The following is a 72089-nucleotide window of genomic DNA, read 5'->3' as shown; positions in this document are numbered from 1 at the left end:
TTTTACGTAGAGGAAATGTTCGTGTGCTTAGTAACTCAGCTTATGATAATCACTCAATATGTATGTCTACTCAGCATAGGGTGATATACTTCATATTTAGCTCAGCATGCAATAGTTACTAATTTAGCACAAATCACTCAGCATGGTAATCACTCAACATTCAATTTAAACATAGAATTTTATTGGAGAGGATTAGACATACCGATAGCTTCCCTTAGTATGTTAAATTGCTCACGAGCCAAAGGCTTCGTAAAGATATCCGCAAGCTGTTCATCTGTTGGTACGTAGGTCAGCTTGATCTCCCCTTTGAGTACATGATCTCTAATGAAGTGATGTCGAATGCTAACATGCTTCATCCTGTTGTGTTGGATTGGATTTTTGGATAAGTCAATGACACTCTTATTGTCGCATTTGACTTCGATTGTGTCAGTTTGTACTCCATAATCCTCCAAATGTTGCTTAATCCATACGACCTAGGCCACACAGCTTCCAGCAGCAATGTACTCAGCTTCAGTTGTTGATAGGGTCACTAACGATTGCTTCTTGCTGAACCAAGATACTAGACAGCTTCCAAGGAAGTGACAACCTCCTGAAGTACTCTTACGCTCTAGCTTATCTCGTCTATAGTAAGCGTCAGTGTATCCAATGAGTGTGAAGTCATTTGTATTTGGATACCATAAACCTGCATTAACTGAACTCTGCAAATATCTAAAAATTCTTTTTACAGCTATAAGATGAGATTCCCTGGGGTCAGCTTGGTATCTTACGCAATAACATACTGAGTACTGAATGTCAGGCCTACTAGCAGTAAGGTAAAGTAAAGAGCCAATCATACCTCGATATAACTTACTGTCTACTGACTTACCTTTCTCATCAGCGCAAAGGACAGTGTCAGTACCCATTGGGGTAGATATGGGCTTACATTCTTCCATATCGAATTTCTTTAACATTTCTTTGGCATACTTAGAATGACTGATGAAGATGCCGTTCTTCCCATGCTTGATTTGTAGACCAAGGAAGAAGTTGAGTTCCCCCATCATTGAGATCTCGAACTCAGTTTGCATCTGTTTACTAAATTCTCATTTCTCTTGAATTGATCAAGCTCTTCTTTCATAACATTGATCCAGAATTCGTCGTGCTCAGCATCGGTGAAATTCTTTGGTTCATGGACTGAGACGAACGCAACATTGCTAAGATATCTCCTGAGTTGATTTCTTGTCATCAGGTTGTTCTTAGCAGCATCAAGAATGGACTTCTCCGAGTGTCCTCTTGGAATTTTGATCTCTTTGGTAATGTTGAGTTGTCAGCAGCAGGTGTTTCAACAATCTCTGCAGTTTTAGATTGGTCAGCAAAGGTAATTTCAGGTTCGCTTTTACCTTTGGTCAGCCCGTGTGGTAATGACTCAGTGGCTCCATTTTGGTCAGCGGAAGCTGAGCTTGGGTCATCTTCGCCAGACTGACTTGACTTACCTGCAGGGTCAGTTTCATCGAACTCGATATGGACAGACTCTTCTACGATTTGAGTTCGTTTATTGAACACCCTATATGCTTTACTGTTATTTGAGTACCCTAGAAAGATCGCTTCGTCAGCTTTAGAATCAAATTTGGCAAGGTTGTCTTTCGTATTGAGTATAAAGCATTTACAACCAAAAGCACGAAAGTATCCAATATTGGGCTTTCGTCCTTTCCAAAGTTCGTAGGGGTTTTTCTTAAGAATGGGTCTCACTAAAGCCCTATTGAGTATATAGCATGCTGTGTTGACAGCTTCACCCCAGAAATACTTTGGAAGCCTATTCTCACTCAGCATTGTCCTAACTATTTCAACTAGAGTTCTGTTCTTCCTCTCAACTACCCCATTTTGTTGAGGAGTCCTAGGAGCAGAAAAATTGTGGTCAATGCCGCTGAGTTCACAGAATTCATCAAACTGTTCGTTTTTTAATTCTCCGCCATTTTCACTACGGATGTGAGCTAATTTTAAATCTCTGTCATTTTCAAGTTTTCAGATCAGCGTTGAGAACGTCTCAAAAGCTTCATCCTTGTTACTCAGCAAGAGGACCCAAGTGTACCGAGAGAAATCATCCACAATGACCAAGGAAAATTTCTTACCGCCCAAGCTGAGTGGTTGGACAGATCCGAAAAGATCCAAGTGTAGTAATTCCAATGGACGCTTGGTTGAGACAATATTTTTACTTTAAAAAGTCTTTTTGGTTTGTTTTTCCCTCGAGTATCCGACACTCAGTGGCATCAAATACAACCTTTCTACCGCTGTCACACAGCCGAGCCATGCTCAAGAGGTTATATTTGAGACCGCTGACTAAGGAGACTGACTCAATAGTAGGGTTACCTCCGATAGTACCTGAACCTACTATCTTACCCTTCTCGTTGTCTCCGAAGCTTACACTTCCACCTCATTTACGCTCAAGTGTGATGAATTGAGTTTCATCACTAGTCATATGCCTTGAGCATATGCTGTCAATATACCAAAGCTTTGACTTTTCCACGCACCTCAGGCTCACCTGCATTTTAAATCATTCATCTTTAGGTACCCAATTCTTTTTGGGTCCTCGTTGGTTAGCATAAACAGGTGACACATCATGTTTTAATTTGTGACGACATACATTTATGGTGTGGCCATCTTTACCACAATAGCCACAAAAGATTAGCCTTTGAGGGTATTTCCTCTTTTGGTCAGCACGATGGTGCTGAGCATACCAACACACTTTTATAGTGTGTCCTCTCTTTCCACAACAGTCACACTGACTGTTCTGCTGAGTGTACTGTCGATGATGACCAGTACCTTGATACTCATCATGAGGATAGAACCTTTTCTTAGACGAAGTACTCAGCTGGTTCTGTATAGTTGTGATGTCCTTTCTCAGCTTCTTAGAGTCTGATTGGACTTCCGAGACAAAACCATGCATGATTTTTAGATTTTCATCTTGCCTGGTGTTGTCTTGGAGAAGATGTCGGATGTCACTTAGTTTGACTTCCTCGATCTCATCACATCGCCTGTTGAGTGCCCTAATTTTCTTATTACACTTTTTGGTCAGTGTATAGAGGTCACTTAGAGCATTAACCATTTCATTTCTGAGCAATAGAAGAGATGTTACCTTATTGGAGTGGTCCTCTTGGTCAGTGTCATCTAAGAGGTCAGCTTGCTCAGATTGGCATAGGTCAACAACTTCATCAGCCATGAAACATATGTTCGCCGACTCAGTGGCATCAGCTTCTGATGAGGTTGACTCATCACTATCGCTCCACGTTGCCACCATAGCTTTTCTGCTTCCTTTCTTATCTTTCTTCAGTGTGGGGCAGCTTGATTTAATGTGCCCAGTTTGATGGCATTCAAAGCATGTGACAGGCTTGGAGCTGTCCTTTTTGTATCTGCTGTCACTTGACTCAGCTTTGTATTTATCGCTTCGTCTGAATTCCCTTTTGCTGTTCTTGTCGTTCTTTCTAAACAGCTTCTTCATTTTCCTGGTAAACATGGCCATCTCCTCATTATCTGATGAGTCAGCTTCGGTTGAGTCAGCTTTCATGACAAGTGATTTCTGTTTCTTATCTTCTGACTTTTCTTTAGCTTCAAAGTTTTTCATAGAGATCTCATGGGTCAGCAGAGATCCGATCAACTCATTGTATTTGTACGTGGTCAGGTCCTGAGCTTCTTCCACAGATGTTTTCATAGCTTGCCAGCTCTTGGGTAGACTTCTCAAGATTTTCTTCACCTGTTCTTCTTCTGTGAAGTTCTTGCCGAGTCTTTTCAGCTCATTTATAATGTTGGTGAATCTTGCGTTCATTCCCGAGATGTCTTCATTGTCATTCATCTCGAACAGCTCGAATAATCGCATGTGTTGGTTCACCTTTGATTCATTGACCTTGCTGGTACCTTCGTAGGTCACTTCCAGCTTCTTCCATATTTCCTGAGCTGACTCACAACCTGAAATTTTGTTGTACTCTGCAGCATCTAAAGCACAGTGAAGCATATTGATAGCCGAAGCATTATTTTGTAGTTTTTCTAAGGTCATCTTCTGACCACTCAGTTTCACTTTTAACAACTTTCTCGTTGTTAACCATTTTGTAAGGCACAAACGGGCCTTGGACTATTGCAAGCCATGCACTTATGTTTGTGGCTTGAATAAAAATTTTCATCCTGTTCTTCCAAAATGTATAGTTTGATCCGAAGAACAAGGGAGGCTGACTTATTGATAATCCCTCAGGGAGAATCTGTGTTGTTTGATTTCCAGGAAGGAAACGAGTGCTGTTCTCAGCCATTTATAAGGATCAGCTCAATATAGTTATATCTTTGAGTAGTGAGCTACTGAGCTCTGATACCACTTGTTGGTCCCGTGTGATTAGTTCCAAGGGGGGGTTAAGAACTAATATAACTTTTTCGTTTAATTATGCTGACTTAATCAAATCTTTAAATTACTTAACTCAGTTTTGCTCAGCACGGCTGAGAGAGACGTAAGACAGCTTTAGTCAGAGACTGACTAGAACCGTTTTACTTGTGAGTTGGGAGTTAACACTTAAGGTCAGCTTCCAACTCAGCACTTTGATTACTCAGTGTCAGCTTGTACAATTTATATCCTGAGTAATTTAAGCAAAGAGCACATACATATATATTGAGAGAAAGGGTTAGAAATTACTCAGCAGATTTATCCTGGTTCGACCTCACCGCCTACGTCGAGTCCCCAGAGTCCTTCCAGGCTTTTTCAATCCAATACTGAGCTCTTTAAAGGTAGAGCACAAACCGTTTACAAATCAGTTGAGTATGCAAGAGTACCGTCCTCTATTCGTCTACTCAACTCTACTAAGCGCTATAACCCAACACTTAGATTTTCTCTACCGCTGAGTACTAAAACCAAGTACTCAGCACCACTCTCTCAATTTTTACAATTGATACAAACTTGTTCTTTCTAGATGAAGAACACTTTAGATGAATACAAATTCAATCTAGCTTTTACACAGAGATAGAAATTTGGTGTAAGATCTTCTTATTGGTTGAATGTGCTTTTGTATGTATGCTCTTTTTCTTTTTGTATTTCGGCAAAAGATCCAAGTGAAGCACTTGTCCTTTTATAGTGAATTCCTGATGCCTCAATCATTTGAATCTAGATGTATCCGTTGAATTCAAACGGCTCCTTGCGTCATTCACTGGTCAGCATACTGATATAGCAGGCCAATCCTGTCGTCCGAAATTAGTAGGCATCAGGCTTGTCTTCTTCCGCCAGGTTCGTCTTGTAGCGCTAGTTTCGTCTTTTAGCTAACGGCCAGTTGACCCATGCGTCTCGAAACTATCTCTGTGCGTAATTCCAAAGCTTCTGTATTGGTGCAGACAGTTGTCGGATCTTATCTTCTTGCAAACGGATCATTCGCGCTGTCCTAACGAACACTCATCTTGACTTTATTGACGTTGCCTTTGTTCTTTGTCTCTGGCGAGGCTGATTCATATTCTACTCAGCTTCCATGGTCAGCTTCGTCTTCAAGCTTTAGTTTAGAGGAAGACTTCTCTTCTTTGATGCTGAGTTGTGTTCCACTCAGATTCTTTGGTCAGCTTCATCTTCAAGTGTTTGCTCTGAAGGTGACTTTTCTTCTATTATACTGAGTTATTTTCTACTCAGCTTCTGTGCCTTATGCTGACTTCATTCTGTCGTACTTTTTATTTCTGTTCACTTATAATTATACTCAACATTGAACACACACATTAGTACAATTAAATCAAAGCACTTAAATTTAATTGTCCATTAATCATGGATTAACTTAAATAATTTTGTCAAATCAAAATCATGTGGAAAGGTATTTCAACAACGGTCGGGTCTAAGACGTTCTTCCTGTAAGGGGCTCTGGGCTGGCTCCGCCCCTATTCATACCCTATTTTTGTCTTCAATCCCTTGAGTTCTTAACAATCATCGTCTTCTCTTCTTTGATGTTTTCGATTCTCTGTCGTCTTCGGTACCGCTATGGAGAAAGGTAAAAGTATTATCGATGAATACGCCCAACTATGTTTAAATGATGAATATCTCTCTAGTATTATTCTCAGCGACAACATCATAAAATCTGAAGACTGTCAAGCATCCCTCTTCATTATTGGTCAGTTCTTAACAAACAAAGCCATCTATTTGATAGTTCTTAACAAACAAAGCCATCCATTTAATCAAGGCAAATCTATATTCTTGTTCATCTTCCCACTTAAAGCCTCTTCCTTTCTTTAAGCACTCGGTTAAGGGTGCCACGAAAGCACTAAATTTACGTATGAAACGCCTATAAAAAGTGGCCAAACTATGGAAACTCCTAATATCACCAACATTCTTCAGGGTTGGCCATTCTAGAACCACTCTTACATTCTCTTTATCCACCCGGATCCCGTCTCCACTCACCACATACCCAAGAAACACTAAGCTCTCCATCACAAAGTCACACTTCTTGGTATTGGCAAATAGTTGGTTCTCTCTCAATAAGTTCAACACTACCCTTAAATGTTCAACATGCTCTTCCAAGGTCTGGTTCTCTCTCAATAAGTTCAACACTACCCTCAAATGTTCAACATGCTCTTCCAAGGTCTTGTTATGGATGAGTATGTCGTCAAAATAGACCACTACGAACTTCCCCATCATGATGCATTTGTCATCCCGAACGACATGACTAACCACTCATATAATCCATCCCGCGTCTTGAACACCATCTTCCATGCATTTTCTACTCTAGAATGAGACAAACTCTTGAAAGCAACTCTATTTTGTTTTCCAACTAGAAAATTAGCATATTTATTCAAATTAACATGATCCAATCCAGTCATAATATTTTTATTTGCTAGTTGTGTCATACCCTTCTTGGGCATGTGCATAACACATTTATACCACAATTCGACTGTGTTTTCATTCTCCATACATTGACCGCTTCCAGGAAGAGCTTTATCTGTAACAGATACAGCCTTAAGTACTTTATACCTCTTGCAACCACCATCGAACCTTTGGTGAGCTTCCATTGGCTGTTGTGGAAAGTATTACATAAGCCTTCTTTATCAAGTTTGCCTATGGAGATAAGATTCAGACGCATTTCTAGAACATACCTGACATCTTTCAGCACTAACTTCATGCCATTCTCAGCTTCTAGGTGAACGTCGGCTTTTCCCACAACTTTAGAGAAGTTTTCATTTCCCATCCTTACAACACTGAAATCTCCTGGTGTGTAAGATGAGAAAATTTCATTCACGATGTGGCATGAATAGTACCATTATCAATCACCCAAGTAGTCTCTTAGGTTACAAGATTGGTAATATCATCATCATAGACAATATTGAACTCGCCACAATGTTTGCTCGTTCATCATCGGTACTGTCATCTATCTTCTCTTATTTGCCTTTTCTTTTCTCTTGCTTGAGCTTCCTGCATAATCTTCTGATGTGACCTTTTTTCTTGTAGTGGTTGCACTCAAAGTTCGCATACTTGTTGAATTTTCCGCTACTCCTGCCTTTATCTTTGGATCCTCTAGCTTTGTCCCTTCATCTAGAATTCATAACCAGAAATTCTGATTATGATGTAGAGGCTCATTGCATCTTGCGCCTCATCTCTTCTTTTAAAATTCCACTTTTGACAAACCTAATGGTAATTTTATTGTGTGATGCGGAGTTTGGAAGTGAAATTCTTAAAGTCTCCCATGACTCCAATAAGGAAACATCATCAGTAAAACAGTGAACTCATTTTCAATTTTCAGCCCCATACTGGAAAGTTGATCCACGATCCCTTAGAATTCATTCAAGTGATCTGCGAGAGAAGTACTGTCTTCTATATTTCATTTGAACCAATTTTGTCAAATAAAATAATTTGTTATTACCAATTTTTGAAGCATATAATTCCTCGAGCTTATTCCATAAAGTCAGTGCATGAGTTTCGCCAGCAATATAATTATAAATGTTGTCTTCGACAAATTGTCGAATGAAGCCACACACTTGCTCATACTCGAAACCCCAGTCCGCATCTGTCTTGTCGTCGGGTTTATCTGTCCCGAACAATGGTAGATTCATCTTCGTCAAATATATGAAATCCTTCATTTTGCTTCTCCATATGTGGTAGTTTGAGCCAATTAGACTGGTCATTTTTCTTATCAATTTTACCACCATGTTAACTAATCTCTGATACCAGTTGTTGGAAATAAAACAAAATATGCCGTAAAGATAAAGACATACAAAATAATCAATAAAAAATGGCACCGATAATTTAATGTGATTCACCTTTAATTTTTACGCTACGTCTACAACCAAAGTCGAGAATAAATTTTTCTACTATAAATTAGTAGGCATACAAAGAGTGCATTCTCTATACAGTTTTCTAGAGTTAAAAAAAATGTGAACTAAAATAGTAGCAATTAGATATTTCACAGAAATACTCTAGAATAACTAATTTACTATTTTATCTCTTCCAAAATAACTGACTACCCTCTTTAAAAACTAAAATCTCCTAATTGGAGAATACACTCAACTCTCACAAAATTGAACTTTCTCAATTTTCTCATATAATAATACAATCGTGAAGATTATATATACATATATATATATTATATTCAAATTCTTAACTGCATTCAATATTTTATAATTTGTTTATCAGTCCCAATCAGAAACTTGTCCTCAATTTTACGATTGTATTCTGAGTTTTGTATCTATTGTACCTTTAAGTTTTTTCCGTAATGAGACTTATTAATCCATTTCTCTTTCAAAAAAATTAATTGTTTTTTCAAAATTATTAATTTGCTTTGCTGCCCTCATTAATTGAGATAGCAACCAACTACCACTAACATTTAGCTAGCTCTATATGTCAAACACAAAGAAGAGGAATTGATAGATATTCTCGAGGCCCAGCAATATGGAAAAGCCTACTTCAAGCCCAATAACTGAAATCGTTTGCTTTAATGCACATAAACACCCAAATGGTGTTTTTTTTTTCCAGACATACATTTTCTACTTAAATTTGGTTGAGAAATATTCTGACTATTTCTTGATTTTTTAAATTACAAAATCTCCAAACACCGAGATCATTTATGTGAAAGAAACATATCTAAACTATACAGTTTAAATATATTTAGAAAAATATATATTCTTATATTACTTTACTTAAATTCAAAATTTTATTATATTATTTTATAATATAGGAATATATATGATTTTTAATTTATATAAATATTAAATTTAAAATAAATGAATAAATTATAAAATGACTTAGAAATAGATTACATATATATATATATACTAGTTGCATATAGATAAAATGTAAGCTATCTTCTCCAATTCTATCAGCCTTTCATGCTCAATGCATCTACTATATTATTTGACTTCTCTATGTGGTACTACATAACAAAGTCGAATTCTACTAAAAATGCTTGCCAACGAACCAATTTTAGGGTCAATGTGTGAAGAGTGAGAAAATGACTCATCACCGTGCTGTCGGTTTTGATAAAAAATCTAGATCCAACAAATAACGTCTACATGCCCTCAAACAATGAATTATAGCTAGCAACTCCTTCTCGTGCGTTATATGTCTTTATTCCACTTTCCTTAGCTTTCTGCTCTCAAAAGCTATTAGATGGTCATTGCATAATCACCTCCCAAAGCAAGATCAAATGTATATGTTTGAACTTCAAAAGGTTCGGTCATATCAAGTAAAGCTAGAACAAACTTTTTGAGGATTCCTGACTTTAGATTTTCAAAAGTTTGTTTACACTCCTATGTCCATTGCCACTTTTTTTTTCTTTAACAACTCAGTCAAGAGGATTGCCTTTTGGGAATAGCTCTGAATGAATCTCTAATAATAATTTGTCAATTCCAAAAAAAGATTTCAACTCGGTTGTGTTAGTAGAAGTCTTCCGATCAGCAATTGTCTTCACCTTCTCTTAATCCTTACATATTCGACCTTGCTTAATGGATAGAGGAGTGTAAACAAACCTTTGAAAATCTAAAGTTAGCAATCCTCAAAAAGTCTGTTCTAGCTTTACTTGATATGATCAAGCCTTTTGAAATTCAAACGGGTGCATCTGATTTTGCTTTTGGGGGTGATTATGCAATGGTCATCTAATAGCTTTTGAGAGCAAAAAGCGAAAGGAAGTGGAGTAAAGATGTACAAAGCACAAAAAGGAGTTACTAGCTATAATTCATTGTTTGAGGACATTGAGACATTATTTGCTGGCGTCTAGATTTGTGGTACAAAAGGACAATACGGTGGTGAGTCATTTTCTCACTCAGCACACATTGACCTTAAAATAGACTTGTTGGTAAGAATTTTTGATAGAATTCGACTTTGTTTTGAAGTACCACACAAGAAAGTCAAATAATGTAGCAGATGCATTGAGCAAGAAGCCCGATCTACCAGAATTGGAGAAGATAGCTCACATTTTGCTCGTATAATATATGACTAGTATATATATGTAACTAGGGGAGGGATCAAGTGAGAACCTCCTCTTAGGTGAGGACACTTTCTTATGTGAGAACCACTAAAACTACGTAGTTTTGAGTCTAAAAATTAAACAAAAAACGCTGCTACCATGAGGGTTTGAACCTTGGACCATTTGTTTACACTCCAAATTACTTACTACTGAGCCAATTACTTTCCTTGTGTAATATGTGCCGCGCTGATTAATATACCATCGCACTGTAGCTTTCATTGTTTAATATTTGACGCATGCACTTATTAATATTGAATAAATATGCATAATAATGAATTATTAATAGAAAAAAAAGAAACGTGCATAATAATGAATTATTAATAGAAAAAAATATGCATAATAATGAATTATTAATAGAAAAAATTCAAGAACATGCTCCAATTTCTTATTTATTTAATTCCTTTATATTTTGTAATTTATGCTATATAAGAAAATGTATTTTTTTAAACATACGTTATAACATATAATTTAACTTTTTTTTTGAAACAACATATATTTTAACTTTTAAAACGCGAACTATGAAGTTTAGAACGTACGACATATTTTTTAGAACATACGTTATGTTTTTTAGAACATGTGTTATGTTTTTTCGAACATAAGTTATAAATTATATTTTTGGAAAAAATGAAAAAACGATCCAAATATCTACTGATTTTTTAGAACATTATACTTAATTTTTGGAACACAAACTACAAACTTTAGAACACACGTTATGTTTTTTAGAACATGTGTTATGTTTTTTCGAACATGAGTTATAAATTATATTTTTGGAACAAATGAAAAAACAATCCAGATATCTACTGATTTTTTTAGAACATTATACTTAATTTTTGGAGCACAAACTATAAACTTTAGAACATACGTTATGTTATTTAGAATATGAGTTATAAATTATATTATAGAACAAATGCAAAAATGGTCCATATATTTACTGTTTTTTTAAACAACAATTGTTTTCCTTATCCATTATGGAGCGCGCTGATTAATATACCATTATCCATGTAGCTTCTATTGTTTAATATTAGACATATGCACTTATTAAATATCGATTAAATGTGCATAATAATAAATTATTAATAGAAAAAAAAAGAAATGTGCATAATAACGAATTATTAATAGAACAAAAAAATCCAAAAACATGCTCCAATTTTTTATTTATTTAATTTCTCTATATTTTTTTGTAATTTATGTTTTTAAATGTTAAGGATGATGTTCTAAATAATGTTACATAATTCTAAACTTTATAATTTATGTTCTCCAAATTAAGTATAATGTTTAAAAAAATCAGTAAATATCTCGATCATTTTTGCATTTGTTTTGTAATATAATTTATAACTCATATTCGAAAAAACGTAACGCATGTTCTAAAAAACATAACACATGTTCTAAAGTTTATAGTTTATGTTCCAAAAATTAAGTATAATGTTTTAAAAAAATGAGTAGATATCTGGATCGTTTTTTCATTTGTTCTATAATATAATTTATAACTCATGTTCGAAAAAACATCACATGTTCTAAAAAATATATCGTACGTTCTAAACTTTATAGTTCGTGTTTGTTCTATAATATAATTTATAACTCATGTTCGAAAAAACATAACGTATATTTTCTTATATAACATAAATTACAAAAATATAAAGGAATTAAATAAAAAAATTAGAGCATGTTCTTGTATTTTTTTCTATTAATAATTCATTATTATGCATATTTCTTTTTTTTCTATTAATAATTCATTATTATGCATATTTAATCGATATTAATAAGTGCATGCGTCAAATATTAAACAATATTTAGAACATCGTCCTTAACATTTTAAAACATAAATTACAAAAATATGGAGGAATTAAATAAATAAGAAATTAGAGCATGTTCTTGGATTTTTTTTCTATTAATAATTAATTATTATGCATGTTTCTTTTTTTTCTATTAATAATTCATTATAATGCACATTTAATCGATATTAATAAGTGCATGCGTCAAATATTAAACAATAGAAGCTAGAAGTGCAGTGGTATATTAATCAGCGCGCGACATAACACATAAGAAAAGTAATTAGCTTAGTGGTAAGTAATAAGGAGTGTAAACAAAGGGTCCAATGTTCAAACCCTCCTCTATGTAATTATTTATAAGTGATACCATTTTATAATTTATTTATTTATTTTAAATTTAATATTTATATAAATTACAAATAATATATATTTCTATATTATAAAATAATATAATATAAAAATTTGAATTTAAGTAAAGTAATAGAAGAATATATATTTTTCTAGATATATTATACTGTATAGTTTAGATATGTTCTCTGACAAATGATTTCGGTGTTTGGAGATTTAGTAATTTAAAAGATTGAAAAACAGTCAGAATATTTGTCAACCAAATTTAAGTAGAAAATGTATTCCCGAAAAAATACACCATTTATGTCCTTATATGCATTAAAGCAAACAATTTCAGTTATTGGGCTTGAAGTAGGCTTTTCCATGTTGCTGGCCCTGGAGAATATCTATCAATTCCTCGTCTTTGTAACGATCATATGGAGCTGAAATCATCATCATCACCAACTGAAATTCAGATAATCTTCATTAAAAAACATCAATAAAACATAGTTGAGTTAATGCTGATGTATATATGTACCTACCTGTCAACAGACACGAACAAAACATGGAAACGCTACTAACAAGAAGTGTCCGGAGAAGGCAAAATGGTGCAGAAGAAGCATTGCCGGGCAAATCTCCTTTGGCAGGGTGCCAATAGATGGAATGGATCCATGCCAATAGAGATCTTACCCTGTAATGCACCTGCACCTGCACTTGAAGTTCAACTCACTACTCGTCCAATTAATGAAGGCTGTTATTTATGGCATCCGAGTTCAAGCATATACCATAGCACAATTCTACTTTTTTCTTTGTGGTTCAATTAGCTTTTGCTGCACTTTATTCCTTATTTTCATGGTGCCCGCCTCTTCAAATAAAATCATTCTCTAGTTTTAGAAGGAATTCCTAAGGACGGTTTAACTTAATTTGAAATGGCAATCAAATGAAGTTAACGAGAATAATATCCCACTAACCTCATATATCCCGTTTTACCCAATATTAGATGATCATTTATTATCTTTAAACATATGTCAATGTTACTTTTTTTTTTAACAATTATTTTTTCTCTTCTAACCTAACCAACCACCATCTGGACGTCGGGTCTAATAATAAAAAGTTTAGAATTAAAGTTTTTTGAAATACTACTTTCATCAGATCTACAATCAGGACCGTCTTAAACATTTTTGGAGTCTATGCTAAATGGAAATAATTGTCGTATATTCATTAAAAAAAATTAATCCTCTCATATGAAAATAATATTTCTACAAAATGAAACATCAAAATAATTTGAACTTGATTTTTGACATAATAAATATAATAAAACAAATTTAATTTGATATTCTATACAATAAAAAAAATAGGTCGCTTAACACTCTTAGAGCGTTGATTTTCTAGATAAATCAACATTCACTTAATTTTTCACATAATAAATAATAACAATAATTTAGTTAGATTTGTATAATAAAAAAATTGGACCTCCTTAAATTTAGGTCCTTGTACGAGAGAGCTCTTTGTACACTCTTCTCCCCCTGTTACAATAGAGGGTTACCTACGATCAAATGTTAAAGGACTTTTATTTTAGTAAGCAAAATTCAAATGATGTGATATGATGAGATTCTTTAGATGCCTTAGATAAGATAGAAAAATGATCAAGGAAAGGCACAATTCCATTTTTATTGGAATTCGATAGTTATAAAGTCCAAGAATGAGTAAATTGCATATCTAACCGTGGAATCAATTGGTATGTCAATGGAGGCGAGATGATAATAATGTTTTGGGAAAGCTTTTTCAGGGTCATGAAGTCAATACATAACCTCCACTTCTAGTTGGTCTTTTTTTCTAAGACTACATTGGCCATTCATCTCGGATAATGGACTTCCTCAATGTGGCCATAGTCGATCAACTTTTTCACTTCGGCTTTAATCATTTTCTATTGCTCTACTCCATGACTTCTCTTATTCTTATTTATTGGGGTGGCCTCTGGATCCATGTTTACTGAATGCATAATGACCTCTAGAGAAATTCCTACTATGTATGTTGGACACTAGGTGAAGTTCGTGATGTTTCCAGTTAGTGCATGTATCACTTCCTCACTTTCTTCCTTTGGTACTTCAGCCAAGATTTTGACTGATTTTCCCTCTGCAAATCACATTGTTTTGAGATCACCCATTAGTTATGATCTTTCTCTTATTTCCTTTATCATATTTGTTGATGAACGCTTTACATTGAGGGAGGCTATGTATGTCTCATGTGAAATCACTTGTTTATCTTGCTGAATAGACGCTTTTGTTGTAGATTTTTTCCAGCACAAATGATAGATGAAGAGAGCTCCGACGGATCAGACATGAACAGATTACCAACGATGGTATTATAGGGAAAGACTGTGTCAACGACTAAGAACTCTATTTTAGTATTCCACTTTATTTGACCATCCTTAATTGCGACGTTCATTCTCATATTGCTCAGTAATGGTACTGCATGTCCCTTAATTCCAACTAGTAAAGACAATATTGTTATTAGTCGTTCAGGATCTAGTTGAAGCGGCTTGAAGGCCTTCCTAGTGATGATTTTTTTATTGAGATATTAGTATCTACAAACACTATTCAGACTTTGAAGTCCTCAATCAAGTTTTTAATTACCAATGCATCTTTATTGATGTCTAAGTTAGTGAAAAAATGACACTGAATAATATGAAGCTTCAGTGAGAAAAGGAAATGAATTGAGTGACTTTTTTTATATAGTATACCTTCTATTTATAAGAAGATCATGTCATGCGTCCTAAACAGAGCGGAGGTCCACGTGGTAATCAACCAATAGTGAGAGCTTGCTGTCAACCAGAAACGTCTGTACTGTACGTGTGATTCCAGAAATCATGATGTCTAACGGGATAGGAGTACAAATGATCTTGTGGTCTATTTTTACTGGCCCACGTGGCTTGCGACGATTAATGTTAGCAAAATGGGAGTCTCATTGGTCTACATATAATATGGTCAATTGTGTGATATCATCATATATTTGTATGTCTGGTAATAAAGTTACTGGCCATAAAGAAAGTAAAGTCAAAGTTAAAGGTTGATCAATATAAATTATCCAATTAATCTATGATGAGTTGTGCATATGCTTATGATATTTTCAATTAATTAATTAAGGAAAAATTACAAAGTTGGATCAAATGGAAGACCCATATACATATGTAGACCATATATCTAACCTACTATATATCTAGACTATATTTTTATAACTTTCTCAAAATACCTCAACCTTTCATCTTCTCATTTTTCTTCCTCTTCCAAGTGCATGGTTTCCAATCCCCTTCCTAGACCTTTGATCTTTCTCTCTTCCTTTATATTGTAAAATCTGCACCAATTTCTTCATCACCATATATTTCTCTTCTTTCATTTCTTTTTCTCTTGATTTTTCATCTTCCTAATCCTAGAAAATTAAGTCATAGTTCTTCATCTTCCTGTTTCTTCTCGTCTCTTAGTTTTTTTTCTTCTTGTGCGAATCAGAGACATCGTTATTCGACGTTATTTTGATTGTTTTTCTGCGTTTTATCATATGGTTATTGGTGATTTCAATGGTAAAAGGTGAAAAAAATATAAGTATCTACTATTTAATCTTCATCTTTTTCGAGAAAATCACTTCACGAAATGAGGTTTGCAAAGGTCTGCGAGGAAAAATAGGCTGAAAAGGACGATTTTACTTCGCGAAAACAGATTACGCGAAGTCTGCAAAGAGAAATTTTCATGATTTTTATCTTCGCAGACTTCGCGTAATCTTGTTTCGCAAAGTAAAATCGTCCTTTTATTAATACTTTTCTCTTCGTAGACTTTGCGTAATCATTTTTCGCGAAGTAAAATCGTCCTTTTATTGTTACTTTTCTCTTCGCGGACTTCACGTAATCTTCATTCGGAAGCCAAGTCATCCTTTTTCTTGCTAACACGAATTAATTTTTGTGAAGGTGGTTGAATACAGAACATCAAATTCAAGTACCCATTTAGCTTGAATACAAAGGCATCAATCACAGTAGGCGGTGTACTGGGATGTAGGGGAGGTGGGAACCTGCCGATTTTTCTTGGATTCTTTCTTGAAAAGAAAGAAAAATCACCACAAACTTTGGATTCCATTTGTCAAACTTCAGGTTCCATTTCTCATCTCAAAATGACGCTTATTCCGCCGATTTTTCTTCTGCTTCTGGGATTTAGGGTTTAGGTTTTGAATTATTGTTGCAATCTTGTTGTAAATTTTGATGATGTTATGATTTTAATGTTGTTATTGTTGCAATCTTGTTGTAAATTTTGATAATGTTATGATTTTAATGTTAAAATTATTGTTGCACCCTTGTTGTTATGCTTTTTTTTTTGTTATATACCACTTCGCATATTTCGCAATATGCGAAGTATGCGAAAATAATACTGTTTAAAAACACGTCTTTTACTTTGCATATTGTGAAATCTTCGAAAATGAAAGTTATTCTGCGAATTAGTATTGTCCTAGCATGCTTCGCATATTGCAAAATATGCGAATTAAATTCATGTTCTGAACCAAATATTATCTTCGCATATTGCGAAATATGCGAAGTCAGATGGAAGGGAGAAAGAAGAAATACTAAGAAATTTCTAAGTGTTATATATATATATATATATATATATATATATGAAAGGTATTTTGGGAAAGTCACAAAAAAATAGTCTAGATAGGTAATGGGTTGCGTTAATGGTCTTGTTTCCCCTACAGTTATGATGGGACTAACTGAGAAGGATCAACATAGAGAAAGCGCCAGTAAGAGAAAGAGCCACAGAATTGAGCTCAGTTAGCGCGACCCGTGAGAAACAGAACAAGATGGCCAAACGACGGGAGAAGCAGAGTTTCTTCACAACGGCAGCTTACTCCACGAACTGACATAAACATGGGACGTAAATGAGGGATAAGAACGTGAGTGGTTTAGGGACATGGTGTGAATCCACAAACGGAAACAGAGTCTGATGCGCAGAGAGAGAGCCAATGAAGAGAACGTGGGGTAGTGGAGAAAGAACGTGGGAGTAGCGATTACTAACACCACGAAACAGTATTTAAGGGAGAAATAAAAGGAAAGAGGGATCCAACTCAATCAATTCAACAACGATGAAATCAAATCAACTCAAATCCTAATGGAATTCAAACAATTCTCATATTACGGACTCTAGCTAGTCTACAGCCTTAGTTTGTTCATTCGAATCTCACTTTCAATTTGTAAGCTCTAGCTCTAGTCTTTCAGTTCGGTCAATATAAAAATCTCAATTCAATTTAAGTTCACATTTCTCCTTTTAGATTCTTTCTCTTGCAACACCTTAATGTAGTCATAACCAGTCTTCTAGGTTCCACTACGAACTTTAAACATTTTATGTCATTCAAGTTTTTTACACTTTCATTTGATTAGAAGTTAGATCTTAGTTCTTTTTGTAGTTTTTCAACAAAGCCACTGGCACGCTCGCAATTCGATCCAATCCACACCAAAAAGGCACGAAACAGGTCTAAAAATGTAAATTGGTCTCCCATTTGACCCAATTTTGTAATTTTTCCATTAATTAATACTAAAAGAATATGGTGCATATATAAAGTTTATTTTTCCAAAAATCAGTTTTAACTATAATTTTAAACTTTACATTTCAATTTTGATTTAAGAAACCCTAATATATCATTTCAAATAACTACGTGTAAACCGATAAGTAATGTATGTATACTTTGAGAATAATTTTATTAGCATTTAAAAAAAAAAAATTACAAACAAAAACTTGGAAAAGAAGATACTGCAGCATGTTCTCATTATATCCCTTTGGCTGCAATTTTTGTATATTACTCTTCATGACTCCAAGAGCCACCAATTTTTCTGTAAGCAGACCGGTACATCTTGAAGTTAGTTCAATTACAGAATATCCCATGTATCATGCACATGCATACTCAATATATTTAAGAGAATAATTTATATCAAAATTTCCTTTATTAAGCCTACAATTTCTATTTATATCGTAAATTCGTAGATAATTAAGGTAAAGGTTTTATTACTCCCGTATTTAAATATATATCTCTTGGACTTGAAACGTACACAACCGATAACACTTTAATAAGAAACCTATATATTTAAATTGGTAGATAAGGTTAAGTAATCATTTTTCTGACTACATATAGTTGCACATGCAAAAGGGATTAGAGTATGTTAAAATGAAGTTAAGAAATCTTAGTAAAGGGAAGGGGCTTTATTGATTAAATATTATAATGCATGCAGCATATTAAAATAATAAAAACTTATGGGAATAAAATCTTAAATAGCAAGCAAAGAGAATCGCTTGAAAATCTTTGGGTTTGCTTTTTCTGTTGTGTTTTTAGAATGAAGTCAAGATGAGGACATGGAAGAAAAAGAAGAAGATACTTTAAAAATAGCATGTATGCTTTCTTGTACTACTTGAAACTTCATCAATAAAAAGTACCAAAACAATGGCCCCAAAATGATTCTGTGTATGCAGAAACTCGATGCTGTATTATTACTATATACATTTATTTTTTTGGACTTGTTACATTCTTATCCATTCATATCTTTAAAATATGAGATCATAATTACAAATATTAAACTGCAAAGTTTGTTAATTAATTCTTACTTTCCTTATATGCAATTTTTGTGTATTGATTTTCGTTGTTGAAATCTCTCCTCATGGATGGAGCATGTCGAGAAAATTAGTACATTAACTAATTTAATCTAGTTGCATATATAATGATCATGAACTTATTTATTTGTAGATATCCAGATGTAATATATTAAGTATATGATAAGCAGAATAGCAATTACATCAATTAGGTTTTTTCTATAATTAAAAGGTTATGGTGTTTAAGGCATAAGTATTCTAAATCTAGAGTATCCACCATCAAGTATATAGATGTGCTACTTATTTTTAGTTTTAGAAGACCAATCAACTTAGTTAAAGTGTTTCTCATTCTCTTCAATCTGATATACTGTAGATTCAGGTATGTTTCCTCTTTAGATCTTGATGGATTAATATGAGCTTATAATATGATGGTTTGTTGATATAATTCCAATAAATAATTCTAACAAGTGGTATCAAAGCAATTCATAATTGATTTATTGAGATTTTATTTTTACTTCGATGAAAAAGTTATGAATGAAAGTCTTGTTTTTATAAATAGAGAACAACAAAGTGATGAAATGAAACTGTGAGGTGAAAATAATTTATAACATGTTCCATGTTTAAAATTCCATATATAATTTGTTTTGTTTTTTTTGTTTTTTTTTAATTTTCAAGAAAATTGTGATTATTATAAAAAATATTAATAATAGAGTTAATAATATTATATGTGAGACCTATTTATCTACGCATATGTACAATGTAAATTAAACTTTTTTATATATATATAAAAATGCATACATCATTTTATAGATACAAGAATATCAAGTACAACAAGGAAAATAAGGAATAAAACCTTATATAACTACAGGTTATGTCTATTACAAAATCCATAAAGGTAAAAAAATGACTACAACGATCAAAATAAAACATTAAAGGTACAGATAAAACAAACAATAGATGAAATATATACTTCTTCAAACACCAAATTTGCAGAAAAACACATGTTATCCAATTTTCAGCATTTAAACTCTTCTGAATCTTCGGATCTAAGTCATTTCTTTTACAATCACGTAGATCTAGTGATCTACGTATAAGAGCTACCATTTATGCTCTTGCTAAAACAGAAAAAAGTTACCAATGAAAATATAAACAAAGAACAGATGCAATTCAAGCGGAATAAGAGATTTGATGAAATATATGCAATTCAACTATAATTTATTGAACAGAGAAGAAAAAAAAAATAAAACAACAGAATGGTGCAAGGAGGAAAAAGGAAGACAATCTTGCTTCTTTCTCCTCAAATAGAAGACTACAACTTGAAAAAGAAGAAAAAATCTAATCAATAAGAAGATTAATGGATGAAATTAGTGAAGAATTGATAAAAAAAAATTGAACAGAATGGGAAGGAGCAGTTAGAGAAATTTCTTGGGTTTATCTAAATTAAACTCAATTAAACCAAGAAAATAAAATAAAAATATATAGAATAAATTAATAAGAAAAAAAGATTATGAGACCATCTCCAACCCATTACGCTATCTCTTTCTTCATTTTCTATTTTCTATGGATTCAATGGTAAGAAACCACTCTTGTAGCACTCTAAAACAACGCAGTTTTTAGCTTAAGACTAGGCTGGGTAAAAAAATAAGGTGCAAATAAATTGCTAACATTTAAAAGTAGGAGTAAATTTACTCTTGACGTCTAAAATAGTGTAGTTTTACCTCTAATATTAGCAGTCAAAAACAAATTTTACCTCTAATTTTGACAAGTTGGATCAATTTTAGATATTATTATAAAATATAAATATTTTATTTTTTATTCTGCACCAATTGCACGTAAATAAGTTGATTCTAAAAATAATTCATTTTTTGTGGTTTAATAATAGAATTGAAAATTAACATTTTTAAATTCAATGAAATATTTGAATTTTTTATCCAACCCGTACAAAATACACTATCTTTTTTAAAAAAAAATTTAAATTCCAAGTTTAATCATATGTTTGTAATGTGTTACTAATTAGTGATAAAATAACACACATGTGAATTTGTAGATGGCAAGATTCATTAACGAGAAGAGAATTTGATGAATAATTTCTCCAATTGACCAAACTTAAATGTTAGGGTTAAAATTGCTCTTTGTTACCAACAGATAAAATTGCACCATTTTAAACTAGACCTGTTCATGAGCCCATTGACCCGCCCAAGTCCGTCATTCATGGGATGGGCTTGGACATTCATATTTGATGCTTGGCCCGGCCCGGCCCAAGCCCGCTCAAACCCGCACATAAAATGGGTTGGGCTTGGGATTCGTCTCAAAATCCCAAGTGAGCCCGGCCCGACCCGATTTTATAATATTTTTAACTCTCTATATATATATATTTTTTAATTATGTGTAATATATTAGAGTAATAGATAAAAAAATAGAAAATTACAAATTAATAATAATGTATCTTAGTTAATAACATAATTAGGTGGTGCATTCTAACAAAAAAAAAAATTGTACTCCTCCTGCCCTGTACTCTAACAAAAGAAAAAATACTCTTACAAATTCCATGATAAAAAAAAACTTAAAAAAATTAATATCAATAAAGACTAATAATAAATACATTAGATTTTTTTTAACTATCAACATATTAGATGGGCGGGTCGGGCCGGGCTTGGGAATTACTTTTTATAGTCTAGCCCAGCCCGGCCCCAGCCCGATATAAATATAGGTGGGCTGGGTTGGGTTTGGACAAAGTAATTATATGTAAAGCCCGATTAGACCCGATCCGAGCCCGGCACGGCCCAGCCCATGAACCGGTCTATTTTAAACTTTAAAGATAAAATTGCTCCTAAGTGTAAACTTTAAGGTATTTTTGCACCTTATCTCTAACAAAAAAAAAAAAAAATTACACCTAGCACATGAAGGGTTAGGATCTCCTTATATGGGAGTATAAATTGCATCAGAACGGATGAAATTACAGGAATGAACCACCCCCTTTCAGGGATGATTCTAGGCAGTCGGAGGTGCAAAAGGCACTCGAATGCCTTGTCCCTCCACCTAGGGATACATCATACATCATACATAAACTAATGTAAAGTTAACTGAATGTGGGCTATAAATTTAAATACAACTATAGATTTCTTAATAAGCATGCTCACTGAATCATTGAAGAAGAGGAAGCAATACAAATAGTGCAGAAGAATTGCCGGGTAAATCTCCTTTGGCAGAGAGCACACTATACCACTTAATGCAAGCTACCTAGTGGCTGCCTGCCAATGGAGATTTTGTCCTGTAATTAAGCCACCTGCACCTCTAAGTTTCTCATAACTAAATGGACGAGAGTCTTGGCATTTATACTAACTGTGAATCGAACAATGCTTCATTCCTTTTCATAGATCAATAGTGCAATATATCATTTTCACTTTATTGCTTTCAATGCTCTCCATATCAAATTTGTTACATGAAAAAGAATATATGGTAAAAAGTAAGAAAAACAAAAGCAGGAATGGTATTTTTGTGTGAAGGAAGATCCACAGGAATGTTCTCGTTTAATGGACCCAAAAGTTAATTTTGTAAAATGCAGAAACTCGGAGTTGCTAACACGATTTTATGGCTTTTATGCTTGGAATAATTCAGGAATAACTCTATTGCAATTATTACATGTATGGCAACATTTTATGTCAAATATTTATTAATAATCCACAAATAAAATTCCTTTGGCAATTGTGATACACAAGTTCTTCTCTAGTTGGTGATTATCATCTTCAAATTTCATTCTGTTGTCCTATCTGTAAATGCATATTCCCTTTTTTCACTCTGTGTACCTATACATTGCAAAAATAAAAAAAAACAAAAAAAAGAAAACAGAGATCATATATTTTACAAGCGAATCAATTTCAGAGTGGTCTTCACATGGACTCTGATTCAACGTTTAGATTTAAGTCTTACTATTATTTTAATCTCTACCATAAAACGAAATGGATCTCCATTTCGATGTGTTTGGTGTGTTACGGTACTCATATTGTCACAATAGACAAGTGTAGTTTTGAGAATAGGATAATGAAGTTCCAATAAAAAAAATTTGTAGCCAGCAAGACTCACAAACAACATTAGCCACCCCTCTATATTCAGCTTCAACACTTGACCGAGACAAAGTAGATTGCGGTTTAGAAGACCAAGAGATCAAGTTAGCACCTAAGAAGATCCTGTAACACGATCAAGACATCCACCCCAATCAGCAGATAGGAGGAAGATTTGGTTAGATGGAGTCCAAAATCAAGAGTACCTTGAACGTATCTGAGAATTCTTTTGAGAGCATTCATGTGGGTATCTTTGGGATCATACTTATATAAACAAATTTGTTGAACTACGTAAAAGATATCGAAAGTACGATACTGTAAAGCCTCAACAAACTTTGATAATGAGTGAGATCTTTAAAGGGTAATCCATCAAAGGAACTGAGTTTGGATTTAATATCAACTCGAGTGGAAACGGATTTACATGATTGTATTCCAACACGGTTAAGAATGCCCTTGACATACTGCATTTGTCATAAGAACATGTCACAGTGTCACTGCAATGCCCAAAAAATAGTTTAAGGGACCGAAATCATTCGTAACAAATTCATTAGCAAGAAAAGACAGTATAGTATTAGTAAGCGAAATAGGCTTGTTAATTTTTAGCGGGCCTACATGTTTTTAAGTTATTATTTTACCATCTTTATCATTTGTTTCTCTTCTTTTTACTTTGGATTTCGTTATCCTATATATTAGTTTAATTAAGTTGTAGTTTTATTTGTAATTTTATCTATGTTTAAATTTAATCACCTTCTCTTTATAATATGTATCTTTTTATCAATCAAAATTAGAACTGCTCCATCAAAAAAAATTAGGATTAATCCCTTTCATATTTTGGGATTTTTAAATTGCTACAAGTTCTAATTTGTGAAACTTCTTTATTGGTTTATAGCTAAAACCAACTCATATTCTTTCTCCCAACCTCTAGAAAAGAGGTGGCTAATGTACCTTTTTTTCTCTCATACATTGTATTCGAGTTTGAAATTACTCCAAGACATGTTAGCATTTATTAGCTCAAGAAAGAGATGTGCCAAATTTATAAGACAGCCAAGTCTAGGTGAGATCAAAGAAAAATTTATGGTGACAAATGATAAAATTATAAGTACACTACTTAATTATATGCAGATTTTTTCCAATATAATCAGCTACGATGTCATTTTCAAGAGAATTTTACAATTGGTACATCATATAATCATACACTTGTAATTTGATGTCATATAATCAATAATTTAATAGCACGACATATATTTAGAGTTTATAATTTTATATAAATAATTAATTTTAAAACATTAATTAATTATATTAATATTAATAGTTTACTGTGACTTGATATAAAATTATTGCCTTATTTTTATTTTATTTTTTTTTGAAAATGTTTATTGGCTTAGTCTTGGTGCTCAAATAGCATGTATGCCAAACTTGTAGTAAAATGGCATTTTCAAAGTTACAGTCCCATCAATATTACATTGAACATCACTGGAGCCGGTCACCATTTTATTATCTAGAATAAAAATTAAATCATCAAAATGTTTAAATTTAATACATTTAAAGGGGAAACTCATTGAAGCCAAAATAACATTAACTAAGAGGGTATTTATGTATTTTTTTGTGAGAAATTGTTGTATGTAAATAGACCTGTTAACGGTATGTTCGACCGGGGTACAAAATATCACAATCTCAGTTAACTATGACTTAATTGGGTTGAAAATTGGGACATTTTTCTTCGGGTTTTTACATGAAAATCACAGTTAGCTAGAAAATTACAATTAAATTATATTACTAAAATTAAAGATGTCACTATTTTCTATATATCACAAATAAAATGTGATTTTGTACCTTAATTTAAGAATTTTAGAGCTCAATCATAAATCTTAAATCCAAAAAAATAAATCATAAACCTGTAATTTATAAATCATAGTCCTTAAAATAATTAAAAATAATAAATTTCTATGTGAATTTTCCTTTTTATACAAAATCCAGTCCGGTGTGGTGCAGCCCAGCCCAATATTTTTATAATGTATGAGGTAGGCTTGAAATTTGATGCTAAGTTTTGGAAGAAACTCTTCAAAATTAGTACAGTAAAACCTCTATAAATGCATATCGTTGGGACCAGAAAAAAATATTCATTAATCGAGATTATTTATTTATCGATAAATGAATAAATTATTCATTTATCGATAAATTAATAAATTATTCATTTATCGATAAATATTCATTAGATATGTAATTATCTTGTTTAGTAAATATATTATTTGATTGATTTGTAATTTTCACATTAGCATAATTACAAATCAATCAAATAATTATAGGCTAGTGGTTGGGAGCTTACCTATGCCTTGGGAGGTCATGGGTTCGAATCACATCCGGGTCTGGTAGGGATTTTTTTTTTCTTCTTTAATGTAAGCGCATTGCGCAAATTTTTTTAAAAAAAATATAGGCATAATTATAGGCACAATTATAGGTCTTGTTTTTTGTAAATTCTTGGTATTTATATTGATCAATATATATATTTTGTATATCATTTAATAATTATTACTTTATATTTTCATTGGACCCTTAAGGATTTTAATATTTTTTATTATTTAATGCATTTAGCGAGGTTATTACTTTAGTCCATTGGCCCAAGTCGGGACCGGAAGAATTTATTATATAATCGAGGTTATTACTTTATCGAATATTCATTTATCGAGGTTTAACTGTAGCTATTTCACTCTTTTTGTTATTTGAAGCTCGACCTATGAATAGGTTGGGCTGGGCCTAACAAACTTACATCTAAAAATATTGAACCTAAATCAAGCCCAGCTCGTTATTAGTTTAAATAGATTTGAGCTTAAAAATTAGATTATATCTCAAGTCCAATCGTATAAACCCACATTTAGCAATTTATATTTTTTATGAATCAAAGTTAAAATTTACACTTATGAAAAATTATACTATGTTAAAATTTTAAATTCAAAATATTTTTTTACCATATATTCTTTAAATTGTATTTTTTAAATTATAAATATACTATATATTTAATAATTAATATTAATAAATATGTTAAATTCATCCTTTTTACCATTACTATAACCAGATAACTCTTTGTAACAAGATACAAATAAAAAAGTTTAAAGCTTATTTATTCTATTTAAATTAATTGGGTAGTTCATTTCAAATGCAAGAATATAAAATTCTTACTGTTGGAAAAAATGAGTTCAAGTAATAGTGTTAGAATTTATTAAAGAGGTGATTGACATGTCATTCAAGAATCGCTAATTTGAAGAAGACAACAATATCAACAGTCTGAATTACGTTATTCAAAAGATAGCAGACAAAGCATTGTCTCTAAGATAAGGTTATTAGATTTCCAAAAAATAACACACGATTCAGGAATCGACAACTCAACATATGATGAGGCTCCTCAGCACAATTATACTTCACTTCACCTATAAAAGAAGGCTTTCATTCTTCATCAAACATCAGAGCACATACATCAACTTAGCACCTTTCAAAATAGATACAAAACAGAAAAATCCTCTTGTTATTTCCATCTCATATTGTAACCAAACCTTAAACTTACAACTTGTATTTTCAAAAGTTTGTTCATGTTCTCCCTGTGAGAAGAGTCATTAATCATTATTTTCATTATTTCTTCTTTTAAGTCAAGTTATTTATTCTCTTATTTAGCTAATAAACTATACATTAGGGGTGGGCACGGTTCGGTTAACCGGTCAATTAGGCAAAAAAAATTAACCGAACCGTTATCAACGGTTTTTTAACCATCCAAACCGAAACCGGTCCATATCAATCGGTTAACCATTAATTTCGGTTAGGTTTTTCAGTTAACGGTTTTTAACCAATTCCCACTAGTTAACCAAAAATCAACGTTTAAATTTTTACCCAAACCTAAATTTTTAAACAATATTAAAATACACATAATTTTAAAAATTCAAACGAAACGAGTTCATATAAAAGTTTAGAATTCAAACATAAGTACCGAACTAAAAAACAATTCATCAAATTTACATTTGAAACATAAAGAAATGTAAATAATATTTCGTCAAAATACTTATTACAACATAAAGCAATATAATCTATGTTATATATTTATATTAATCTATGTTATAATCTATGTATTTATATTAAGCAATCTATGTATTTATATTTATATTTGTCTTGCCTTTATCGTCAAATGGCCTACATATTTTTTAAAAAATTTATATTTATTAAATGGTTCGGTTAACCGTTAACAGCGGTTTTTGAACACTCTAACCCGAAACCGAAACCGAAACCGGTACCTATCTATTTTTTTTAACCATTAAGAAAGGGTGTTGTTAAACCCAGCCCCAATTTCCCACATCTAGCCCCGTGAAAGGACGAAAGTACCCTTTCAGGCTTTGAGGTGGAAAATTGGGGGAAAAAACCTCTCCCGGCACGCGGGCGTGAGGTAATCACGCCTCACCCTATGGTGAGGCGTGAGGTAATCACGCCTCACCACACGGTGAGGCGTGAGGCTATCACGCCTCACCGTAGGTGCGGACGTGATAGCCTCACGCCCCACCGTGTGGTGAGGCGTGATTACCTCACGCCCGCATGAATAAATCACAAAAAAAATAGTTCATAATTGTGGTAACTCGAATTATCCGTTTACAAATAAAATTATGGCATTTTAACTCGTATTACCCTTTAGCAAATAAAATTTAAAAACATAAACATTAAAATAAACATTAATAAACATAAACATTTATAAACGTAAAAGAGTAAATATAATATCAAAAGTGTTAAAATGTATGAAGTTCTAGCCAGCTCTCGTCCTCACTAGCTTTGGGACGTTTGCTTGTCCCTGAAAGTTATAAAATTATACTAAAATTATACTAAAATACTAAAATTATACTAAAATTATACTAAAATTATACTAAAAATACTAAAATTATACTAAAATACTAAAATTATACTAAAATTACACTAAAATATAGTAAAATTATACTAAAATACTAAAATATACTAAAATTATACTAAAATACTAAAATTATACTAAAATACTAAAATATACTAAAATTATACTAAAATTATACTAAAATTGTACTAAAATATACTAAAATTATAAAAAACACCTGTACTCGCAAAACGACCTCCTACGCGCTGGGTCGGCTGTCTCCCCGGGGTCGGCTGCTCATCGCTATCCTCAACCTCGCGATCATGTGCAACTGCAGACTGTCGCACTGCCCGGGCTGCCACATCCAGGTAGTCCTCAAAAGTATCGCTATCAGGCTCTCTGTCATCAAAATCTGTCGCCCCCTCCGATCCATCAATATCAGGCTGCTCCACAATCGGTCCCCTCCTCAACTGGTCCATCGCAGCCCCTCTACGCCTACGATCGGATATATCAATACCACGCAATCTTGTATGGCATGGTGTATCATCCTCGCCGTCCATATCTAGACGACGAGCAGATGACGGGATGGATTTCCCACCCCTAGTAGGTCGCTCCGTCTACAAAAAAAAATTACATATAGTTAATAAAAAATGGTAACATATAAATTATAAATTACACTAAATTAAATAAAATTATAAATAATGTAAATTATACTAAATTTATAAAATTATGCTAAAATACTACTAAATTAATAAAATTGTAAATAATTGTAATTATACTAAAATTATAAAATTATAATAAATTATATTAAAGTTATAAAATTATGCTAAAATTATACTAAATTTATACTAAAAATATACTAAATTTATAAAATTACCCTAAATTAATAAAATTGTAAAAATTATGCTAATACTATACTAAATTTATACTAAAATTAAACTAAAATTATAAAATTACACTAAATTACTAAAATTGTAAATAACGTAAATTTTTATAAAAAAAAACCGTGGACGTAAGGGAATCACGCCCAGACCACTGGTCGGGCGTATGAGAATCACGCCCGACCAGTGGTGCGGGCGTATGAGAATCATGCCCGACCTGCGGTTCGGGCGTATGAGCATCACGCCCGACCAGTGGTGCGGGCATGTGGCTATCCACTCGCACCACTGGTCGGGCGTGATGCTCATACGTCCGAACCGCAGGTCGGGCGTGATTCTCATACGCCCGACTGCGATTCCGGCGAATACAAAAAAACCCCACAGATTTCAGTTCGATGTAAAAATCAACGAAATAAAACGGTAAATCTTACCACTTTAGCTTTTCCTTTACGGCTTTTGTCACCATCCATGATTCGGTTCACTAATTTGTCCGGATTTGAGCAAAAATCATATAGGGTTCTTGAGAGGTTTTGGGTTTTTTCAAATTTAGTGCAAAGGGTAGTTCGGTCTATTCACGGGGCTAGAAGTATAAATTAGTGGCTTGATTTAGTAACCCACTTAAAAAAACCACTGATTCGGTTAACCGCTTTTTCTGGTTCGAATTACCGGTTTTCGGTTCAGTTACCGATTTGACCGTTTTTTTTTCCACCCCTACTATACATGTATCATATGAAATCCGACATGATTTAATATGGCATTTATATTTATTTAGCAAAGCATGATGTGTGATTGGTATGGGAAATTTATAGAAATGGGTACCTTTTATTGATCTTTACGTTTTTACAGTTTTATATTGTTGAGCACTGCTTTATCCAATGTTTTTGGTGTCAATCAAAAACAATAATTCTATGCCCCTTAGGGTTTAGGTAGTCTTCTTTTACTTTTCACCCAAAAACATGCATGAAATTTGTATGTTCCCTTTCTTTTTCTATACTCAAAACAGTATATATTCTCAAAAGAATATTGTACTAAAACTATAGGACTCAGTTCAATTCATCTCAACCATTAAAAGCAAAATTGATGGTTAAGATTTAATTGTTAGATTCTAGAATCCTACTTTAATTTATTTGTCGAATAATAAATTTCAATTATTGATTTTATAATTAATGTTTGATGTGTATTAAATTTCATCTCATCTCTACCACCAACGCGGCGAGAGGAGCCGAAACAACGAATGAGATAGAACCAGCGTGACACGTCGTGTCACTTCTCGCGCATCATGTCCCTCGACGTGCCATTCAGCTTGTCGTGCGAATAAATGGCGAAACAACCGTAAGAAACCAAAACTGGACTCACACGCCGTGTGAGTCATATGACACGACGTGTGGAGTCCAATTGAGATATCTTTTCCGCCAAGCTGGTCTAGGGGGACAAGAGCTGCCATCATTTTATTTACTGTTATGCTACCATACTATTTACTATTATGTCATTAACTCTATTTTCCTTATTGCCATTTATACCAATTACCTCATTCTACCTCTATTCTCCTCTTCTTTAATTGTAAATCTAGTGGGGGTATATTTGTATCTTTACCTAACCTAAGGGGGATATATATAAGCTTTTTATTTTTATAATGAACACAACTTTTAATTAATATGAAATTATAGCATCCATAATTGAGATTTTTTATCTTATATTTGGAATTAACTCCTTCAAATTATGGTTTGAAAAGAAATACCTTTATGGATTTAATCTCAACTCGAGACTGATCAGTATCAATCTCTCAAGTTTTGAAATGATGCAAATCCATATAGATAACATTTTTATATGGTATTTTAATTAGAATAATATTGCTAATAATGTATACCTTTTTATACATAGACCAAATAAAAATAAAAATAAATCATTTTATGTTTCAAAAGTACCCGATTATAATTGGGAGAATGGTTATCTAAAAAATGTTGTATCCGAACCAATTAATTCAATGAAAAAATCAATCAAATCATGAATAAAAGCACAATTAAAAAGATGAATATAAAGTGGATTGTAAGGAGTATAAACTTGTAACCTTCCAACAAGTGCTAAGATTAAAATAGTTTAACTCGATCGTATAGTAAAAGTTGAATTCATATAATGAATCATTTTTTTTATAAAAAATTTATAGCAACAGTGATATAACTCGTAAAAACAAGTCGATCTCACAAAGATTAGTATATGATTATCAAATCTACTAACATCTTTTATTATCTAAGCAATTAATGAAGTAAAGTGAGGCTTATAAAACTAAATAAAAAGCAACTTAAAGTAAATAACAAGACTTGAAAGATTGTTTTATTAAGGGAAAATTACACAGAAATTTATATTTTAAAAATTATTTATAAATATATCAAGTTATAATTTTGGATTATGTCAAACTAGTAAAATCAGTACTTTTAATATATTTTAAGAATTATAATTTATAAATTAGAAGTCTAGAATATATTTTCTAAGGTTTATGATTTATGAATTGGTGTCTAAAATTTTTAAATTATGATGTAAAATCATAATATATAGAGAATAATAACATATTAAGAATTAAGTTTAGTGGTATGATTTAGTTGTAATTTTGTACTTAATTATGATATTCATGTATTTGACCCTTTTATTAATGATGAATGAGAACTAAGATATTGACGTGAAATTATCATTTGTATTATAGGAAATCTCTTATTGTAACATCTCTGTGTTATAGGAAAGTTAGTAGTATTATACGAATGATATTATTATTACTTAATTAACTTCTGTAATTAGGAATTTGTAATGTGCCTATACAAAAAAGGCAAAATATCAAGAAATAATATATAAGAAAATACCAGATTCATGGTGGTATCAAAGAAAATCTCAAACCCAAATATTTTTTCAGAATTGATCTTGAAACAAGGGATCAACCATGGATGGAAAAAACTGAGATCATCACCACGAACCAAACTCCAACTCTAACTTACTATTTGCATTCAGATTGAATGATAAAACTTCAAGATCGGGTCGTGAATGATTGAAGTCCATGATCGGGGCTAAATAAACTTGGATATTTAAATGGATAGATGTCAGCGGCCGTGGAACCCGGACCAGATTAGCGGCCGTGGAACCCGGACCAGTTACCCTTTGCTCCCGCAAGGGAGGCTGAAATTTATTTTTGGCAAACTGGCACTACAACAAAAATTGCCTACGCAGTTTTTTTTACGTGTAGGGGCGGTTTTAACCGCCCCTACAAAATCTAGGGACGGTTTTACCGACCGCCCAAAATCCGTCACCAAATGGGACTGGAGCTACAGAATAACGACGAAAATCATTACCGACGGGGTAGGTAAAAATTAATGACGGATTTGTAGGGGCGGTTTAAACCGCCCCTACTGTAGTTTTGAAATACCAACCTCTTAGCTCCAGGGGCGGTTTTAACCGCCCCTATTAGTGGTTTTTGATTTATAATTATTTATATTATATTTTTTATATTCCAATTGGGCACCTAATACTAATTATGAATCAATGATTCAAATTTATATCCATAAAACTTTCAAATAGTTCCAAGAACATATAACATCAAAAATTTTGAATTTTAATACATTGTTAAATTCAATACATTGATCCTAAATGGATCTAAAAGAACACAACATTCCAAATGTTATTTCTAAAATTCAAGAAGAAACTAAGAGTTCTTCAAAAAAAAAAGAAAAGAAACTAAATTCAGAGAAATAAATTACAAACTGCACAGAATCTAGTCACAATTTTCACATGCATAAAATCTACATTGCAAGCGTCGATGGATTATGTCCAAAGGTCCAAGGTCTCTAGATTAAGCAAATTTGGGCACCATTAGTGAAGTAGCCCCCAGTAAAATGGCCATGAGACCATAGTTGTAAAAAGTCATGCTAGCAACACAGATGTTGTGCCCTGTAGTAGATATGCAAATTTGCAATAAGAGGAACTCTCATGATAAAACAGATTCTTATTAGTTAACACAACAAAAGGCTAGAACATGTTTACATGTATATCATCATTAAAAACGAGAGGAGACTTGTTGTATTTTCCCAGAAGGTCAAAGGCATTGTGATTTGCAAAATCTTCAAACTGAAAAGAGCATTGTCATTAAAAACGGAATGAGGCACCTCAAAAGAAAAAAGAGATAGGTAATAGTACTAGAAGCTCACTGATAAACAAATGCCTATCCAAAATCTAACAATTCATTACATAATTCGGAAACTGATAGACACATGCAAAAAGACAAACTCAACAAGACCAACATTTTCTATGGCTGAATGACTTCTTATAAGTTCTTCAACAGATAAAAAATTCAAAATGAGAATTAAAAAATTCCATGGACTAGAACAAATTACCATAGTTGCAACATTTGATCAGTCTGGAACCCATCCATATCATCACCATCTTCATCTTCTTCTTCCTTTACAGCTTCTGTATCCATACACATTGACTGGAATGACAATTGCACATCTATTAAACAAGTACAAATGGTACCCTTTTCATATATCACCAAATTCATTTTAAACAAATTTGACAAAAAAAATTCCAAGTTGAAGAGCCAAATTGATACCTAAATTTAATTTGGGGTAAATTGATTCTACAAGCCAAGCTGAAGGACCAAGACCCTTTATCCCATATATAACAGTGTAAGGATACCCATGAATTCCATTAACACACTTAAATTGGAATTTCAGTGTGCTGAATATACATGAAATTTGATGATAAGAAAGAATATAGGAACTTAAAAGAAGCATGCTCTGTTTGTTGGAGGAAGGGGAATCATAGGAAAAGGAAAGATTAAAAATAACAATAAGGGAAGTAATCACTATTATTGGACCAAAAACTAACAATAACAAATATAATACTAACACTTCAAAACAATCTTGTCATATAAATAGAATAAAAGCCGAATTCAAACTCACAAACAGAACCCTAGAAAGGATAACACAAAAATGGAAGAGCTCAACATCGAGCTTACCAGTCAGAAAAGGGAAAAGGATCCGAAGGGAATATCTGAACTAAGGGAAGGGAATATCCGAAGGGAACACCCGTTTTGAGTAGATGGAGTAAGGAAGATGTTGTTTCTTCTTGCTTCATCATTTGCTGCTGTGTTTCTTCCTGCTCACAACCCTTAATTTCTCTTGAACTTGCTGTACTTGTGGAACTGTAATTTACAAGGCTCCCTGATAAACTATGTTAGCAAGTAACAACTAGCAAGTGAGATAGATAGAAAAAAGAGAAAAGAATGAACCTTGTAAATCAGGTATATGTTTATCCAATTGGTCAGCTAGAGACTTCAAAAACTTCAGATTATCCTTGTGCTTTTAGAGGTCTTTTGCAATGCTCCCAATATCAGTCTAAAGCAATTCACCATTAGAATCATTAATTAGTTCTAAAGCTAAGTTAAAACAACCATTCACTGATTAAATTGATGCATGAGTACCAATAACTGAACTAACCCAATAACTGAGCTTTAGTAATGTAGATCCCTCCAGCTTGAAAACAACTTGCATCAACATAATTAGGAACATCTATTAAAATGCAAACATAGAGTTCATGAAACCTGGCTCCAAACATAATTAGGGCTTAATCGTCTACTGCTACTAAGCCAACAAAAAGGATTTGCCAAAAGTCATCCAAATCCTTCAAATCCAAGCCCAAATTTCGACAAATTCACAACTGCTTGGCTCCAAAACCTGTGCCAATGAAACAATATGCCTCTACTGCTACTAAGCCAACAAAAAGGATTTGCCAAAAGTCATCCAAACCAAAGGCATCCGCCAAAAGGATTTGCCTAGGCATCCGCTTATGGGTTCCGTTTTTACATAACACTGTCACTTATCGTTTTTAAGGACGACGCTTAGTGTATCCCTTCCGATGTATGCATTCTTTATGTTTTATACCTTGCCCCTTTTATCATGTTTTTGGGTTAAAGTATTTATTTCAGAGTCGCCACCCGAATTGGATGCTCGGGAACATATTAAAAATTAGGTAGCACGCGGGCTCACAATATGCTACCTCTTCAGAGTTGGGTTCGGGACTTAAACTTTTATAAGAGTCTGATTAATAAACGCGCAGACTTGTCTTTATTAAAATATCATATATTTCTAATCCAATTTCAGTTTAAATATCGTGATATCGTTCGAAAGCGATAAATAAATACTAAAATATAAATTATTACATCAATTTCACAAATGGCACAAATAGCCCTAATACATCAGATCTAACCCTAGGAATTAAATCTATTAAACCTGCAAGACAATAAATGTTAACTGCGGGTGCTTTGGGACCTGTCTTTCGGATTTATACTACAACGCCGGACTCGGTCAAGTAGAACTCATTTATTGCTAAGATATAACACGCATCATATATTTATTCTGAAGCCTAATTTAGTCGTCTAATCATATTTTAACAGAAATACCTAAAATACCCCTATCACAGGATAGATTTTATCTTCATTTGCAAATTGGCTGGAACATATTAAATTTACTGAAATAACATAAATCCTAAACTACCCAGACAATAAAATAGGTTTCTGCCCGAAGAGTTTCTATCGCTGATCAGGGTAGATCCCCAATCGACGATAGGGATCCTCGATCGAGGAAGACCTTTCGGACATACCCTCTGTTTTGAAGCCAGAACCAAAAAACAAGGGATATAGTGCATAAATTAAATAAACAACATGCAAACAATAGGGAACGGGCTCTTAAAACCCTTCAAATGTTAACTCTGAGACGCTTTTCTATTTTTTTATGTTAGGTAGGCCGACGAACACGTGATTAAGAATTTGTGCAGCAACACAGACCCATATAGTAAGAAGATGTGGTGATCAGAATGTGGTATCCCACGTACTTAGACTGAAAAAACCTCCAAATTGGAGTAGATTTGACCCAACATGTCAATTCTGGAAATGTAATAACTCAGAATTGACGTTTAGTGAAGAACTGTTATGATAAACGCATTTCTTCGAACTAAAACCTTGCAAATTATGTATTTTAAGTGTTTGAATCTCTTAAAATGTTTGTATTTTGGTAGGAGTAGTGTAAAACCCCTCATTTTCATTCACTTTTAAGTGATTTTCGTTAAGTTTCAAGTGATTTCACTTGCTTTTCACTCAATTTCTTTCTTTCTTTCTTCAAAATGATAAAAAAAATGTGTCTCTTGTTGTCCTGGAAGTTTCTGCCCTTTCTACTAGTGGAGAAAGGCTGAAAACTGCCTTGAAAACTGATTTAAAACTGCCCGAAACCGTCAAGGATCGCTGAACAAAGACCCTCATCCTCGATCGAGGAATTGGTCTTCGATCGAAGATCATTTTTTACTTCGAGTATTTTTACTACATAAATGATTACTCAAAATAAATTTTGATAAAATGAATTAAAACGAACTAAAAAGACATGAAAAACAGGGCCCGGATTTTTAGCTCGTATCTCGCACAGCGTGTCGTGTGAATCCCACCTACACCAACTATTAGCTAGAGTGTAACGTAAACGCATCACTAGGGCCGAAAAAAGTCCGCGCTTACAACAGACCTCAAAAGTAGATGAGAAAAGTCATGATTATTCAAAGTGGCTCTGTGAAGATGCCATTGTGCAAGGATGGATGTTAAAAACCATGGAATCACATATACGTTATATGATGGAGCTGATGAATCACAACATTATAAGCTTCATTGCAAGGCTACCAGAATAAAGCAAAATGGCCGACTAATCAACCTCTACTATATTGAACTTAATGGGATTTGACAAGAGATAGACAAATGACAACCTATCAAAATGGTATATGCCACAAACCTTAAAACTCAAAAAGAAGAAATCCAAAAAGATCGAATCTATTATTTCCTTGCAGGGTTGGTGAGGTGTTTGATCCAATAAGAAAAGATCTTCTCGGAATGAAACCAACTTCATGAATTGAAGAATGTTTGAACGGTATTCGACGAGAGGCTCAATGTCAAAGTACTATGCTTAAGAAAAAAGACATTGATGATCACTCATCATTAGCAATGGTCTCCAAATCGTACCCCTCAAATTCTCGAAATATTCGAGCAATTGAGAAAGTTGACAAAGATAAGTTGCATTGCTGCCACTGTAATAAGACCCAACATACAAAAGAAACATGCTTTGAAATTCACGGCTATCCTGGATCATTCTTGGAGATAAAAGCAAAATAAATATCGTAACAACAAGCGATCAACCCAAGCAAAAGTGGTGAATGCTACAGACAGTATCTCTAACATAGTTGTTGTTGTATTAACAAAGGAAAATCATACAGACATAAATGAATTACTTTCTCTAGGAAATCACATGTCTACAAATAATGCCCATATACTTCCAAGTAACATTGGGACTGATTTATCTCCTTTAAAAGATATAAGTTGAATAATCGACTTGGGAGCTACAGATCATATGACATATGATACAACATTTGTTCAACACATTAAATCTCCTTTTAAAGGGAGTGTCATGATAGCAAATGGACAGTCCACTAAAGTCATTAGAGAAGGATCAATTACTCTTACACCCTCCATATCACTCCATAATTGTTTAATTATTCTGTCACTAACAAATAAGTTATTGCATGTTAGTCACATTAATAAATAATTAAATTTTGTTGTAATAATGTATCATTTTTTGCTTGCTTTAACATCTTTTTTCCCCCACATCCCACAACAGAATAGGATGGCAGAGTGCAAGAATATACACATCATTGAAACTACTAGACCTCTTCTTATTAGTGAAAGTGTTCCCAAAAGTTTTTGGGCTGATGTTGTCACTTATCTGTTTATCTCATGAATAGAATGCCTTCATGAGTTCACACATTTCATACCTTTTTACAAATTTTCTCCTAACATGTTCAAATTCCTTTAGTGCTAAAGTTAGAACCTCTGTATTTGGATGTATAGCATATGTGCATGTTTAAAAGGATCAATGCACCAAGCTAAATCCATGTGTATTGTGTTGTGTGTTCCTTGGTTTTTATCCTCATAAAAAAGGATATCGGTGTTATCATCCTTCAACATGTTGTATGTATGTGAGCATGGATGTTACATGAATTTTAATATTTCTTCCATACCAACCAACCCCATTCTATGCCTTAGGGGAGGTAAAATATGATGCATAAAATTGGCTTGGTCCATATATTGTTGGTCCACAAATCATTGATCTATTGGAGATTGTAGGAGTTTCTAGTGGTGAAGCAATGAAAATCCAAAATGAAGTTGTCATACTATCTCCCTAGGAACCAATAGTGTTGGAAATTAGGCTAAGGTATAGCAGCGGAAATATAAATTTTTTAACCTATTTCCATTTAACCACAAGATCCGTTAACCGTTATTTCATATAAAGAAGGATAAGAAGAAATACCTTTTAGAAGTTCTATCTACCGTTGCAAACGAAGTGCCCACAACTTCAAAAGAGATAGAAATTGTCTACCAATCTGCCCCTATCCGAAATAGACCTTCCAGACCTCCGAATGACAATCCCTTCTGTGGAAACATGGAAGAATATGTCTAGAAGCTCCTGTCCAAATATCGCGACGATCCTAAGGTTCAATCTCCGGGAATCCGCGAAATCGTGAACTGACCTGGTGTAGGAGTAGTAAAACGAATTTCTCCCTTTTGTTTGTTTTTCTTCTTCGAGTTCCCAAACACGAAATAAAACACGGGAAGATTAATTTAGAATCAACCGTTGAATAGCAACCAAAGTAGATTGCCTCTAATTAATCAACACAAGATCAAGGATAAAAGAAATAAATGAAAATTAATTGATCAAACGAAGCCGTAGAGAAATCTCGTCCTCAAACTAGGGGTGTCGAATTTTCTCTCTCTTGGACTAGGTGAATTTCGAAAATCACAAGTAGGGTATGGCTTGCTTGGATTTCGAAAATCTCAATGGAAGGGGTATTTATAATCTCTTGTATCTAATCCCTAGTTAGATAGAATTAGGTTACTGAATAGGAATTCCATTCGGAATAGAATTCCTAATTATTATCTCACTATATATCTAATATATTAAGGATAATAATAATAACCTTATTGGATAATAATAGGAGTATATTAATCTAATTAAAACTCCTAACTTAATTATCTCTTAATTAATTTAATTCATATTCCTAATCTAATTAGGATTAACAAAATCAAATTAATTATTCATGTATATCACTACATGAATTTCGACCCCCTTATGTCCATGGGCCTTATTGGGCTCAATTGGGCTTCTATCAATTAATTAACATCTATCTCTCTTTTAGGTTCCAAGTCTTATGTGTGATCCATTAGGTCCTTATTGCTTCTAGCCGTATGCAACGTTATTAAATTAATTTTCAAAGAATTATATTTAATCTTTGCATAATGGAATGATGTACAGAGTATGTGATTAGCAAGTCCGTAATCATTCCCCAGAGCTATAAGAAGACAGGTTGATTTTGTCGTTAACCCTTCCGTATTAGTTACAGTATAATTCGATCCTTTATCAACTACATCCTTGAACTGAATCTTATGACTATGGGTGATGTCAAGTCACATATAGCGAGACGTTCGTTTTACTTGTACAGGCCGAGTCAACTCAAAAAGATAGGTTAAGTGAAATTTGTATTTCTTACTCTTAAGCTATCACCTTGCAAGGATTTAGAGTCGAGTCTTCCACAAGCGATCCATGGATGTATCTCCCATTTATCGGGAGTGATAAATGCTCAATCCAATATATAACGACTCCGCAATTACTTCCTGTGATACCCAACGTCTACTGTTCACACCCCAGAGTCATCTCTGTTAAGGATCGTGTTACACCAGAGTCAAAGCATCACATTCCGTAATCCAGAATACCAATTAATATTCCTTTGAGTTTGAGGATTAGTTATACCTATTAATACCAATGAGATAAACAGGTGACAAGGATGAATCTACCCATCCTGTTATCTCAAATCGGATCCCCAATCCTAATGAACAACGTTTCATCGGATCTATGTAACTGTCCAGATATCTGTATATATGAAGCTTGTGAGATCAGCTTTCTGTCGGACAGAAGACATTGTTACATACAAGTCTCAACAGTGATATGTCAATCCCAAACATATCACTTGACTTGGGGTGGTTTTAAGTTTATCAGTTTACTATAAAGTTTTGTCTCACTTCATGCTTGTATGAACACTTTATAATCACTTTAAATAAACTTACGGATTTCCTTTTATTAGACTTTATTTAGTGCTTAAAAGGGATTGCCTTTATATAGTTATAAAACATATATCTCATTAAACAAATGATATAAAGAACAATTCATTTACATTAAGTTTGTATCCTAGAACAATTTTCTATAGGACACTAAACCCCAATAAATAGCCCCTTATCTCATCTCGTACACATTCAAGATCAATCAAATATCCTTGAGGTAAGTAATCTTGCAACTAATTCCTCTCCAATCTATTTCCACTTACTCTTTTCCTCTCATAGAAAATCGTGGGTAACCACCAAATATGTATTATCCAGACGGGAAAGTGAGATATGGAATCTCGCATTATGTTTCAACACGGAAACTATCACCTCAACACCAAGCATTTGTCCATGAAATGGAGAAAATAAAAATGCCTAAAAGGGTTGAATAAGCTTTAAAAGATCCAAAATGGACAGAAGCAATGTAAGTTAAGATGGATGCTTTGCAAAAGAATGCAACATGAAGCATTGTATCACTTTTTTCAGGAAAAACTCTAGTAGGGTGCAGGTGTATCTTCACTCTCAAACACAATGTGAATAGGACTATTGACCGATATAAAGAGAGGCTTGTTGCAAAAGGATACACACAATCCTATGGAATTGACTAACAGGAAACATTTACTCCAGTTGCAAATATGAATACCTTCAGACTATTGTTATCCTTGGAAGTAAATTTTAACTAGTTGTTGAAACAATTTGATGTAAAAAAATACTTTCATCCATGGAAATTTGGAGGAAGAAGCATATATGCAAATCCCACTGGGTTTCGGCATTCCTCAATCTAAATGTAAGGTTTTCAAATTGCACAAAGCAATGTATGGTCTGAAACAATCACCAAGGGCTTGGTTTGGCCGATTCATAGAGGCTATAAAGTGAATTGGTTATTTTCAAGGTAAATCTGATCACTCTCTATTCATCAAACGGAGGAATAACAAAATTACTTTACTTATTATTTACATAGATAATATGATTGTGACTAGTGATGATATACAAGAAATGAAAAGATTATAAAAAATACTTGTCTTCTGAATTTGAAATAAAAGGTTCAGGAGGACTCAAATATTTTTTTAGGGATAGAAGTTGAAAGATCTAAAGAATATATATTTGTGTCAATCAAAATATATAATTGATCTTCTATCTGTGACTAGCATGTTAGGATGCAAACCAACAGAACCCCAATTGTGCAAAATCATATGCTTGTTATATATCCAGTTCAAGTACCAACAAACAAAGAGAAATATCAAAGTTTGGTAGGAAGGCTAATTTATCTAACTCACACACGACTAGATATTGCTTATGTCGTTAATATGTTGACTCAGCTCATGCATTCCCTAAGCAAAGAGCATATGGAAACTGTGATGAGGATTTTACGCTATTTAAAGAGGGCTCCGGGAAAAGGATTGTTGTTCAAGAGGCATAATCATCTAAATGTAAAAGGCTTCACTAATGCAGACAAAGCAGGGAACATTACTAATCAAATGTCTATCTCGGGCTATTTCACCTTTGTTGCTAGAAATCTTGTCACATGGTGAAGCAAAAAAGCAAAATATAATAGTTATAACTTACTTCTAACTCCATTTATTGGAGTTCTGAGACCCCTAATTAGATTCTAACAATGAGATATTACTTTTAAGTCTTTAAAGATTCACCTCTCTTACCACAATTGAGTTGCATTTGAATAAGGATTGTTTGGAGACAATTTAGGCCGACTTTGGGTTGTTTGACAAATTCTAGAATTGTAGCATACTAGTCGAGATCCCTTGATTTGCTCGTTGAGTAACCACTTAAGATTTCAAACTTGTCCTGCTTTTATGTCGCATCTTATCAAACAAAAATCATCAGCTCGTCGAGCAACTCCACTAGAATTCTCCAAATACTTTCATTTGGAGCTCGAAATTACGTAAAATTACTCAAAACTCAAACTAAGGCAAGAAAACGAGAAATAAACTAAAAAATAAGATAATTGAACATAAAAGGCTCAAAACACTCTAAAATTATGACTAAAAATCCTACATGAAATAAAGATAACGATAGAGATACAACTCTTCACCTTTCACTGGACTACTCATCAATGGGGAGTATAGAGGGACTTTTGATTCTTCAAATGATGTTTGCATTCCTTAATCTATTTATACTTCTTAGCCTTATCGATAACCTTTTAAAAGGGTAGGAATCTTCTTGTTGAGCACGAGATAAATCTTCCAAGAGTCGTGATGCGTCTATTCAGCTTTTATACTTTGTTCAAGTTTTGACAGGGCTTCATGTCTAACACCACCTTTACATTCTTAGTTTTGGAAGTTATCCCCCTCTGGATAATCATATAACTGAGGAATTTTCATGAATTCACCCCAAATATGCACTTCTTCAGGTTTAATATAAGACCGCATATCTTCATTCCTCCAAAGGCTTCTCACACATCCCTTAGAAGATCAATGGCACACTTGCTCTAACTGATGTCATCCACACATACACACCTAATCCCATCTTGGATATCATATAGCTGAGGAATTTTCATGAACTCACCCCAAATGTGCACTTTTTCAGGTTTAATATGAGACCGCACATCTTCATTTCTCGAAAGGGTTCTCACACATCCCTCAGATGATCAACAACACACTTACTTTAAATGACCATGTCATCCACACACACACACCCCTCCATATTCCTACCAATTTGGTCTGTAAAAACTTGTTTTCCAATCTCTGGTATATTGCTCTTATATTTGTTAGACAAAATGACATATGGCCTGGTGTGTAACGAAGTTTGTCTTTTCCTTGTTGACCGAATCCATCTTAACTTAGTGATAACCCATTATAGCACCTGAACAAAAATATACCTCATGTCTGGCTATTGAGTCCACCATCTGATCTATGTTATGTAATGGATACTTATCTTTGGGGGGATGTTTATTCAAGCTTATAAAATCGATGCACATCCGGTATGGTCCACTTGGCTTCCTACAAGTACAACGATTTCCAACCATATTGGGTAGTCCACTCCCTTTATGTAATTAGCATCAAACAACTTCTTTACCTCATCTTTTATTGTCTATTGCCTTCCTACACTACGCCAAAACCCCCTTCAGATGACGGTTAAAAACCGTCGTCCCGCGAGATATAAATCTGTCACAGGGCTTGCTGCCGTCTATTGCACCTTCAGACGACGGTTAGGTTCTGTCATTTGAAGATACTATACATGACATCAGCCTAGTTTCGTACTGTCATATGAACATTGTTACGATGAATCTTTTTATTTATTAAACGTCACTTTTAATGTCATCACATGACATACTAATAATTAAGAATGTCAAGTCGCTATATGGGAAATTGGCATATTGGTATTCGCGGTGACAGTTTTTATAATAATTTCTGTCGTAGTAACTTGTATTAGATGGCATAGGTCTTAATCAATCATGTCAAGAGATTTGTTTTAGATGACATATTCTTTTAATTTAATGTCTTTTTATTGTTGTTTAGATGATATTTTTTTAAACATAAATGTCACTCTTTGCCTTCTTCTTCGAATGATTCTGGAAATGAACAATAATTATCAAATGAACAAGAATTTTTGTATATCAATGATTTTAATTTTACTAGAGAATAATGCTCATAATCTGTTTACATTTGAACTACACAAATAACTGAATGAATGTAGGGTAAAAAAAATATAAGCAATTAATGTACATCTCCAAATCTGTATATATAGTCAGAGGCGTGGTGGTGTTGATTGGAAAGCCAAATGCAACTTGAACTGAAGCATATCTAAGTCATCATCTCCTAGAATCCCCAAAGTCTTGGTATCTGCAAAACCAATTGATGATGCTCATTAATTACACACCGTATACAGATAGACCTAATTAATCTCCTTTTACCCTTTCTCCATTCTGAGACCCTTCACTTACCCACCCACATTATAAATAGAAAGCGTTTACCAATTCTCAATAGTTAACCAGGGCAACTTAACACTATACTTACAGTTTGTTATTTCGAGCATGAATAGAAGGAACCTCTATCGTAATGTTGAGTTTCAGATTGACCAACTCCGATATGAGGCACCTAGGTGGCTTGTCAATATACATGGTCCTGACCGGCAGCAATGGACTGCCATGATGAATGGCCCTCCAAACACCCCTTATGAAGGAGGTGTATTCATAGTCCAAATGAACTTCCCTGTCGATTTCCCCTCCACACCTCCAGTTGTAAGAACATGCATAAACTTGTTAACACACATAAATCAGTTCATATCTTTGTAAATACACTCATAATATTACTATTGTTCGCAGGTAATATTCAGGACCAAAATTTACCATCCTAATATCGGTCCCTTGGGGCATGTTTCTATGCCCCAGCTACTTGATCGCCCTGCCTATAGTATTGCCATGGTAAGATGTAAATCTATGTATTTTTTACCCGTAAATTTATCTATTCATGTTTGGGGTCTAGTTTATCTACTCATGTTTGGGGTCTAATTTAATTTATCTATGCATTTTATAGCTGTTGTGGAATATTTATGGACTGTTGGTAGAGCCCTTCATTGAGGGGCCATTTCCTGGCCGAGAGCGAATTGTTGAACGATACATCAGCAACAGGGCAGGTTACACAGCAACTGCCAGGAGATGGATTGAAGAGCATGCAGTGGATATATGATGTGCAAATAGCAAGCAATGGGGGAATTATGATGTGACGTGTGAATAGCGTACAAAGGGGGGCGTGATGTGTGAATAGCAAGGAAATTTGGATGTTGGGCAACCATTGAGTTAGATGGTGTGGACTACTGGATGGGCATAGAGCCAATCTTGAAGAACAGAATGATTACTGATTACAAATGTACTTGGTAATCAATCTGATCTTCAATGTTGGCTTCATGCCCCTCTAGTATTCGACGCCATTTAACTCTGATGGTTCCCTATCATCCCGATATCCTTGTTTACCATTTGCACATTCTTGAAGAAAGGAGATTTGGATGCCAAAGAAACACTGAGCTGGATGGTGTGGACTACTGGATGGGCATAGAGCCAATCTTGAAGAACAGAATGATTACTGATTACAAATGTACTTGGTAATCAATTTGTCTTTAATGTTGGCTCCATGCCCCTCTAGTACTCCACTCCATCCATCCAGTTCCAGTGTTTCTTTAGCATCAAAATCTCCTTTCTAATCGCGCATCACGCCCCCCCTTGTACGTTATTCGCACGTCACATCATAGTGCCCCCCTTGCACGCTATCCTTTTTTGATAGGCAATACAAAGTAGACAACTTATTCAAGTATACATATATATGTATATTCAAGTGGATTATAACATACTATAACAAAGTAGTCAACTTATTCGTTTATGTCTATTAAATTGAATCAGTTCTACTTCCTAACACATAACATGCTAAATTGATATGAAACATATGTCTATTCTTGAATTAGTTACTTCATAAACAGAACATAAAACAAGCCAACATATGTCTCATCAGCATAACTCATGTTAAAATAGAAAAGAATCAGGCAAGTTCATCATTTTCAGCTTTAAGAGTATGCATGATCAGCTACCTTCCTAAACATAATATCAAGTTCATAACTTATGCTGATAGCATCGAAAACCCATCAACATCCTGAATGGTTTCAATCAGATAAAAAGCCAAGTGGAATGTATATTGTAAACTTATCTCATCACCATCCTGAATGGTTTCATAACATTTTCAGCTTTAAGAGTATGCCTAACATGTTATAACAAATAGACAAATTATTCGTGCATATCTAAAACTTTTTCTCATAGCATCATAAAGCCACCACTATGTACCTGCCACTTGGATTGTACAGTTCATGATGAAGTTAGCATGGTGATGAAGTGTATGATACTGTCACCACAAGCTTAGTCATAAACTTGTGTTGTTAGAATCATACAACTTCATCACCATGTTAAACACTTTTCCATAAGCATAACAAGCCAAGTGACATGATACATAGTAATGGAGATTTAGGAGTATGTCTAACATGCTATAACAAGTAGACAACTTATTCAAGTGAACATGCTATAACAAGCATACAACTTATTCCTTACTTATCATCATAGGTCATGTTCAAATCAAAAAGAGAATGGTGATATCAATTAGCCTAAATTTACCTTTTAATACATGCTTCATACATGCTCAATGACCCTTTTACAATGTTCCTCTAATACTTGATGCATGATTAATAAGCTACATGCCCAAATGAACAATCTTACTACTCAATCACTTCTAGCAGTATAACTCATAGGTTTAAGAGTAGTGCCAATCACAATGAACATTCAAAGCTTTAGAGTATGCCTAATCAGCCACATGCTCAATGACCCTTTTACAATGTTCCTCTAATACTTGATGCATGATTAATAAGCTACATACCCAAATGAACAATCGTACACATACTCATACAGAACCTCAAACATAAACATCAACAGAACATCATACATAAACATGTTTCATACACATACACATACTCAATCACTTCTAGCAGTATAACTCATAGGTGTAAGAGTAGTGCCAATCACAATGAACATTCAAAGCTTTAGAGTATGCCTAATCAGCTACATACTCAATGACCCTTTTACAATGTTCCTCTAATACTTGATGCATGATTAATAAGCTACATGCCCAAATGAACAATAGTATACATACTCATACAGAACCTCAAATATAAACATCAACAGAACATCATACATAAACATGTTTCATACACATACACATACTCAATCACTTCTAGTAGTATAACGCATAGGTGTAAGAGTAGTGCCAATCTCAAAGAACATTCAAAGCTTTAGAGTATGCCTAATCAGACACATGCTTAATGATCATTCATACATAAACTCTATGAGTCCTAGCTTCCTAAACAGTTATATCTAACCAATCAGTTCATACCAATCATTTCATCATCACCCAAAACATCATACATATATGTAATCGTTCAGTTCAAACCCACATAACAATATATATACTAAATCAGGCTAGTTTCCTAAATCAATGAGTTCTAGGTTCCAAAACAGTACATCAAACATACACAAGCACTTCTAAAGGCATGACCAATCAGTTCAAACCAACTTAACATTAATATATATTCAGTAAGTTAAAGAAATCTTCCCATATGCTAAAGGCATGAACCGATTGACAATCTCTTCAGTCAGCCTTCGCATGTAGAATTCTTACTATCCCTGCAAATATTATGTTCAAATAAAAAGAAATCAGAACATCTTCAGCAACTGGCAATGTATTGCCCTAGGTTAAAAAAGATAATGACCCAAGAATTTCATCGGTGAATCTAACAATGAATACAATAAAATCAGTATCTAAGCGAGAGATCTAACCCTTTAAATCATAGCTCTGAAAATCAATAGATCCTTATTCCAGCTGCTGAAATCGACATACACAAAAGTAAATCGGATGAGGAAAAGAGAGAGTAAGGAACAATGACAATCAATAGATACTTACCAGTACCGTGTTTATAGCTCACCCAGTGATTGCATGTTCCAATCAGCCATGACGATAGAGAGGGATGAGAGGGATGAAGCTCTTGCGTAACCTAAAATGGGGTTTGGGATTAGAGAGAGGGTTTATATATCAGCTGAAAATTTCAGTCAAACAAGAGCGCCTAAAATTTGGGGATTGACCGCGTATGTGAAATTTCATTTGCCGCTTTTTTGTTTTCGGCAAACAATGACATTCATTTATTATAAGTGTCATCTATTGAGTAAGTGAAATTTAACGAAAACGCGTGTTTTTTTTGGATGACAGGATTATGTAATCGTAATGTCATCTGAGAATCGAGCGCATTTTTTATTTCGCTTTCAGATGACATACAGCTAAAATACTGTCACGAAAAATATTCAGACGACACGAAAACAAATGTCTGTCATGTATCTTGTGTCATGTGAAAGGAAAAATGACATAGTGTTAGTGCATGGTTTCTTTTCTACTATGATACTTTCGTGCCATATAGGTCAACATTTAGCTTATGAGTTATTACATATGGGCTTATTCTCCTTATTTCTTATATGTGCCATGCAAATATCTTATATTCCCCAATCAGTATCTTCTTAAGATCCTCCTTTATGTCTGGTTGCAAATCCCTTGCAATTCGTAGCTTTTTGCCTAGGGCCAAGGTTAAGTATTCATCCTCTACCACGAGTTTGGATCAAAAGTAATCCTCAAACTCTTCATTTACCGAGGTTTGCAACGAGGCAAGATATGTTTCTTTTTCCATTTTTTGGTTTCCTATTATATGGTTGGCCCATTGTTTGTCGAAATTTGCAAGCCTGAATATCTTATTGATATAGTTTCTTCTGACTCGAATCAAAATGACCGCCCATAATGACATTGTATGCCAATGATTTGTCCATTGTGGTAAATTCATAGTTGCCTCTCCACATCATACCCTCATCCCTAAACTTGAATTCCAATATTACATGTAATCACATTAACAGAGTTTTCAATATTAATAAAGGCATATTTAACTTGATATCCCTCTATTAAATCTATGCACAGTAAAGTGTCTGCGTGAAAATAAGGTAAGAAATTACTTGAAAAGAAAATGTGATTTAAGGGGCCATACCTCATGTTTAAGGGAGAATCGGAGTCTGAATAACGAGCCTATTTTTTGTGAAGGTTCAAGACTTAATCCCTCTACTATCAATTTGATTTTTGATCCCATAGGTTTTGGCCACATTTTGAGCTTTTGACCATCTTTAGTGGCAGATTTATGTTCTACGCATAAGTTTTCCACCTCATTTTCAGTGAACTTTGAAACGATCGCCACTCCTAGGTGTCATCATCGAATGAACTCTGTTGTTTTTCCTCTATCTAAGGAGTTTCGACTTTGGCATTATCAATTTCTCAGGGAAAACACTTGGGTGTTTCATTGTTGCAACATATATGCCTTGTTAAAGGGGTTGATGGATGGATTATGTAGAACCATGACCAACGATTATCGTCTCTAGAGTCAATGAACTTATGAGGAAATCTCGACTCTGCGCTCACCGCACCAAATGAAAATTGCATGTTTTCTTTGATATCTAAGATCCCAAATGCACATTCTTGTCAGAGTAAATTCTTGTAGAGGTTCCGATCGGCTGATGTAAGTACTTTGATGCTTAAGTTAGTATCACTCTCAAAATCATAAAAAAAACTAATATAGGCCATGGTTTTAAGTATACCTGAAAGATTCCCTTAAATTCTCTATTTCTAGGTTGTTGAAGTTCTTATTAGGATTTTATGGGGTCGCCTTCCTATTGGAGGTCGTTCTGTCTCAATAAAAACCCTCCACATCTATTGTGTTCTCCTTATTGCGTCCACACTAGCATTCTATTAATATATACCATGTGAGCTCATGCCCTCTAGCCAGTAACACTGACTTTTGTCCGAATCTCACACTCTCGGTCATTCGAGATTTGGAATGGTCTCGTATTGGCTTTCAATCATATGTTTGATATTCAAATTCAAAACCTCATGATGGTCGTTTGTCAGCCTATATTCGAACCTTCTACATGCATCATCATTAAGATTTTCTTGAACTAGTTTGAATAGTGATACGGCATGTTATCAACTTATTTTCACTTGAAATGAGTAAATTATTTCATGCTTTAACAAATAGTCTAAACTCTAAATAATACATTATCCTCAATTTCCCCTATAATCATATTTATAAGGAAAATAATTAGAGTTTTTTTTTTATGCTAATTAGAAGTAGATATAGAGAGATATAACATATTGTGTGTGTGAAGATGCAAAGACTTAGGTAGGAGAGGAGGACAAAGGGTCACGAAAAGAGAAAGGTTTGCATCTTACAAAGAGAAAGGTTCAAGAATGCAAAACAATTTGAAGGGCAAAAGACAAGACAGACATATTAAAAAACCAGAGCAGATGGATTTGTCTGAAATGGAAAGCCTGTTTGTGAAAGGATAGCATATTACATGCTTCAGGAATCCCTAAGTAGAAAAATTACATATTTTATTTTGTATTGTTATGGTTTTTGTTTTCCAGCAATGTATGTATATAATGTCAGAACATGTGACCTACGGCTGGGAGACAAACTGAAACCAAACGAGAGCCCCGTGAACACTGCAATTTTCCCTTTTATTCCTCTTCTCTCTCTCCCTCTTTTGACATACTCATCTACATATAATAATAATATAATCTACTTTTTCTTTTTATAAATATAATACATCTTTTCGAACTATTATATGCCTTTTTCTCAAGAAATTGTGTGCATATTTTTAGGTTAAGCTCCCAATAAAGATAAATTTTACTATACGTTTTTTCACAAGATTTATAATTGGGTAAATTGTAAATTTAACTCTATTGAATTTTATTAAGTGTAAAGCTTACCACTAATATATGAAATATTGCAACTTTACTAATAATATTTATAAATAAACTCAATTTTAACCGTATTTTATAAAAAAATAAAACTGGTTTACTGTTATTTAATTATCACAATAAATATTTTAAACATTAATTATGTCTAGTATTTTATTATTAATACAGTTAAAAACAACATGAAAAAGTAAAAGTGTCAATACTCTGGGATTGGTTGGTCGGTGGGTAATGACAGTTCTACAGTAAAACCTCTATATAGGAATACACTTAGGACCGAGCTATTTGTATAACAATTGGGAAGTTATTACTAAATAGAGTTTGGTATAATAAAAAAATTCAACATATAAATTTTTAAATTGGAGGCATGGTTAAGGAATATGAAATAATACCACTTCAAATTGGTTAAGATTGTCATAGGCATGCATGGTTTATATATGATGTATAACAATAGACATTAATGGAACAAATTAAATATTTAGAATTTTAATTTAGAGTTTAGATTTTCAATATATAGATCATTGGAAAAATTTTATTGGAAAAATGTAAACATCAATGCGAATACTAAATATTTATAAGTTATAGATGTGTTTCCAACTCATAGATAATTTCAATAGTTTTTTTAATATTTTATAATTTAGTTTGAATTTATATATATATATATATATATATATAATTATTACTATATAGAGGCATAGTTTTTAAAGGTGGGACTATATAACAAATAACGTTTTGGAGGTTATTCCTATTTATAACTGGCCCAAGTTGGGACCGAGTTTTTTTTATAACAAAATAGAGGTTATTCCTATATAGAGTATTCCTATATAGAGGTTTTACTGTATTAGTTTTTGGAACGACACCTGGCTGGGGGGAAGTCTTTATTAGAGGAGTGTGTGTCTCCTCCGCCTCTGGAGATCCGCCGCTGGAGTATTTCCGATGTGGTGGACTCGGAGGGAGATTGGATTTGGTCCAACTTTGAGGCTTACCTTAATCTTGAGTCGCTCCTAAAGATCCGAGGAGTTAAAGTGAGCAGTGAGGAGGGTGATAGGGATAGGCATTGTTGGGTCCTTACGAATAACGGGGCCTTTTCTTGTAAATCTGCTTTTGAAGCATTCTATATTAACTCGGATTATCCTCCTTCAGCGGATTGGAAGAGCATCTGGGCCCTGAAGGCTCCCTATCGCATTAGGAGTTTCTTGTGGCTTGGGGCTAAGGACAGGATGCTCACAAATGTGGAAAGGAAAAGACGCCATTTAGTGGAGGCTGATACTTGTAGTAGATGCAAAGGTCAGGCTGAAACTCTTTGCCATACTCTTAGGGACTGTGAGAAGAGCAACAAGGTTTAGAGGGAAGTCCTTCCAAGCTATTTGCTTCCTAAATTCTTGGCCTATCCTAGCAAGGATTGGTTTATTGATGGGGTTAAAGGCTTGTTATTACCTGAGCTTGAACATGGTGCTATTCTCTTTGCTGTTGTTTGTCACCAGCTGTGGCAGTGGAGGAATGCAGATATCTTTGGAGAATGAGCAGTTATTTTTCCTAATTTACTTGCCTTTTTTTCTAAAAAAAATTAACTCTATTATTGAGAGCTTTAAGGAGGAGGGTTTACCTTATACTTGCCAGAAGAAGGTGGTTCAGTTATTGGGTTGGAGCAAACCCGGGGAAGGGTTTGTGAAATTGAATACTGATGGCTCCTGTCATTCGGATGGAAGGATCGCGGCTGGTGGAGTCTTGAGAGACGCTGGAGGTGCTTGGGTGTCTGGCTTTGCTCATAACATAGGAGTGGGTTCTTCCTTCACTGCTGAGCTCTGGGGAATATTCTCTAGGCTTAGGCTCGCTAAGAACCTGGGGTTAAAAAAGTTGATTGTGGAATCCGACAACCTTGAAGCTGTGAAGATTATCTCTGATAATAAGTCCTCATGTTTAGGCAGCCAAAATTTACTTAAAGGGATCAAAAGGCTTTGTGCTTCCTTTGATTCCATCAGTTTTGGGCATGTGTTCAGAGAACAGAACAGGGTTGCTGACCGCCTTGCTGCTGAGGGCCAGGAGAGGATGCTTGGGGTCTCTACCTTCTGGTCGCCTCCGGACTTCCTTTATTCTTTACTCTCTGCTGATCAAGTGGGGGTTAGCTTTCCCAGGCTAATCCCAGGTTAATTCTTCTGGTTTTTGTTTTTCTTCTTTCTTTGCCTACAAAAAAAAAAAAAGTGTCAATACTTAAATTTTCCATATACAAATAAATTATAATAAATGTCTAAAATATTATTGAAACAGTTATAAAAACAACTTGCTAAAAAGTAAAAAAAAAATAATTTACTTCAGTTTATCGATAAACTTGTTTAGAAAATCCGATGTAGCAGTCAAACAGCTGTTAAATTAATTCGTTCAAATTTTATGTCGGGTAGGGATAAAATTGATTTGCTTTGAAATGTTAGGTGTAAAATTGCATCATTTCTTACGTTAGGGGAGAACCTATACTTTTCAGAAAACGATAGGAGAAAATTTGCACTTTATTCCTTTATAATTTGATATTAAGGTCTGAAATTTATAATTTAGGATATTTGATTTATTTTTTTCAAAGTCTAGAATTTATAGTTTAGGGTCTAAAATTTTATATAAATAATTAACTAAAAGATACATGTGTAGATTTCTCTATCGGCTAGATTGAACGTTTTGTCTTGAGAATCTGAATCTATTTACAAAACAGAAGGGACGTCGATGATCGAATGTGTATACTCCAATGCTAAAGTCAGACACTTGCAAGGTTGTCAGACCGCTAGGCTCTAGTCGAGCATACTGTGCATTTTAGGATTAATTGATGATTAGTTGAGGATCAATCGGATTTGTATTATTTATTTATTAAATCTATAAAATTATTATATAAATTTAATTAAAATATGTATTTTTTTATGAAAATTCATATTTCATTTTAGAGATAAGAAAACAATAAGTACAACAAGAAAAGTAAGGAATACAATGTTACATAATTAAAAGCTATACCTAGTATAGAATCCATAAAGGTAATAAAAGAACTACAAATAGCAAAATAAACCATTAAGATACAAGTAAAACAAACAATAGATGGAACATATATTTTTTGAAACTCCAAATTTGAAGAGAAAACACATGTATTCCTATCTTCAGCATTTAGACTCTTTTGAATCTTCGGATCTAAGTCATTTCTTTTGCAACCACGTAGAAGCAGTGATCTAAGTATAAGATCCGTCATTTCTGTTCTTGCTAAAACAGAAAATGTTACAAATGAAAAGATAATAAACAAAAGATGCAATTCAAACGGATTAAGAGATCCGGTAAAATATATGCAATCCAACTAAAATAATTTATTGAACAAAGAAGAAGAAAAATAAAAGGCACAACGGTGCAAGGAGGAAAAAGGAAGGCAGTCTTCTTTTTTTCTCCTCAAATAGAAAACTGTAGCTCGAAAGAGAAGAAAATCCAATCAACAGAAAGATCAATTGATTAAATTGATGAAGAATTGATGAAAATTGAAGAGAATGAGAAGCGGTTTGAGAAACTTTTGAGAGAGAGTAGAACGGTTTCAAATTATTCTACATACAAGTTTTCAAATTAAAATATGTATTATACAGCAAGGATTGTAGTTGCAAAGTTTGTTCGTGGAGGTTGGGCTTGGCCTCCTTTGTTTCTTTCGATTATTCTTTCTTCAGACAATTTTTGATAAAGTTATTCTTTGATTAAAAAAAAAAAATTATTGGTTTCGTATACAGATGATGATATGTGATATGATGTACTAGATATATACTAAAAAAAATTAGAATTTTAAAAATTGTGACTAATTTATAATTGAATGCAAATTTTATAAATTAGGATTTTTAAAGAAAAGTGTCAAGATATTTATATTTTCCTATAATGAATTGAGTACTTAACTCAAAATCACAGTGATGGTGACTGTAAGCATCAATATTGTAAGCATCCAACAAATACGACAACAAATGCCACATAATCCACTTGTTTCATCGCATCGATCATATTGTTGTGGTTAATTAAATGGTGTAGTTTAATTTACCTTTTCACGAAAAGCTAATAATAATTTTGTCTCGTTTTCTATGGATTTGTCTATTTGTTATTAGTAGCAAATATTTGAGATTTTGAAATGAAATGACAAATGGATTAAATTAGAAGTGTGAACGTACTGTCATTTCATGAAAACAAACAAAGAAGAAAACAGCTAAGTAGGTAATAGGCCTTCTTTTTTACTTAACCTGTTTCTGTTTGAGTTTGAGTTTCCCAATTACATGTAAAACAAGAGAATGGTACATAGCTTTCTCAAGATCCCAATACACCCACTTCATTGCTACTGTCATTTTTTTTTTAACTAGGGAATAATTACCTTTAGGGAAGATATAAAAATAAATCTTGATTTTGCCATTTACAAATAAATCATCATCATCATATAAAAGTTTACAAATAACAAAAGCCCCAATAGGAGCATTTTTAATTGACATTTCATCTCAAAATATTTTCTTTTCTTTTCTTTTATCCACATTTTAATTGAAATTTTATATTCATTCCATTTCATATTATATGTCTTTCTAAAGATTTGTTTTTGTCTCATATCAATACATATTAAGTCACCATTTATGTGCTATAAAATGTGGGTTATAGAGATTAATTAAAATAATGAACTTATTATAAAATAAATAAATAGTAAAATTAATAAATAAGGGGTAATAAAGTCTTTTTCCTAATATTTTTAATTTCTATGCAACTGTCTAAAAAGACATGGAATATGAAACTGATGAAGTATATAATTTATTTTAATGATAAATACTATCATAAAATTCCACTAATAGTAGGCAACTAAATCATTTTTTATATTAAAAAAAAGTAAGAGTACTAAAAGGGGAGAACTTCTACGGTGGACCGGGTGCAATTGCTCCAACCACTAAAAAAGAAAATCATGTTACCTCATTGGGAGATGATTGGTGTAAAGAAAGAAAGTGCACAATTGTCACGTTTCTATTAGCAAGGTCCAATGAACCGGGACCATAATAGAATTTCTCCTAAAATGGTGTCAAAAATTGGCAACTTTATCATCATTTAAGCAGTGTTTATTACTCCAATGCAAGTCGTTCTTTCAAGCACTCTCCACCTCATTAAACACCCTTCCAAGCACTTTGCATTGGAGATGCTCTAAGGGGTTTGTATTTTTTTCGTTTTATAAAGTAAGTCATTCATTAAAAAATTATTGTCGTCACTATTTACTCTAAAAGAGAGTGATTTAGAATAATTAAAAAGACTGAATTTGTAAATTAAGCAAAGTACAAGGTCTGACTTTGCTAATTAACTAAACCACATGTATTACTTTTAGTGAAAATTTGACTCACATATCCTTTAACCCCAAATTTTACAAAGCACATAATTCCTATTTGTAAACTTTTAAACTACAACAACTAATTTTACAAATTGGCCAAACCAAAAATTTTATTTTTATACTTTTTCTTTAATTTTATATATAAAAGTCACTTAATACCACCCTGTTTACACAATTAAAATAATATGAGTTAAATTATTTTTCTAAAATTGATCCCGAACTTCACAGTTTATTCCATTTTTATATTATATAACACAATTATGACATAATAATCATATAAAAGAATTTACTTTCACATAACATGATAAGCACGTGACAACTACATGTACGTTACGTAACAAAAAAAAACATTATTTACCCCTACTATTAGAAGTTAAGAGGAATTTTAACCATAATATTAAAAATTAATTTTCTAAATATTTTAACAAATTTAAAAGTATATTAATATTCAATTCTAAAAATACTATTACCTGCCAAATTGAAATAGATAGATAAAGGGTAAAATTGTTAACTTTTTTTTTCCCCACCTTATCCGTTTTGATTTATAGTAATATATTTGAATGAGTGTAAATTGTATCGCCCATTCCCATGCTATAAAAACGTGGAGTTGGTCTGTCAAAATGATCTGATATCCACACAACCATAACCATTATTGAGATAGAGAGAGAGAGAGAGAGATGGTGTCTCGGCTGCAAAGAAGAGTAGCACTCCGCAGAAAGCTTCAGATATTAAAAACTCTCACCTGCTCCAAATCTGTAATTATCATCAGCTACTTCATTTATTACCATCTCATCTGCTCATTCATTCTCTTTCTTCCTTCTATTCTACAGGTAAAAAAGAGTTGCATAATTGCAGATACTGTTCTCTATATTTACAACCTCAAACTCCGTTTGGACACACTCAAAAAAGACTTATCAAACTCTGATGCAATCAAATCAAAACACTTCCCAAAGGTTATCTATTTGTTTTTTTTTTTCATTTTGAAGTATTTAGTTGATGGACTATATGTGATATTTGTGGTGTTAATTTAACAGAAGGAAGTTGAGGTAGAGAAAAGTGGGAAAGGAATGGTGGTAAGGGTGAAATGCGAGAAAGGAGAAGATAGTAATTATTTGGGTGGAATAGTAGAGGTAATTGAAGGGATGGGTTTGATGGTGTTGAATGCAAGTGTGTCAAATGAATATTATTTTGACATGGAAGCCATTGTTGTACCTTCTGAAGATATTCAAAATGCTGTTGATCTTAATATTGCGGCTCAGGCGATTCATCAGGCTATAGAAAATATATGTAATGTGAATAAGGGAATATAGACAAACTTATATGAATTTCAACTTTTTTACAAAATAATAGGAACCTTATCCGGTTTTAATATTTTAAACAAGAAAGAGAAAATTGTCAGTTTGCTTTTTTTCATTTGGCATTGTAAGTGTTTGTTTGGAGTTTTTATATTAAGCACCGGGTCTTTCATGTCACTCGGAGGACCTCTAATTCACATTTGAACACGTGTATTATGACCACACGTAATAATTAAAATAGTGAGACCTCTTATAATATGCGTGGATCCATATTATACGTGTCCAAATATGTATGGAATGTCCTCCTTTTGACATGGAAAACCGAATGCTTCTAATAATTTGCCGTTGGTTTGGTTTACCAGCTTGCAGTTTACTAGTACGGTTTGTTGTTGAAAAAAATTATTCTTCCAAAAAGTTAAAATTCTCTATTTTTGTAACAAATTACTTTTCATGTATAAAATACAAAATTCAAGTAAGGTAATGTAAGGTGAAGTAAGTGAAGTGTATAAAATAATTATTTATAAAATTACTTGTTGTGTTTGGATTGAAGATAAGATAAGTGGTGGTTTAATAATGTAATTATATTATATAGTAGCAAAAAAATAATGTAATTAAATATATATAAAATTAATCTTATATCATTTCATTTTTATAAATAAAATAAAAGGCAAATGATAATTTAAAAGAAAAAATATGTACCATGATTCACTTCCAAATTAGGATGTAAGAAAATTATCCAAAATTAACCCTCACATAACCTTACTTAATATGCTCTTCAAATCCACGTGGAATTTATAAATGAAGCTCACAGACCGTGTGGGAAACTCATACTCTATGTGGACTTTAAAAAGGCTAAACAAGTCAACCATTCTCTATTCTCCAACTTCTTCCTGATTATAACTATACCACCCTTTATCTATGACTCATGTCACCAGCTTAATACAAGCTCGTCACCCATTTGCCCTCATCTCATTTTATATGTATTTATCCTTTTATGTAATTTTATTTTTAGGCTTAACGATGATATAAATGTTAGAGTAGAATGAGTAAAACTGAAAATTATCGAGGACTGGATATATAATTTTGAGGGACTAATTAGTTTATGGAATATAAAGAATCAAAGCACAAAATACACAGGATAAAAACTAAGGACTTGGACTTTTCTCTTTTATTTTTTTCGGACAACTACATCTCAAAATTGAGATGTATTTAAATAGGAGTTCTACCACCTTATCTTAGACAAATAATAATAAAAAAAACTCATAACCCATACAAAGACTTCATCACCCATACAAAGACTTAGATACCATACTTTGACTTTGAAACCAAATTAATTATTCTTTTCACCATGTCTTTGTTTTATTTTATTATTATTAAAATTAAGTTTATTTTTTATTTTAACATGCTCCCTTAAACTTAATTTTTTGTGACTCCAAGTTGAGCTCTCAAATGACTAAAGATATCGTACTTTAGCGGCTTTGTGAAAATGTCTGCAATTTGATCTTGTGTTTTCACGTACTTTAATATCACCTCTTTTTGCTCAATGCATTCTCGGATGAAATGAAATCTCGTATCAATGTGCTTACTCCGGTCATGGAACACTGGATTCTTTGCCAGCGCCAATGCAGACTTATTATCGATAAAAATTTCTGTTGGATCACTTTGAGTCATCTGAAATTGTTCTAGCAATTTTCGGAGCCAAATCGCATGGCACACACATGAGGTTGCAGCAACATATTCAGCTTCGCAGGTTGACAACGTCACAATCGCCTGCTTCTTCGAACTCCATGTAAATGCAGTATCACCCAGAAAAAAATACAAACCCAGTTGTACTTTTTCGGTCATCCTTGTCACCAGCCCAATCACTATCATAGTATCCAACTAATTTGAAATTGTCAGTTTTTGAATAAAGTAATCCCAAATTAGTTGTACCTTTCACGTAACGGAGAATTCTTTTTGCCGCATTCCAATGTGACACCGTTGGAGCTTCCATGTATCGACTTACTAAGCCGACTGCATAAAGAATATCCGGTCTCGTACACGTCAAGTATCTGAGACTTCCGACCAAGCTTCGGAATAATGTCGGGTTGACTCTGTCTCCACCTTCATCTTTTGTCAACTTGATTCCACATTCGACTGGCATGCTGACGGAATTACAATTTTCCATCTTGAACTTCTTTAATATCTCCTTTGCAAAACCACTTTGAGAAATAAAAATTCCGTCGTCATTCTGCTTCACTTTAATGCCAAGATAATATGACATTAGACCAATGTCAGTCATCTCAAACTCACGAGCCATTGTCTTCTTGAACTCCTCAAACATCTTAGGATTGTTCCCTGTAAAAATGAGATCATCCACATACAAACAAACAAGTAACATATCTCCATTTTTCACCTTTGCATACAGGGCATATTCATGTGGGCATTTGACAAAACCATTTTCTTGAAAATATTTGTCAATGCGACTGTTCCAGGCTCGTGGTGCTTGCTTAAGACCATAAAGTGCCTTTTTCAATTTTAGCACTTTATTTTCTTGACCTTTCACAACATACCCAGGTGGTTGCTGGATATAAATTTCCTCTTCCAGATATCCGTTGAGAAATGCGGATTTCACGTCCATTTGATGGATTCTCCACCCGTGTTGAGCAGCTACAGAAATTACCAGTCTGATACTCTCCATTCTGGCAACAGGAGCAAAAACTTCATTGTAGTCAATTCCGGGTCGTTGACTGAACCCTTTCGCCACCAATCTTGCTTTATGTCGGACAATTTCACCGTTTGCATCTTTCTTTGCTTTGAACACCCATTTAACTCCAATGGGTTTTTGACCGGCCGGAAGTGATGTCAGCTGCCATGTTTTATTTTTCTCGATCGAATGAATCTCCTCTTCCATGGCTTGTCTCCATTTTTCATCCTTCATTGCTTCTTCTTGATCTGTTGGTTCATCATTAACAAAATGACAATAAAGAGTTAATTCGTCATCGAGATTTCTTGTTACATCATAAAGATCTTTAATGGGTATGAATTTTTTTAGCTTTCCGGGCGGATGTTCATCTGAACTGTCTCCATCACTCGAGGATGAACTCGAACTGGATGAGTTTGCTGATGTCGAACTGGTTGCTGGTGTTGTGGCTGTGACTGTGGTTGGTTCTTCCTGATCATTGTCTTCATCCATGAAAGGATAAAAACTATAGCTGTTTTCTTTTTTACCGGTCCAGTCCCAAACTGCTTCTTTATCAATGGTGACATCTCTACTGATGATGATTTTCTGAGTCTGAGGATCAAACATTTTGTACCCTTTGGAATGTTCTGAATAGCCCACAAACAAATATTTCTTACTTTTATCATCTAGCTTCTTGCATTCTTCATCAGGTACATGGACATGAGCAACACTGCCAAAAACACGCAAATGAGAAATATTGGGTTTTATTCCGCTCCATGCTTCTTGTGGAGTTTGATCCCAAACACTGACAGTTGGCAATCTGTTCAACAGGTAGACAGCACAGTCTACTGCTTTGGCCCATAACTCCTTCGGTAAATTTTTGCTTTTTAACATGCTCCTCACCATGTTGAGCACCGTTCTGTTCTTTCTTTCTACTACGCCATTTTGCTGAGGTGATCTGGGGACTGAAAGGAAATGACGGATTCCATGATCTTCACAAAATTGCTTGAAAGAGATGGACATGTATTCACCGCCTCTGTCTGATCTGAGTGCCTTAATAAAATAACTACTTTCTTTCTCCACTTGGACTTTGAATTTTTTAAATGTCTCAAATACTTCTGTTTTTTCCTTCAAAAAATACACCCAAGTTTTTCTACTATAATCATCAATGAAAAGTAGAAAATATTTATTTTTTCCCAGAGACTGTGGAGTGATCGGTCCACACACGTCTGTGTGAACTAGCTCAAGTGGCGCCTTTGCTCTTGACATGGACTCCTTTGGAAAACTGGTTCTGAATTGTTTTCCAACAAGACATCCTGGACACAGTTGATGAGGCTGGTCAATATGAGGCAATCCGTTTACCATCTGCTTCTGTCCCAACTGCTTCAGTCCTCCAAAATTGAGATGTCCGTACCGTAAATGCCAAAGCCAGGGGGGCTTTGCACACAAGCTTTCAAACATTTGGCCACGTCCATCTGAATGTTAATTGTGAACATTCTGTTTCTCGCCATAGGTACTCGTGCAATCAGCTCCTTTTTCTCATTCAATAGGAATAGTTTCCGGTCCACCATGTGAACTTCATAATTTTTCTTGAGTAACTGTCCCAAACTCAAAATATTGCTTTTCATGTTGGGAACATAATAAACATTATCAATAAACTGGTGAGCGCCATTTTTGAGCCGAATAAGAATTGTTCCTTTGCCTATAATAGGAACCTTGGAGGAATCTCCAAATACAACATTACCGCGAACGGATTCATAGAGCTCCACGAACATCTTCTTGTCACCACACATATGGTTACTTGCCGCATTGTCAAGATACCATATATTATTTTCGCGATTTTCTTCACCTTCATAGGTAAGTAACACAGTTCCAGTTACTTCCTCATCTTGAATATTATTGGCAGTCTCTTCTACCTCCTTAGGCGGACTCCAACATTCTACCGCGTAGTGACCATACTTGGAGCAATTATAACACTGAATATTAGACTTGTCACGTCCTTCATTCGGCTTCTAGTTTCCTCTTCCTTGACCGCGTCCTCGGCCTCTTCCTCTGCCTCTGGTGAATTGAGTGCTTCTGTCATTGTTGTTGTTGCCGTTTTCATTTCTGCCTTGATTTCTGCCACGTCCTCGTCCTCTACCATTTCCTCCTCGACCTCTTCCGCGTCCTCTACCGGACTGACTACTTTCGCCATTTTTAAACACATCCTTTGTTGCTAAGACTTGTTCTGCGGAATCTTCTCTCCGTTTCTCAAACCGCTCCTCTCGTGCTTGTAGTGACCCTACAACTTCATCAACGGACATTTCCCTGATGTCCCTGGACACCTCCATAGCCACCACTACATAATCAAACTTTAATAGTAGTGATCGCAGAATTTTTTCAACAATTCTGGACTCTTCAATTTTTTCTCCACGCTGCCGCATCTGATTTATGACAGATTTTACTCGGGATGAGTAATCACTAATGGCCTCCGTCTCTTTCATCCTCATCATCTCAAATTCTCCTCTCAGCATCTGTAAACAAACTTTTTTCACTTTCTCCTCCCCTTGAAGAGAAACTCGTAGGATTTCCCACGCTTGTTTGGCGGTTGTAGATTCGGCTACTTTCTCGAACATTAATTCATCCAAACCTTGATGGATGAGAGTAAGCGCCTTTTGATCGCTTTTGCGACTTTTCTGCAGAGTATCTTTTTCTGCCTGTGTCAACGCTGCCTCGTTACCTGGGACTACGTAGCCTTTTTCGACTATATCCCAGACATCTTGACATCCGAGTAACGCCTTCATTCGAATACACCAACTTGAATAATTGGTTTTGGTGAGCTGAGGGTATTGATAAGGAAGTTTGAGACCGTCTGACATTTTTGTAGGGTTTATTTTGCGGAAGACTGACTCTCGTAACGTGGCTCTGATACCACTTTGTTAGAGTAGGATGAGTAAAACTGAAAATTATCGAGGACTGGATATATAATTTTTAGGGACTAATTATGTTATGGAATATAAAGAATCAAAGCACAAAATACATAGGATAAAAACTAAGGACTTGGACTTTTCTCTTTTATTTTGTCGGACAACTACATCTCAAAATTGAGATGTATTTAAATAGGAGTTCTACCACCTTATCTTAGACAAATAATAAAAAAAAAAAAACTCATAACCCATATAAAGACTTACATCACCCATACAAAGACTTACATACCATACTTTGACTTTGAAACCAAATTAATTATTCTTTTCACCATGTCTTTGTTTTATTTTATTATTATTAAAATTAAGTTTATTTTTTATTTTAACAATAAATTCATCTCTTTCTTGTAAAAACATATTTTATCAATCTAAAATATATTTCTCTTTGAGAGCTTGTTAGGGTCCACCCCTTTAACAATGGAGAATTTTCAATTCCTACAGGTTTAGCTCGTGAATCTTGAGAGTTCACGGCTCTTTCAAGTTTAGTTTGAAAATATCTTTGATAATTTACGATTGAAAATTATCATTCTTCTTTTATACGTACACTACGCCTTCATATGACGGTTCAAAACCGTCATCCCAAAGGATATAAAACTGTCACAGACTCGTTGTCCTCTGATTCCATTTCGGAAGACGGTTGCATTCTGTCATTTGAATTAGCCTCACATGACATTAGCCTATTGCGATGTCATCTTACTCGTATTCCGATGACGACTTATTAATTATGCTTGTGACATATATGACCATTGAATGACAACCTATTAAACAAAAATGTCAAAAAATTATGGGAAATTGGCATCTTGGTTACGATGATGATAGTTTGCATATTGATTTATGTTGTTGTAGCATGTTTCGGATGACATAGGTTTTAATCAATTATGTTAATGGATTTTTATTTAGATGACAGATTTTATGTATTATTTAGCTTCCCATTATTCTTTATATGGCATTTTTTTTTAATTCAATGCGACTTACTTTCTTTTTTGCCTGGTATTTCAATGAAATTTCTGGGTAATATTCAGATTGGCTTAGAAGTCAATTCATGTTTTTACCATAATAATGAAACAGACATACTAAAAGAACATCAATATATATATATATATATATATATATATATATATATATATATATATATATATATATATATATATATATATATATCAAAGATTTGAAATCAAATTACAGAAACTAATCAAGAACAAATAAAAGCAATATCCACGAGTTTATTTCAATTTTTGAAACTATAGTTAAGAACAAATGGACATATCATAATCGATGTGAATTACATAATAAAGATTAATCTTCATTCCCCAAATTTCTTATTATCTGCAAAAGCAATCATTAATTAGCCAAATAATTCATAATTCAAAAGTAAATAAACTTGACACAGTAGCACACACCATCGTTTCATCTTCAGGATGACTTTCACTTTTCCACCATCAATCCATTATAAGTATAACATTGTTTTTACTTTAAGGTTTGCCCTAATCTTAAAAACACTCAAACAAAAGAGCATACTCGCAAATGACTTCATTTGAACTTGTGCAGAGATGCATTTGGTTGGATTTGTGCCAACTTGCTCATGAGTCATCAATGTGGCTTATCAACTTTGAAGGTATCTCTCTTAACCTACTCCTGCAGACTTCTTTTTACTTCATTTCTTCTTATCAATGTTTGATTCATGCAGATCCTCTTGATGGAGACCTGTTAAGATAGGCATTGAATATTAAAGGCACACAGTACACTCCTTATGAAGGAGGTGTATTTAAAATCCACACATTCTACCCTCTCCAGTTTCCAGCCAATCTTCTAATAGTGATAACACAAAGCTCATTAAGATATATAGTAATATTACATATAATACCATGCATATACACTAATTAACCTATTCATATTCTTATTTTATGCTTAGGACTAGGATTTAGAATTATTTATGATTATTATAATTGTTTATAAATATTTTTTGTAATTTTTGGAAAACTAAAAAATATTTTCTTTTATTCTTAAGTGATTTTAGAATACTAAATAATTCAAAATTAAATATTTTGATCATCCAAAAATTACAAAAAATATAGCACAAAATCATAAAAATTTCAAAACACATATTGGAAATAATCGGGTCCAAAATGGGTTCAGGATAGTCCACCACGCACTACACACGCGTTTGGTGGGTGGGTCCATGTGCACCACATGGGGCGATGTGGTTAGGTGTAGGTGGCCACGTGTCGTGATGTGATGTAGTTCGTGCGTGCTCCACACTTGCAACATATGGCGTGCGCCTGCACACAGGTGTGTGGTGCTCGCAGAGGGCGCGTGGTGGTCACACACCACTTTCCCATCACGTGATGGTCTCGAAATTTGGTTTGTTTTAGACTTTTCAAGGCTCTTAGTCATGATAGTTAAGTCCATTTGTGCATATGATGAACGAAAAATTGGGTTTAAGGCTCAAACACTCTTGACTGAGATCGGAATTCGTATTATACCAAAACAGAAAACCCCCAAAAGTAAAATTACACATTTTTCTGCAATTTCAGTTTCGTTTCACCAAAAACACATATACATTCCCATTGAACACGTATTTAATACAAATATTAATCATAGCAAGCAAAAACTATGTTTTTCTTCATATTCGCGGATTAAAACACAAAAATCACAACATATATGGCTTGAATACTAATGAAGGAATTATCCTAATAAATAATCCTAATACAAATACGAGTTTAATGCTTACCACTTATAGAGCAAAACCACTGGGGAAGATAAGCTGTGGAAGAATCAGTTCAATCATGATCTCGTATCACCAGTTACGAATCACCCAAGTAGATATTAACAGTGGATCCACAAACTAAGCGAACGTTAGAGAAAAAGAGAGATGGTGGTACAAGAGGAGAGAGAAGGCGCAAGGATCGTGTCTTGTCTCTTGTGGAATTAACTATGTAATTAAGGTTATGTGGCTATCTATTTATAGTCTTGGTTAAGCTTAAATGTATTTATTCTTTAATGTTTTTAGATATTTCTATATTTTTTTAATAATCAATCCCTAAAAAGTAGAAATTTTAAAATTAATATAGTTATTTACTTAATGACATTTCCAAGATAAAATTAACAAGAAAGTGGATTAAATTACCAATATTGATTACTTACTTATAAATATCAGACTTTTATCTAAAAAGCCTAAATTTCATGTAAAAAGCCCAAGTAGGAATAAAGGCCCACAGAGATATAGGTCAAGCATCATTATGCTCACTCGGTTCTCTAAGGACGATGTTGCTAAAATAAATAAATAAAACACAATATATCAATTCAGTACGGGATAATTAAACTGACTAGTGAGAAATATCATTAAAAAAAAACGACTATTGAGTATATCAATTCAGTACGTATAAAGATAAATAGTTAAGAAAAGAAAAACATTATACCAATATAGATATTAATTAAGGGAAACAATCATCTTAAAGTCTTTTTTTTTTTAAGTAAATCACTGATTTCCTAGTCTAATATATTGAGTGATCAATTTTATTAATTGTAATCACACAAATTAAGTCTTTAAAGGTATTTTCATCTCCTTACATATTTAATTACGAGAAATATTAAAGTGTATGTACTCTATTTGATGATAATTAGCAACATTGCTTGAATAAAAAGTTCCATAAATATAGTGGATAATGTGCAAAAAAAAAAAAATATATTCATAAGAGTAATTTTACTATTAACATTTAAAATTGTGTAATTTTGTATCTAACGTTACCAAGAGCAATTTTAACCGTAACGTTGATAAGTTGGATTAATTTGAAAAAAAAAATTCATCAACTGTATCTTCTCAATCATGAATTTTGTCATCTCTACTACATACATCATTTTATCACTAATCAATAAAAAATGACAAGCATATGTATGCACATTATTTTTTTTGAAAAAAAAAAATTAAACCAGTATACTGTGTTTTATACGAGTTGGACAAAAATTCAATTATTTTGTCAAATTTAAAAATATTACTCTCATTCTATTATGAAACTTTAATAACATTAAAAAAATTTAACCAACTAATATGCAACTGATGCATAATAATGAAATAGAAATATTTATGTTTTTTAATAATATTTGAAATTGACCCAATTTACCAATATTATGGGTAAAATTGTACCATTTTAGATACTAGTGATAAAATTGTTTAGCAAGATGGCGATGCAGCCACTAACTGGTCTACATTCCACCTGAATTGCCAATGTGAGCCTCTAACTTGTTTATATACCTTTATATCGTGCAACCCTAGCTTACTGATGCTCCTGCAGGCATTGGACTCGATGGAGGAGGTTAAACAGCAGTACAACTTCCTAACCTAGGAGTATGCATGGCTTGAGGTAAGACATGACAAGGCGGATCATGACTAAGGAACTGCTACTCTTCGGGTTGTTCAATTAGAGGAGGAGCTGGGTCGATCCCAGTCAGGTGTTGACCTTGTCGAAGAAGAGGGAACAAGCTCGTGTAGATGAGATTGATGCCAAGGTTGAGGCGTAGTCTACATTAGTAGCTCAGACCCATAGAGCTGAGGAGGAAGCTCAAAAATCGGAGCGAGAGGCTCTAACCATGCTGGTCGAATTGTGGATCTGGATGAAAAGATGTGGGGAGCAGATAAGTCAATGGACTCATTGTCCGTAACCTTGAGGCATAATGATGTCGATATTAAGTGTATGAGATATGAGGCCATTGGTGGTCGTGCTAAGATTAAGCGTCTGAGGGATGAGGTAGTTAGTGGTCGTGTGGAGATTGACCATTTGATGGGGAAAGTGGAGGAAGAGCACTAGACTTGCATGTGGTGGAAGACTGCTCATTCTTTGATGCAGGAGAAAGTACGAATGATGAAGGATGATTTGGACAAGGATGATTTGGATGAAGAGTTTTTTTTAACTCTCGGCCTCTTCAACCCTTTGTGGCTGATCTTAAACAGAGGCTGCTCAATGTTGAGGAGTCTAAGCGGAAGTTAGTGGAGGATCTGACTCTTCTGACTACAATTGTAATGCAAGTTGCTGAAGAACAAGGCTATCGTTGTTTAAACCCTTTTCAGACTCTTGTCCAATGGGCTCTTCGCTAGAGGTACCTTAATGTGAACTTCAAGTTCTGGGTTAATCTTTACCCTACTCCCGATAATAAGCTTGCTGACGAATTCCCTGAACCGTGTGAATTACCTTAACCGGATCGTGAGACTTTGCTTCGTCTTTGTGCTATGATTTTGTTTTAATCAAATAAACATACACTACTAGAAAACAGTCGAACAGTGACAGAAATTTCCGTCACCAAATCCTTCATTTCCGTCACAAAATGACATTTGTGACGGAATTTATGACGGATCGAATCCGTGGTTATATTGATCGTCGCAAATTCTGCTTACGTTTTTTATGACGGAAAATTGGGACGGAAACGTGACGGAATTCCGTCACAAGAGGAGATGAAATTCGGGACGGAAATAAACGTTAAGACCTACTAACGTTTTTAGAGACGTGTTTATGTAACACCTTTATGACACATTACAAAGTCGGAGCAAAGCATCTCAATCTTTATTCCGTCACAAAGTTTCATTCCATCACGACATTTTTCGTCACAAATATCAATTTCCACCAGGTATGAATATCGTCACAAATTCAATTTGCTGACAAAATTCCATAAATAATGAATATTTATTTTATATATATATATACTAAATATGGATACAGTTTAAACTAGAATATGTTTATATAAATCTAAAAATATAAGATCATAATTACAAAACTAGGCTAATTAGTTGCATATATAATATTCTAGTAATCTAATAAAATGTTTTTAGATCCTAGCCTTCAAAATGTGGAAACCTCCTTTCATTCGAATATGTTCAAGTGTCTTTTCAAGGCCATATCGCTGGCCCATTCTGAATCCATCTCCATATACTAGAGAAGTTGAAAAAGTCTCCAAGCTTTCTCTCAAATGGAGATCATGTGCCCCGTTTTGAAGATCTGGAAGCAGAGGAAGATGCAAGATTGGGATTGAGCTGTCTCTAACCACATGTGTGCAAGCAACTGACAGATACCCTCGTCAACATCTTGACTCAGATGTTGGAAACCTTAAACAATTCAAAGAACAAAATGAAGCTCAGGATCACCAAAATACAGTCAACAATTGGGGTATCCTTTTGTCAGAAGAAATTGCTATCATATATTTATTACCACAATTTATGTGAATGCTAAAAAGAATATGAACTAAAATAAATATAAATATAGGTACCAAGTCGCATCCATGCATGCATCATCTCATGAGCCAGAATTGATCCAGTAAGCAACCTGCATGAGAAGAGATACAAGAAACACCCAACTAATAGTTACATATCCAAAATTAATAGGGCTCGTGCAATATACGAGGAGTAATATTAAAATCTGCCCATGTCCAATATAGACCCCATGTCAATTTGTAAGGCTCTGTGACCAGTCCTGAGGCTCGACTTCCTTCCCCAAACCTTGGCCGTCTTAATATCTGATCATTCAAAGCCGTTATGATACAATTTTCCCACCAATAAACACCTTTGTGCACCAGAATCCATTCCAATTAAAAATGCCCAACAAAGGTGTTGAAAGAAGCATTTCTTACCCGACTGATTGTTTGTTCTTCAGAAAGACAGTCCTCTGGTTTCTGGTATGTGGTAATGGCCCTGCCCAAGAAATAATCTTCAAAAATCCAGCAATATATATATATATGGAAAAAAAAGACTTGATTGTATAAAAAATAAGGCCATTACCATAATTTTACTACATCAGAAATGACATGCAAATATTTGCATATATATGGTTTTTCTCATAATTTTATGTTCGTTTGAGAGTCTCAAGCAATAATGTGGCAATAACAGGCTCTTTAAAACCTTCTAGATAAGAAGATTTCATTATATAAGGGCAGGATCCCCCAGCCATGTATGGCATAACAACCGAAAGGCTATGGCTCGCAGTGAAAGAACAAGTGTTGGATCAAATAAATAAACTTTCAGAGGTACAGAGTAAGAGTATAATTGCTGGAAGAAATTCTCTTCTGATTCTCTTGCCTATACTTTGTATTGATAGGTATTTATAGATTACAAACATGACTCTTAGTAAACCACATTAACTCTCTATAAATACAGATACATACACAGATACAGAAATGACTCTTGGACACTCTATAAATACAGATACACAAATGACTCTTGGGTCATACAGTGAACCAAATTAAAGACTATTAATTATAATTTCATTATTTCAACACACCCCCTTAAACTTATAATTTATCCCTTAGTAACACCAAGAACAGCTCTCAATCTGCTGAAATCTTCCAACTTCAAAGCTTTAGTAAAAATATCAGCAACTTGATCTTTGGATGGTACATGCTTGAGTTGAATTTCTTTCCTTCCAATGCATTCTCTAATAAAGTGATACTTGGTGTCAATGTGTTTGCTTCTATCATAAAAGATCGGATTTTTAGCCAACGCAATAGCTGACTTATTATCAACAAAAACATCAGTTGCTCCATCTAGAGCAAACTTCAAACTTTTTAACATCCGTCTCAACCATATTGCATGACAAACACAAGAAGCTGCTGCAACATACTCTGCTTCACATGTTGAAAGTGTAACAATTGCTTGTTTTTTAGAACTCCAAGCAAAAACAGCAGTTCCCATAAAAAACACAAAACCAGTTGTGCTTTTTCTATCATCAACATCTCCTCCCCAATCACTATCACTGAATCCATACAATTTGAAATTGTTCTGGGAAGAGTAAAATAAACCATAATCCAGTGTACCTTTGATGTATCGAAGTATTCATTTTGCTGCCTCCATATGAGTTAAAGTTGGAACCTCCATGTAACGACTAATGAGTCCAACTCCATATAAGATATCTGGCCTTGTACATGTCAAAAATCTCAGCCTTCCAACCAACCTTCTAAACAAAGTTGGATTCACCTTTTCTTCATCATCATGCTTTGAAAACTTATTTCGACAATCCACTGGCGTAGAAGCTGAATTGCATTTATCCATCTTGACTTCTGAGACAAAAAGACACCTTCATCACTTTGCTTAACTTCAATGCCTAAATAATATGACATCAGCCCCAAATCCGTCATCTCATAATTATTTGTCATCAACTTCTTAAATTCTTCAATCATCTTCTGATCAGATCCTGTGAAAATTAAATCATCAACATACAAGCATACATACATTATTTTTCATCCTCATTCTCCTTGATATACAAAGCATGCTCATATGGACATCTTGTGAAGCCATTCTTCTGGAAATAGTCATCGATGCAAGAATACCAAGCCCTTGGAGCTTGCTTAAGGCCATACAAAGCCTTTTTTAACTTCAACACCTTATCTTCTTGCCCTTTCACAGTATAACCCAATGGTTGATTGACATAAACTTCTTCTTCAAGAGTTCCATTTAAGAATGCTGATTTGACATCCATTTGGTGAATTTTCCATCCTTGTTGAGCTGCCAAAGAAATAACTAATCGAATTGTCTCAATTCGAGCCACCGGAGCAAAAACTTCTTCATAATCAATTCCGGCCTTTTGAGAAAAACCTTTTGCAACAAGGCGAGCTTTATACTTCTCCACTTTTCCTTTGGCATTTTTCTTTATTTTGAAAATCCACTTCACTGCTACAGCTTTTTTTCCCTTTGGCGGTGTTGCCAATTCCCAAGTGTCATTCTTCTTTATGGAATTTATTTCTTCATCCATTGCTTGTCTCCATTTCTTTTCCTGAACAGCTTCTTCAAATTGTACAGGTTCTGTATCAGCAAACAAACAGAATAAAGTAGCGTTATCTACTTCTTCAGTTTCTGCATAAATCTCACTCAAGCTTCTCATTCGAGGCTGCCTCTCTAATGAACTTTCTGGGGATGAGTCTGTCACATTTGTCTGAGATGTGGAAGGTGAGTTTGGTGGTGTGATAATTACATCTTCATTTTGACCTGCAAAATCATCATCATATACAGGAAGAAAATCATAATTTTCATCTTCTGGAATCTTCCAATTCCAAGAGCTTTCTTCTTGAAATTCTGCATCTCTGCTTATCACAACTTTTCCATTTCGAGGATTATAAAATTTATAACCTTTGGAATTTTTTGCATAGCCAATAAACACCATCTTCTCACTTTTATCATCCAATTTGCTTCTCAATTCGTCAGCAACATGAACATAACCAAGACAACCAAATACTTTTACATGAGAAATATTTGGTTTCTTTCCACACCATGCTTCATTGGGGGTCTTTTGAAAAAGCTTCTTTAAAGGACTTCTATTATTCAAATAGACTGCACATGTTACTGCTTCTGCCCAAAAT

At 33.8% G+C, this 72089-nt stretch overlaps 1 protein-coding gene and 1 long non-coding RNA gene across 2 annotated transcripts; one reads left to right on the top strand and one right to left on the bottom strand.

Moving 5' to 3' along the window:
- Positions 1 to 32729: 32729 nt before the first annotated feature.
- On the bottom strand, positions 32730 to 33400 carry LOC136232450 (uncharacterized). The gene is made up of 3 exons (XR_010690499.1): positions 33311 to 33400; positions 32961 to 33044; positions 32730 to 32867 (listed from the first exon to the last, which is right to left on the bottom strand). It is a non-coding gene; the product is annotated as an uncharacterized lncRNA (long non-coding RNA).
- Positions 33401 to 56471: 23071 nt separating this feature from the next.
- LOC136234131 (uncharacterized) lies at positions 56472 to 57535 on the top strand. The gene is made up of 3 exons (XM_066023904.1): positions 56472 to 56591; positions 56667 to 56789; positions 56871 to 57535. Exons 1-3 carry the CDS (start codon positions 56514 to 56516, stop codon positions 57144 to 57146), a joined length of 477 nt encoding a protein of 158 aa, XP_065879976.1. The 5' UTR covers positions 56472 to 56513; the 3' UTR covers positions 57147 to 57535.
- The last annotated feature ends 14554 nt before the right edge of the window (positions 57536 to 72089 follow it).

Source organism: Euphorbia lathyris, chromosome 6 (assembly GCF_963576675.1).
Source record: "Euphorbia lathyris chromosome 6, ddEupLath1.1, whole genome shotgun sequence".
In the NCBI taxonomy this organism is placed as follows: domain Eukaryota; kingdom Viridiplantae; phylum Streptophyta; class Magnoliopsida; order Malpighiales; family Euphorbiaceae; genus Euphorbia; species Euphorbia lathyris.
This window is presented reverse-complemented; position numbering and strand designations above follow the sequence as displayed.

Coding starts and splice junctions, on each gene's coding strand:
- LOC136234131 (XM_066023904.1), top strand. CDS start 56,514: ATGGTGTCTCGGCTGCAAAGAAGAGTAGCACTCCGCAGAAAGCTTCAG. Junction 56,592..56,666: donor CTCTCACCTGCTCCAAATCT/GTAATTATCATC, acceptor TCTATTCTACAG/GTAAAAAAGAGTTGCATAAT. Junction 56,790..56,870: donor AATCAAAACACTTCCCAAAG/GTTATCTATTTG, acceptor TTAATTTAACAG/AAGGAAGTTGAGGTAGAGAA.